The 72,089-nt window shown below is 38.5% G+C and overlaps 4 protein-coding genes across 7 annotated transcripts; all 4 read left to right on the forward strand.

Moving 5' to 3' along the window:
* The first annotated feature begins 7,202 nt into the window (after positions 1-7,202).
* LOC112189225 (F-box protein CPR1) lies at positions 7,203-8,278 on the forward strand. The gene has a single exon (XM_024328521.2). It carries the CDS (start codon positions 7,220-7,222, stop codon positions 8,276-8,278), a length of 1,059 nt encoding a protein of 352 aa, XP_024184289.1. The 5' UTR covers positions 7,203-7,219.
* A 17,188-nt stretch (positions 8,279-25,466) lies between these two features.
* On the forward strand, positions 25,467-35,971 carry LOC112189843 (protein LNK2). Of its 4 annotated transcripts, none has more exons than XM_040515249.1 (9): positions 25,467-25,750; positions 28,383-28,713; positions 29,722-29,845; positions 30,223-30,538; positions 30,645-30,731; positions 33,176-33,895; positions 33,979-34,136; positions 35,045-35,428; positions 35,503-35,971. In XM_040515249.1, exons 1-8 carry the CDS (start codon positions 25,727-25,729, stop codon positions 35,403-35,405), a joined length of 2,121 nt encoding a protein of 706 aa, XP_040371183.1. In that variant the 5' UTR covers positions 25,467-25,726; the 3' UTR covers positions 35,406-35,428; positions 35,503-35,971. The 4 variants fall into 4 exon arrangements, with proteins under 4 accessions (XP_040371183.1, XP_024184982.1, XP_024184974.1 ...); XM_024329214.2 differs by having other exon boundaries at positions 35,540-35,971; XM_024329206.2 differs by having other exon boundaries at positions 35,045-35,971.
* Positions 35,972-38,808: 2,837 nt separating this feature from the next.
* LOC121051828 (protein FAR1-RELATED SEQUENCE 5-like) lies at positions 38,809-41,212 on the forward strand. The gene is made up of 2 exons (XM_040515261.1): positions 38,809-38,934; positions 39,734-41,212. Exons 1-2 carry the CDS (start codon positions 38,831-38,833, stop codon positions 40,683-40,685), a joined length of 1,056 nt encoding a protein of 351 aa, XP_040371195.1. The 5' UTR covers positions 38,809-38,830; the 3' UTR covers positions 40,686-41,212.
* A 136-nt stretch (positions 41,213-41,348) lies between these two features.
* LOC121051727 lies at positions 41,349-42,497 on the forward strand. The gene is made up of 4 exons (XM_040514820.1): positions 41,349-41,816; positions 41,921-42,018; positions 42,099-42,170; positions 42,251-42,497. Exons 1-4 carry the CDS (start codon positions 41,390-41,392, stop codon positions 42,335-42,337), a joined length of 684 nt encoding a protein of 227 aa, XP_040370754.1. The 5' UTR covers positions 41,349-41,389; the 3' UTR covers positions 42,338-42,497.
* The last annotated feature ends 29,592 nt before the right edge of the window (positions 42,498-72,089 follow it).

Raw genomic sequence — 72,089 nt, forward strand, 5'->3', positions numbered from 1 at the left:
ACTTATTAATACTGCAACCATTACACAGTAAACCTACAATTTCAATAACTTAAGCATCAATACTAGACAACACTCCCATCTTCTTAACATGCTCCACAAAACAAGCAACTGGTAAAGCCTTTGTCAAGGGATCTGCCAATTGTTCCTTTGTTCCTATCTTCACAATTTCCACTTCTTTATCTCTCACACTTTCTCTTACTGAAAAATACTTCACATCTATATTTCTAGATGCTGAAGTTCTCTTGTTGTTCTTTGAAAAGAAAACTGCTGCTGCATTGTCACAATATATAGCCATTGGTCTTACTGCAGAATCAACAATCTTCAATCTTGAAATAAAACTCTTAAGCCATAATGCATGGGCTGTAGCTTCAAAAATAGCAATATATTCTGCTTGGAATGTTGATGTTGCAGTTAATGATTGTTTGCTGGTTTTCCAGGATATTGCTCCACCAGCAAGCATAAATATGTATCCAGATGTCGACTTTAAGTCATCTGGATCTTGCTTGTAAGAAGCATCTGTAAAGCACTCTACCTTCAATTCTTGATCCTCAATTTTTCTGTAGACCAGCACATGATCTCTCGTTGCTTTTAGATACCTCAAAACCTTCTTACCTGCTACCCAATGCTCATGACCTGCATTGGATTGAAACCTGGATAGCATATTGACTGCAAAAGCTATGTCAGGTCTTGTGCAAACCTGAGCATACATTAAGGGCAACTCCAACCATGGGCACCATTTGGGGGTGCTATTCTCATTTTAGCACCCCCTTGTTGCACTATTCATATAAGACTCAATTCTCATCTCCAACCATGGGGGTGCTATTTTTACTATTCTTGACTAAAATATAATATGAGTATAATTTTGAGCCCTCAGATCTGAGCCATCAGATCGAAATACATCCGTTCAGTAAAAAAAAAAAAAAAAAGGCAACATCCGACCGTCCATTTTTAAACCTGATCAATCATGAACGTTGGATTTCCTGACCGTTGGGGGTTCCAACGGTCACCAGGGGACAGAACAGCAGGCGGGCCCCACGTCTGCAGACGGAAAAGCAGGCCTTCTTCTCTCTCCAGCGTCTGGCGCGCACGTCTCCTTCAGTTTCCCTCCCTGGCGCGCGCGTCTCCTTCAGTTTCCCTCCCTGACGCGTTTCTTCATCCTTTGGGCTGAGACAGCAAGTGGGCTGGCCCCATGTACAGTGATCAGTCCTGGTCTTGGAAAAGTCTCAAATTTGAGACTTCAAATGGCCCCAAGTCTTATATTTATAAGACCAGATCATGGGTTTTTGGTGGGTTGGAGAAGAAAAGTCCTATATTTGTCAAAATTTGAGTTTGGCACCCCTTGGTTGGAGTTGCCCTAAACTTCCTACCAGCCTTGCATATGGAACATTTTCCATGTTTTTCTTTTGGAAATTGTTCTGTGGACATTGACCCTTGTGAAGCTTATCACCTTTTGACATTGGTGATTCACCATTTCTCCCTTTCTCCATGCCAAATCTATGCAGTATTTTATCCACATAATGCTTCTGAGATAACCCCAACACATGTTTGCTTCTGTCCCTCTCAATTTCAATACCAAGTACATAGTGTGCTTCTCCCATATCCTTCATGTCAAAATTCATGTGCAGAAATTCTTTGGTTGATTTCAACAAGGCTACACTGTTTGTGGCAAGTAGAATATCATCAACATACAAAATTAAAAATATCAAATAACTCCCACTGATCTTGCAATATATGCATTCATCAAGTTTATTCTCTTCAAATCCAAAATCTGTGACCACTTTGTCAAATTTCAAGTACCATTGTCTAGAAGCCTGCTTTAATCCATAAATGGACTTCTTTAAACTACAAATCTTGTTCTCATTTTCCACATATCCCTCTGGTTGAAGCATGTAAATTTCTTCCTCCAAGTTTCCATTCAAAAAAGCTGTTTTGACATCCATTTGGTGCAGTTCCAAATCATAATGTGCCACCAAGGCCATGATGACTCTAAAAGCATCCTTGGTTGACACAGGTGAGAATGTCTCATTGTAATCCACCCCTTCCTTTTGATTGTAACCCTTTGCAACCAGCCTAGCCTTATACCTTTCAATCTTTCCATTTGCATCTCTTTTGGTTTTAAATACCCATTTGCAACCTATAGGCTTCATTTCTGCTGTTCTTTCCACCAAGTTCCACACACAATTCTTTGACATGCTCATTAACTCATCCTCCATAGCCAATTCCCATTTTTCTTTATTGACAGATTGCATTGCCTCCTTGTAAGAAACAGGATCATTATCTTCTCCCAAATCAAATTCTACCTCAGTATAAAATAAATGATAATCATCAGAAATTGCAGGCCTTCTTTCTCTTGTTGATCTCCTGACTGGAACTACTTCTGGAACAACTTCAACTGCTTCATTCTCTTGAAATTCCACACCATTATTTGCTTGATCTTCAACTACTGCAGCTGGTTCATTTTGCAAGGTTTCTATTGGAATTTGATTTCCAATGATCATGTTTTCTTGAGTATAAGGATTATCTTCAACTACAATTTCTGGATAACCAAACCATTCTTCAAAATTCTTCTCATTTTGACTTGTGCTTGATGCATCTATTACTGCCTCACACTGATCAAATAGCTCATCAAAGAATGTTGCTCTATTTGTCTCAAAAATTCTTTGACTTCTTGCAGAATTATAAAACTTATACCCCTTTGATTTTTCTGCATATCCAACAAAAAATGCTGATATTGACTGTGAATCCAACTTATCTTTCTTTTCCACATCATAGACTCTTGCCTCAACCTTACATCCCCACACATGAAAATGGTTTAGGCTTGGTTTATATCCAAACCACTGCTCAAATGGAGTATTTTTCACAACTTTTGTAGGAGTTCTGTTACTAATGTAATTAGCTGTCTTTAAGGCTTCTCCCCATAAAAATTTTGGCAGGCCTGATCTAACAAACATGCTCCTAACCATGTTTATTAGGGTCCTGTTCCTTCTTTCAGAAACCCCATTCTGTTGAGGAGTGTAAGGTGTGGTGTATTGAGCAATAATTCCACACTCTTCCAAATATAAAGCAAAGGGTCCTTTATGTTGTCCCTTTTCTGAGTATTTGCCAAAATACTCACCTCCTCTATCCGATCTCACCATTTTAATCAATCTCTCAGTTTGTCTTTCGACCTCATTCTTGAAAATTTTGAAACAATCCAACACTTGTGATTTTTCAGAAATGAGATAAATGAAACAATACCTTGAAAAGTCATCAATGAAAGTGACAAAATATGAATTTCCACAAATGGTTTGAACTGGAAATGGTCCACACACATCTGAATGTATTAAGTCTAAAAGATGCTCACTTCTTTTAGAATCAAGATTTCTGGAATTTGTCATTTTTCCTTTTAAACAGTCAATGCAAGTTTCAAAATCATTGAAATCTAATGCAGGCAAGACATTTTGTTTAACTAGTTCCTGCATTCTAAATTTTGAAATGTGACCTAATCTCTTATGCCACAAAAAAGATGAAGCATTGTGCTTGAACTTTCTTTTGACACCAGAAACTTTATTAATTGAAAACACATCAGTAGAACAACTATTTTTGCAGAAAACTTCATTAACACAATTAACATGCCAATAGCCATCAATGATATCTGCATTACCAAAACAGAAATCAGCTTTATAAAACAACATCCTAATATTATTACTTGAAAAGCTAAAATTACCATCTTTTACAAATTGAGAACCAGATACTAGGTTTCTCTTTATTTCTGGAATACAATACACATTAGATAGTTCTAACACAAACTTATTCCTAAACAATAACTTGACAATTCCTACAGCTTGAACTTCTACTTTTTGTCCACTTGCAGTACAAACTTTAGTCTCATTCCTTCTTGGGATTGTTATTCTGGATAATCCCTGCAATGAGTTCACAATGTGAATAGGTGAACCAGTATCAAACCACCAAGAATTGTCAGTTTCAAAACCATTTGACTCAACAGAGAAAATAGATTTGAGTAAAAAGTTATCTTTCTTATTCAGCCAATTCTTGAAGCCATCACAGTCCTTCTTGAAATGTCCAACTTTCTTGCAAAAGAAGCATTTCACTTGACTTGGCGATGCATTGAGAGATTTACCCTTGGTGAAGTCAGATTTCACAGGGTTCTTAGATGAACTTCCCTTGAAGTATTTTCCAGAATTTTTCTTAAACTTGGGTTTTCCCAAGTAGTTCACTGGGTTTCCCATGTAGTTTATGGTTATAGCCTTACCCCTCTTGAGTACTTCAGTCTCCTCCTGTACACATATGGAGATGAGTTCATCAAGACTCCATTTTTCCTTCTGAGTGTTGTAGAGACTCTTGAGATGGCTGTATTGGTCTGGCAGTGAGTTAAGCAGCAGATACACCAAGAAAGTGTCTTCAACTGTCACATTTAGGCCCTTCAACTTCCCAGCAGTGTCTATCCCTTGCATAATGTACTCCCTGATGCTTCCTTGTCCATTGAACCTCATCTTGATCAATTTATTCATCAAATTACCAGTCTCAGCTTTGTCAGACACCTTGTACTTATCTGCAATGGAGTTGAAAAACATCCTTGCATTTTCAAAATCTGCAATTCCTCCCTTCACTGCATCTGTCATGCTTTTCTTCATGCAGATCAAGGCCATTCTATTATGCCTATGCCACTGCAGGTACTTGTCCTTAGTCTCCTTGCTTGCATTAGCAGCTGGCTCCTGTGGTGGATCCTCCCTTAGCACATGATCAAAGTCCAGAATTCCCAGGTTCAATTCAATGTCTCCCTTCCATTTCTTGTAGTTTGATCCATTGAGCAGTTCAATGTTACTGATGCTCATTGGAAAATGCAGTGCTGCAATATGTATTGATGTATTCAGTATGGTATCTATATACCATTGACTCAATATAATTTCCCAATTGCAAATTGATAATTTGCATTTCATACAGTGTATATATTCAAGATAAACATTCGTCAAAATAAGAGTGATATCATTTGTGATATACAATCTCAAAAGACAACTAAAAAGTTCTTTCTTACATATACACATATCATCATACTGATTTAATTGAAATGACTTCTTTGGAAGCATATAACAATTCAAATGATGTTATCTTGATTAATGTTTTCTTGCAGAAAACTATAATGCTCTTTTACTGTGACTACTTTGATAGCATACAGTATAACAACATTGGTTCCTTATATGACATTTCATAAACTTTAACATGTCAATCTATTCATGACTACTGTGGTAGCATATGAACTTCAATGAAATTACACAACATTTATTCTAACAGAATTTAATTATGCATACAGGCTTTATCATATTAATATTGTAAATTTTAAAAATAACCAGATCAATATAATCATATAAGCATGTATAAGCATTCATGTAATCTCAGAATCATAGATATATCAATCTTAGTCTAAGCATAGATGGCTCTGATACCAATTGTGAAATTATAACTATAATAATTGTAAAATTAGAACTAGCCTACTGCAACTTAAATGCAGAACATATATATAAACTGAAGATATATTTCTATGTCAGACTAGGATTAGATATAGAGTTTAAGTAAATGACCAGTTTGGTTGGCGTTGTCCATTCCTTCTCCAAGATCCATACATAATATCTCCTTGTATTGATGGGAATATATATAGAGATTAGTTTATGTTCTTGCAGGGGAATCAACAAATCTGTAGAACAGTTTTGTAACTGCTTTGCAGTTATAGCAGTTCCTTCCATCAAGGAAACTGTTTATAACTCCTTATCTAGTCAGACAAGGTCTTATCTTAATCAATGCATAATTTGAATGTTTGTATTCAAATCAGATGGCTTTAATTAAGTGTTTATAAATGATTTTATACCTTAATTAAATCACCAATGTTTTATTTAAATCCCAATAACTTAGCTTCATTTTCTTTTGCTGCTGCAACTCGTATTCATACCAGCTTTATATATCTAGTTCAATATGATCTTACACCGTCACCTCCGCCTTCCACATTTCCCCAACCTCGGCCCTTGTATTCCATCCTACCCAACCACCACACAAAAGACCATTTTTTCAGACCACCCAAACTACTTACCTCGATTCACCGGCGATGATGCTCTTGGTTGGCTCAATATGGTTGAGCGACACCTCTGCATTCAGTGCATTCCGTCGCACGAGCATATTTCCACCATGTCCTCAAACTTTGGACCCGACGCATGTATGTGGATGAGCTGTTTTGAACAGCGTTTTCCGGCAGCAACTTGGAAACGGTTTGCTACCTCCTTTCTGGATTACTTTGGCGCCAGCAACGTTGCCGACTTTCAGACTGCTCTCGCCCACCTCCAGTAAACATCGTCAGTGGATGATTTCATTGTTGCCTTCACAAAGCAACTTGGGGACGGTTTGTTACCTCCTTTCTACGTGTTCACATCTTAACCGTCCACTTTTTAGGTATATATGAGTAGATCTCTCTGCGAATTTTCAGCTAAATTGATAATCATTAAGGCATTTAAAACTGCAATTTACAATTATGAACACGAACGGTTTAGGTTGGACAGATACGGTTCGTTTATTGATTTAATCTAGGTTGATACTTTAACGATCATCAGTTTGGCTGAAAATTTGCAGGAATGATCTATACATTAGGACCTAAAGACTGAATGGTCAAGATGTGGATATGCAGTCGAAAAGTGAGTCTATTAAGGAAATCCGCATATTTTTATATATGCGGAGGTCCTTAGCAGAGAAATATATATTGATGTATGAAATTGTAAGTCGAATTTGTATCTATGTAATGTCACATTTTGGGTTTGTATTATCAATAGCAGTGCTCGGAAGACGAAAAGAAAAAAAAGAATACATCATAACAAAAAAAATGGAATTCGATAGTTGTTTCTTGGATTGATGAGTAACGCAAGGTTGGTTTGGAGTTAGCATCTCCTATCCAATCTACTATAGTCTAATCCAGTTTGAAATCCTAATCCTATCTTGTCTACACTACCAAACCGTCCAAATGTAGGAGAAGTTTAAACATCAGCCTAATTTTTTTGGTTCTCAATTTCTAGTTTGAATTATGTTTCCTTGTCCTACGACAATTAGGCTTGACCAGGTGTTTTTATACTTGTAAGAAGTCTGAATATTTATCTGATATTTTCAAAAATTAACAGCAAGTATTGTTCTGTTTTACGATTCATAATTTTTTTAACTTTATTTGGTTTTAGTTTCTGTCAGGATGAAGGACTCGCATACGAAAAATTTCATATGTGAAGATATCTTGATTAACATTTTAGCAAGACTGCCTGCCAAATCCCTCGTACGGTTTATGTGTGTATGCAAGTCATGGAGTAATTTGATTGGCAGCTCAAGCTTTATTACCACACATCTCAACAGGAACATCAAAAATCATGATCATCTCTATCTAATTTCTCACCACTATTATAGAGGCGGGCGCCGCTCACTCATATCACTTTTTTCTAATGAAACATTTGAGCAGTGCTTGGAGTTACAACATCCCTCGTGGACCAAAGAACGGTTTAGAGTATATGGTTCAAGCAATGGTTTAGTTTGTATCTCTGATAAAAGATTGAGTTCAACGAGTTCTATATGCATATGGAACCCATCTATTAGAAAATCTCTATCTCTTCCCAAGACCTACATCCCAGATCATAGCAACTTAGATTCAGAAATCTCCCTGTCATTCTGTTTTCACCCAAATCATAATGATTACAAGGTGGTAAAGATGTTGCATGAATGGAACAAGGTTTCCATGGAAGTTGAGGTGTATAGTCTTAGCAACAACTCCTGGAAGGTGATTGAAATTACTCCTTGGTTAAATTCTGGATGGTGGTATCTCACAGGTTATGAGGTTTGCAATGGAATAGTATATTGGCTGATTTCTGGAGGTCATTATAGGATTGTGTCCTTTGATACAGGGAGGGAAAAATTTGGTGAGTTAGTGGTTCCAGAACCCATATTGCCGGTTAAGGGTGCTGTCAAGATTGAAGTGTACAAGGAAACCATATGCCTGCTTCAAGGTGAAACAGATGTTGATTTATGGGTTCTGCAAGAAGGGTCTTTTCAAAGGCTGCGTACTATTTTACTGCCTCGAGCAAATATTTTCATACTAATTGGCTTATTTACAGATAATGGACTCTTGGTACAAGAACAATCAAGATTCACTGAGCTAGATTTGTTTGATCTTGAATCCAACCAGCTTAAAAGTACCGGAATCCTTATGTGCCAACGTAAGCTCCATACTTACATAGAAAGTCTAGTTCTACTCGATCATTGAAATTCATTATTACATGTATACAACTGTTGGATTATTCAGATCTTCATGATATCTTACATTTTGTTTCTCAATCCTCTCCTTTGCCTTGTGTTTACTTCTCATAAACTGTTAAGTGGTGATTTTGCCTACACTGGCACAAAAATTATCAATCATGCATGCCTATGAGGTTTTGAAATAATTAATGCATGTTTTGAACAGCAATAAGGAAAGAATTATTTGACTAAGAATATGTTTAAACTGGTTAGCTCCATTACTGGACGTCCTTAACTCCATATCCAATTTATTCTGTCAGATGAAAGTACGCTGAAGTAAAAGAAAACTATTTTAAATTATATTAATGGCGAATACAGAAATACTGAAAAGATTGGGTTTGAGCCCTAAAGGCTAAAACTGTAGGCGGCTTGTCGCCGTGTGTCGGCCCTTACTGTGCCGTGCATGGTGGTTTTTGAGGTGAGGGATTAGTCGGGGTAGGTGGAGGGGAAGAGAGAGGAAGAAAATGACGATGGTGGCGTTTCCGGAGGATGCCGAATGATGGAGATAATTATGGGTCGGGTCGGGGGCTGTTCGGGTCTGGTCAGGTTTTTCTGGAGAGAGTTTAAGGTTTCTAGTTTTGGGTTGTACCGAGAGAGAGTTCATAGAAGGAGAATGAATCTTTCTCAAATTGCATCTCTATCGCCAAAAGTTGCTGGTGGAAAGGCTTGCACACAAATTAGCTCCCCGCTTCCATGAGCCATTTCAGATTGCAAAGAAAGTCAGACCAGTCGCTTACTGTCTGCAATTACTAGTCAATTTCAAGCTTCATGCTGTTTTCCATGTATTCTTGCTCAAAAAAGAGGATTGATGATGCTGCCCCAATATTTGCTACCCTACCCAATTCAACGAGCAAGGAGAAATCTAATGGAAGCCAAGTAAAGTACTGGCATGGGCATGTGTCATCACAAGGGTAAACCAATCACTACTTGGCTGCTAATTCACTGGGAAGGCTTACAGGAGATAGATGCTACATGGGAGGATGCGAGATCAATCACAACTCGCTATCTTGAGTTTTGCGCCTGAGGACAGGCTCTCTTTGAGGAGGAAGTAATTGTTGAGAGATTCCCAACAACGATCAGTACTATTTCATCTTCAAGGCCAATATCAGTACTGCACCAGCCTAATCCAATTTTAGTAGCCGAGTAGTTTTAGCAGCATCTTTGTAGAATTGTAGTATAACTTGTTTGGTCCTAGCCACGTGTTGGCTTGTTGAGTTGTAAGGAAAATATCTTCCCTGCTTTTAACCGGTATCCTCAAGCCATTTTTGGCATCTAAAAATTAAGAAACTTTGAATTTTCAGTATTTTCTCTATTCTTTCAGTTCTGTAGGTCAACATATACATGTTATGTATCTCTTGTAAGTGCATGAATTAAAATTGTATATTTAATGATACGAATATTTTGTGTATTTAGGCTCAAGAAAAGTCATATGTTATTTCCGCAAATATTGGTTTGAGCAGAATTCGTCAGTAACTTTATTGTAGGTTTATGCTTGAGCAACATTGTGCATAAAAAATTACTCTGTGGTTTATTCTGATTAACTGGATGGTCAGCCACAAAACTTGATCCAAAGTGTGGAGGCATAGGAGATGACGATAGGTGTTGTTAGAGGCATTTGACAGTTTAAGTTCGGGATAAAAATGAAATTTTGTGACAAATATTTTTGTGTTGGGTCTACTAAGACATTTGGTGAATTCATTTAGTGGTAGCCCTTCTAATGAGGACCACTATAATAAGGGCTAGTTGAGGACTTCTGTGTTAGACATACTTTTTTTTTTTTATCACATTTCCGCAAAGCAACGATTAGATGTTTAGATATTTACGTGTAGTTCATTTATGCAAAATTTCAACTAAATTGAAAAACGTTATGGCATTCATAATCGTAATTTATCTGTTATGACTATGAACGGCTTATGTTTGACAAATTTGGTACGTCCATTAATTTGATCTAGTTTGGTACCTTAACGATTGGCAATTTAGAAGAAAGAGTTTTTCTATTGGGACCTCCATATTTGCTCATTTGACCTCTCATCTCTTTACACCTCCTATTTGCTTTTTAAAAAGTAAAATTTGCTAAGTAAACCTCTTTTAAATACCTAACTTAACTTACTCAGAGCATCTTTAGCAATGCTAGCCATTTTTAGTCAAATTTTAGCTAAAGTAGCTAAAAAGTTATTTTAGCTAACCACTTTAGAATTACGTCTGCATCAATGCTCTCTATTTTAGCTAGTTTTGAATTTATATTATTTTTTAAATGAAGATTAAATAGTTTAAATATATTTATAAATTACATAAAATAACTTAAAAGGAATGTTTTAAATTATAGAGAGACTCATCCCGCTCTCTATATTTAGGAGCTAGATAGCTAAAAGTTATAATAGAGAGCCACTTAGGAGTCTGGTGCAGCTGCTAAAATAGATAAAAAGCTAAACATGCTCTCCAAAATAGCTAAGGAGCCACAATAGAGAGTCTGCTAAAGATGCTCTCATAAAAGAAAATGTTTGGGAGCATAAAAGATGAGTTAGTGCTCCCATAATTATTTATATACCACAAAATAAACTTGACATTGTTCAAAAACAAAAAAGTTGAGATAATTATTGAAAAAAGATAGTGTAACTAATTAACATAAATTTATTAGGGGTTTTTCAAGCCTACTATTTCATGCTTAATTATGGATTTTCAAAGCTTAGTTTTTACGGTTTAGGGTTGCATGCTGGAATTTAGATAGGTTGCAATATTAAATTTGTTCACGCTATGTTCTTTTATTATTTATTTTTGTCTTATATGCCGCTTCACAAACTTATTTGATTAGTTTACATGAGGGCTCTCTATCCTGCGTTTCATGATCCTCAAGAGAAAGACATTTGTATCAAAGTTTTATTTTTATAGAATTCGCCAAGTTATTTTGAATGCATTTTCTCTTGATTTTTTTCTTTTTTAAAAGCTTTTATAAACAAAGAAAATGAGAAATGTGAAATGAGAACTAAAATGTAAATAAATAATTAAAGTACTGTAAATGTGTTTCCATTATTATAAATCTTTACAGAGAAAAAAATATTTTCCTTATTAGTTTGCTGTCGTTATTTAAGGGAGGTGGAACTGTGAGCCCAGGAAAATATTTAAGGTCGTAAAGGCAACTTATATATTGTCTTTAATAGTCTTTTTGTATAAGGATACATACGTCATTGAATAATTAAAAATTGAGGGAGGTCTAGTGAGTAGATTAAGAGGTTCCAATAGAAACAATTTAGAAGAAAACTTTCAAAAGTGATTTACTCATGCATACATACACATTTAATAGTTGATTTATCTTGGGTTAATTACATATAAGTGCATCTTAGAATATTTTTTTAGCCATAAGGCCACCAACTAGTTTTTTTCAGTCATAAGGCCGCTAGATTAAAAAAGATGTTATATTTTGGATATAAAAAATCAATATATTTACATAAATACCACTAGAGTACAAAATCAACACTCATTCTCTCTCTCCTTTCCGGCGAGGTCTCTGGTCAACTCCGGCAGGTCTCCGGCCAACTTCCGGCGGGTCTCCGGCGACCACAAAAGCTACTGTCCCCAGCAATAAAAGCTACCGTCGCTAACAACAAAAGCTACCGTCGCTAGCAACAAAAGCTACTCTGGTGAGATTTCCGGCAACCTCCGGCGATGTCACAAAAACTACTGTTACCAGCAACAAAAGCTACTATTACCAACAAAACCCATGCTACACTCATCAGTAACAAAAAATACTCTCACCATTACCAAAAGTTACTCTTATCAATGTCAAAAGCCATAACCAAGCAGAACAAAAACTACTACCAAGCAGAACAAAAGCTACTCTCAGAGACTGAGAAATCTATTCTCAGAGATCAACAAAGTTACGGAAATGTAAAAGATACAACCAAAATAAAAATACTACTACAATTGAGAAAAGAAATCATATTCAATGATACAAAAAGTATCCAAGTTTCAACAATGATATAACTATGTAAAAAGTTACTTCTATAGTTGTAAAAAGCCACTAACACAGTTGTGTAAATGTATTACAATAGTTGTATAAAACTTCTGTCAATGTTGTAATGCTACTATCATTTTTAAATGGTGACGCCTAATCCCATAGGCATAATTTTGCCACCTTCAGCATGAGACTTCATTTCCACATTTCTTGGTTAGCCGAATGATCTATTGGCCAATGGAGACTTCAATATCCAAATTCACATGAGTTTTGAAATCTACCAGTACAAATGCAAAGGGGAAGAAAATTCTACAAGAACAAAGATACAACAAAATATTAGTATTTGAAATAAAAACTAAAAACAACAATGTATTGCTGCGCTGCAAACATGGCACTCTTTATTAATTTGATAATAAAAAAATAAGCAATTTACAAAGCTACTGACATAGGTACAGAAAGCTACTATAGAACATTTACAAAGATACTGGACTAGTAACAAAAAGCTATTGATAAAAATCTACTGACATAGGTACATAAAACTACTATAACACAAGTACAAAACTACTAGACCAGTAATAAAAAGCTACTAACACAGATACTGATTGCACAAAACCAACTGATTATACATGCTGATAGTGTAACACAAATTCCAAACAAGAAATAATAGAGATACGAAATCACAACATGAAGAAAATTGAATTTCATTCGAATCATGCTTTTCCAATTTGATAAGCTATTGACAAAAGACCAGTTGAAATGAATCAAAATGAAAACTGAAAAGTTACTGACATCATATTGAAAGGATACTAACATATGGATAGAAAGCTACTATCACTGTGTTGAAAAGCCACTAGCACAATTATAGAAAGCTATCGACTGCAACAAAAAATGAAAGAATTTTTGGAATAACAAAGATATGACAAAGCTCAGTAGACAGGCTTGAATGAAAACACATGAATCGATCAACTAGATTATCAGTTTCTAGTTTTGACATGAATGAAAACATATGGAGTAACTAACAAAAATACAAAGTATGTTTGTTTGACGATCATAGTAGTTTTACAAAAGTATGCTAGAAGCATTTTCAAACAATATTAGTAGCTTTTTTTTTGTAGTATATCATTATCTAGAAAAAACAGATAAACTAATAATAGGTTTGCTTGACAGTAATAGTAGCCTTTTAAAACTGTTCGAGTAGCAATTCTAGGGAATATCAGTATCTCAAAATCAAAAATAAATAAAACTCATGAATGTCAATCTTACATACTAATCACAAGCATTCTTATTTACCATGACAAAATCAAAATACAAAATGAAACTCTTTGTTTAGTTCGTAGTTGGATGTGTTATGTCTCTCCTTTGATTCATGTGTGTTTTGGGCCCTGTTAATTGTGTTTTTATACATGTTTGTTAAGCTAACATTTGATCAGTATACGTTTCTCAAGATTGGATCCATTATATGTTTAAAAGGTATTATTGAATTGCTTTGGTCTTTAGATATGGTTGGTATGATTTGTTTGGCATGGGTCTTTTGATAAAGCTCTTATTCACAGAAGAAAGAGGACAAAATACCATGACTTATTCTCTAAATTACTCTCACTCATTAACAATTAGCTTAGCTATAACCACATCACATGACTTGTGAATATCATTAAATTCCACAATTCAGAAGCCTCAATTAATAACTTCTCCTAAATCTCACCTTAACATTCATACTGGACCAAGGCGTAGACTGTTGGGCAAAACTCAAACTAAGAGAACAAACTCTCGTCACTAGCTATTACCTCAAGCGATTGCCACGCATAGACTGAATATCATGGAATTCCACAATTCAAATTCTCCAATTAATTCCAGTTAATGCTTTCTACTTCAATTTTAACAAGTTTCGCAAACAAATAGAACTCCCTAATCCAATTTCAACAAAAATACCAAAAGGATTGAGCATAGCTTACACTGTAGGTGACGTCAGGCCTTTTCTGACTGGCTGAGCAGTAAGATACTTGAATCTGCCTCCGGCGACAGAATATCCACAAAAGCATTAGAGTGGTGGTGCAAGGCCACTGACGCCGACGCTTCATATGCTACCGGAAGATCACGATCGTCCAACTGTAAATCCAGCCTAAAGATCTCGATATAAACAGAGGAGCTGAAGGACAAAATCAACTGCTCCCTCCATCGTCCCGGCAGCCATGTACAACACGTCTGGCCCAACCGCCACTGACACCGATCTGTTCACACAAAGCTCAATTATTAGAGAAATCAAGAAATATAGGTGGATGGATCTAGTAATTGGGAATCTGGCTTTTTCTAGAGTTTGGTTTTGAACCTGATCTCCCAAAGCATTCTCAAAGGTGCACAGGCGAAGTCGCGTGATCGAGCGATTGGCTGCCGACCGAGACGGGATGGTGCGCCAGCAGAGACGCACGGTCCTTCCAGCAAAAAGTTGAGAGAGACCGAGAGAGAGAGAGAGAGAGAGAGAGAGAGAGAGAGAGAGAGAGAGAGAGAGAGAGAGAGAGAGAGAGAGAGAGAGAGAGAGAGAGAGAGAGAGCAATTTGTTTTTGAAAATAATCAGCTCTGTCAAGAAAATAGAGAGGCAGAGAGAGAGAGATAAGGGTAAAATAGGTATAGCATAAAAATGAGCTAATGGTTTTGAGTCCTAAGGGCAACTCCAACTATAGGGTTCAAAACTAGATTTTGTTGAATTATAAGACTTGTCATCTCCAACAATACTTTTTAGGGGGAGTTGGTCCTAAAATTATAGGACTTGGGCTCATCCCAAGTCTCATATTTGAGACTTTTCCAAGACCAAGACTCGGATACTGTTCATGGGGCCCAGTAAATGGATTATTATTTGCTTTTACTCAAATTGACCTTATTTAATCTGACGGCTCATATTTGAGGAAAAAAAGTGATCAATGACTTTTATTAAATCAAGGGTTATTATTTCTATTTTGTTCCAAAAAAAATTAAAAAATTACCAGAAAATTGAGGGAAAAAAAAAAAACCCTATTGGAACAGTAAATTGTGGGAAATTCTATAAATATCAACCCATTCTTTTCTATTTCCTCACACCAAATATCATCCGTCTCCTTCACAATTGTTTACCTTATTTAACTATATTAACATACTTTTAATATAATATTCATCAACATTACACTCATATTATATTTTAATCAAGAATAGTGAAAATAGCACCCATATAGCACCTCATTGTTGGAGATGAGAATTAAGTCATATATGAATAGTGCAACAAGGGGGTGCTAAAATGAGAATAGCACCCCCAAATAGAGCCTATGGTTGGAGTTGCTCTAAAGTAGCTTTATGTATACAAAAAAATTTAGATGGCCTTATGACTAATATAAGTTTCAAAATGACACTTATATGTAATTTTTGTTCAAGGAAAACCTAATTTGTGTTTAGCCCAAACTCTAGGTTACTTGACCTAGTGGTAATAGGATTTAATTAGAAGGATCTAGAATCCTATTCAATATAGAATTACTTTCCTTGTATGATTGAGATTCTATGCATTGTAATCCTCTATATAAAGAGGCCCCTATTATCAATGAGAATACACAGCAAATTCCTCCCAAATTTAGTTTCTCTAAAACACGTTATCAGCACGAAGCCCTAACCCTGAAATCCTAAATTCGTAGCCTTCAAATCCCAGAAACCACCGCCGCCCACCTTGAAGATCTCAACTCCAGGAGTCCAGAACCGGCGGCCCCGCCCCCAGAACCGGCCGGAAAATATCCGAACCGGCCACCGGAAGTATCGAAAGTCCCTCTGCCCGGTTTGATGCTTTCCTCCCAGCCAACTGCTACCAAACTTCACCAGCAGCTGTAGCCGGACCCCAGATCACCGGAGACGAAAATTCATCACCGGAACCGGCCTAAATTTGGTTGAACCGGCCACCTGAGATCACCAGATCTGAACCGGCAGAAAGAAAGAAAGAAAGAAAGAAAGAAAGAAAGGGGATGAACCTGTGCAGCCCAAGCCCGCCAGCAGGCCCAGCGAAGCCCACGTGAAAGCCAAGCCGCAAGCCGCCAAGGTATCTGCCACCTCAGCGTCCAGCAAGCGCCCAGTCAGCCCTGCCGCATCAGCAACTGATCTGCCACGTCAGCACCCCGGTCAACGGCTGGTCAACACTTTTCCGGCAACTTTTTCGGCCACTTTCCGGCGACTTTTCCTGCCAACTTTTCCGGTCAGCTATAGTAACTCCGGCAGCTACAGTAACTTCCGGCGACCACTTTTCGGCCATCTTTTTAAGGTAAACTTTTCTAAAAGTTTCCGTTTTTGAAGTTTTATTTCAATTTCTTCTTCTTTTCTCGGGGACTTCCAACATCCCTTCTTCTACCCCCCTTTTCTTCTTTATAGGGGAGACCAAAATCTGAACTGTGGGGGTTCGTGTTTACTCCAAGCTTGGAGCTTGTAGAGTCCTCCAAACTTAAAATTTGTTGAGAAGAAAACGATCGACCAAATACATCGTTGTTTCGATCTAATCCAAAACCCCTCTTGGAATCGGATTTTCTTGGAAGCGACTACGCTCAGAAAATCCCTAATTTCTTGGAAGCGACTACGCTCAGAAATTTAATAGTTTTTCGTGGTAGCCTTTTCGCTCCGAAACTAACCCTAATCTTGTGTTGTTTTTCAGGATGAGTAACCTGAACAAGTTGAACTTCGTTCCACTAGAAATGACAGGACCCACCCCGAATTTCACCCCGAAATCCGAAGAGGCCCTGCGGGGCCCACCTTAGAAGAAATTCTACCAAAAATTTGGCAGAACTTCCCCTAAAAATGGACTACCCAAAACCTGTAGAAAACATTTACACTTCTAAATCATCCATCCTTATTCTCCTGGAGCCACCCTGCTCCCCAAATAACATCAACTTCCAAATCACAAATAACAATCTCAACCCACATTACAAGATTAATTTCACAGGTTATCAGAGCAATACTATTCCATTAGGTAGTAAAGAACACAGAAATAGAATGAGTACGCGGAAGCAATACTGTTGGCTATGCCTCGACTCCATGTACGCCCGACCTCAATTAACCTAGCCTGCAAACTGGGCATTTAAAAACCGAAGGGCCCAAGGGAAAAGTAATTTAAAACACGTTAGCGTGAGTGGACAAAAATAAATAATTTAATATGAATAAAACAAAATAAAACTTCATACTTTCCCACATTTTTGGATATATAAAAAAAAATCCGGATGCATGCAACGATTTATAAAACACTTAAGAAAGTAATCCGAAAAACGTTGAACTCCAGAAAACCGACTAGCCCCGCTAGCCACAACAACAGAGTAAAAGATTGAAATTTCAATACTCGAAAATATAAGACCAGCCCCGCTGGTTAAGAAAACTCAGACTAGTCCCCGCTAGTCAAAAATAGTATAAGTAGGGGAAGATGATAGCCATACAAATGAGCCTCTTAGGCTCGGGTGATAGCCTCCCAGGCTAAAGTACTCCCATATACTCCCGTTATATACCCACACGCTACTAAGTGTAGCGATTAGGATACTGGGCTTCAGCATTACTGTCACAGAGACAGTAACCAGCGCCACAAAGGCGGACGGGCTTCGGTGATCCCATCACCTCGCCACAAAGGCGGAAGATCAATGCTAGCAATGATAATAGTCACCCAAAGTATGGCAAAAGAAAATCCGAAAACCACATAAATCCATAAAGCTTCCCCAACTCTCGCAAAAGAATTTCCAACGACGTGTCCCACACGCCAAAAGTATCTCCAAATTAATAGCAAAAAGGCGAGAAATAATAATAAATCGTAATCCCCGTAAACCGAAACAAAACCAATTCTAAAATCATCATCAAGGCATTCCCAATGCCAAAATCGAAAGTCGATAAATAAATAGGAAAGATCAACAAATCAACGGCGTGTCCCACACGCCAAAATATTCTCGGGTCAATAATGAATAAGCAAGGAAGTTCAATAATGAACAAATATTACGTTTTGGAAAATACCCTGGAAAATACGTTATTGAAAAACAACATAATTCAAAGTTTCGAATCCGGGCATAACAAAATTAATATCCAAAAATCACAACCGGAATAATTCATAATCACTTCATGAAACTCATCAATGAAAGTAATTCCTCGTGATAAATCAAAATCAGAAATCCGAAAACAATTATATGCTCAAAATGTAATATAATAAATAACTAGAGCATTACTTTAAGAAATAAATGCATGCATCATTATTTAAAAACAAAAGTCCACTCACAGTACTATTCCGACGATCATGCATTCGAGTTCCGTCATCGAGCAATAGCTCAGTACGACGCCCTGTACATAAATATATTCCGTGAATAACTATTCTAATTAAATACGATTCTCAAAATCGAATCCTCATAAATCATCTCCCCAATTCTTTTCGGATTCAGCCCAAATTATACCACTAATACCAATTCGTTAATTTAAAGGTTCCAAGGCAGAACCGAGAGATATCCGACGGTCGGATTCTCGTAATTTGATAATCGAAGCCCTAAACTTCAAAAATTCATAATTAATTCCAAGTTTCCCCAAAAATTACCAAACTTCACATACAAGCTCTACACAATTTATAGGATTTAATGGGCTAAAAAAATAGAATTTAAATTACTGTTTAAACGCCACCACTGTTCACGCATGACACTGTTCATGCGGCGGCCAACTCCTCCTCCGGCCATCAAATTTCAACCACATAATCATCTCAACATTCTAAGCATTTTTCATAACTGTGACCAAGTGAGAAAATATCTTGAAGTACTCCAATTTTGCCGATGAACACAAACCCGGAAATCTCCAAACCCACCAATTTGGAAATCCTTCAAGTTCACCTTCCAAACGTGGAAATTTCAGCTAGAAGTCTTGAGGGAATATGATCAGTGACTCGAGGCGCTCCTAATAGAACCAATTTTCCTGCCGGAGATAGCCGAAAACTGGAGAATTTCACCGGAGAAGCAAATTGCTACAGTAACAATGATTGCATAAATTCGGGGTTTTCCGGCCAAATCACCGATACCCACTGATATCATCGTATAGAGGAGGAAGAGACGGTCCAAGGACCACTGGAATCACATCAATCGGACGTCGGACGGTGAAGAAATCGGAAAAAGAAAAAGAGAGGGCGACGCGGGGGAAGAGGGAGAGGAGAGACAGAGGGTCAGGGTAAGTTCAGAAAATGGGAACTTACCTCGGTAAGTTTCCTTATATATAGAAAGTTACCATGAACAGTAAATTCACATTTTCACTTATAACTTTCACATACGAACTCCGATTTTTACGTACCACATATGCACGCACTCGGTTTAATGTCCTCTACAACTTTCATGAAGGAAATTTTCTCAAATTTTGATCCAAACAAAAAGTCAACTTTTATGGCCACTAAAAGTACCAAAACGATAGTAAAAGTGAAAATAGTTGTCGTTTACCATCCAAATGAATAGTAAACGGATAAATTAAGATACGGGATGTTACAAGAAACAACTGGCGCAGGATACCATAGGTGGGTCCGAGATGTGCGCCAACATCTTAAGGCTGATGGACTTCTGGGAGCCATCCAAGAGCCTGGTCAGAACGTGCTCTCCATTGAGCAAGCTACTGCTTTCGAAGCAAAACAAGCTAAAGCCATAATTCTCATGACAAGGCACATGAATGACGAGCTCCAAAATGAACTTGAGCAGCGATTTGGCAACGTTCGTGACTCCCTGCTTCCTGATTTAGAAGTGCAATGGCATAGCCTCCGCTTTTATGATTTCAAGTCTGTGCTTGATTATAACTCGGAAGCTCTTCGTATCAAGTCTCTGATGGAGTTTTGTGGGCAAGCCATAACTGATACGATGTTGATCGAGAAGACTCTCTCTACCTTCCCCGTCTCTGCACTGATGATTTCAAAGAATTATCGGATTGATGTAAATGCAGGACGTATCACAAGGTTTCATGAGCTCATTGGCGCCTTGAACGTAGCTGAAAAGCACGATAATATCCTTGTGAAGAACTATAATGCTAGACTTGTGGGAACTAAGCCTATTCCGGAGTCTAACTATAGTCGCGCCCCCAATGGAGGACGCAAGGAGTGTAACCCTAAGGATAGGGACAATTTTGGACGTTCTGGTCCATATGTTCGCCCTAAAGAGGAAGGAAATCGCCAAGAGAGGCATGCACGGAACCGTGGAGGTCAACGTGTGAAGAGAGAGAGAGGTGGAGCCTCCGACCATGGTGGTAACGCCACCAAGAGGATAGGTCGTCCAAATCGCGCCCCAATGGCGCCTCGATCAAGGGAGCCTGACCATAATGATGTTTGTTTTCGATGTGGATCAACTGAACATTGGACCAAAACATGTACCGCACCCCAGAATGTTGCAAACGCATACAAGACGTATCGTGAAGCAAGGGAAGCGAATTACATGGCACAAGAAGATCAAGATGGCGATCTAGATCTAAGGGTGGAAGACTACAAGGATCAAGACCCAGAAACTGGCGATTTTGATTAAGTCTTTTTATTTTCCAAGAGATGTAGGCGATTGCCATATTACTTTTTATTGGATTAGATTTTCTTTGATCATAGAAACAATGATGTACTCCGTTGACTTATGAATAAAATTTCGAGTGCTTTTCATTATGACTCAATTTTGATTCTAAGCGTATTATTTTGTGACTACGATGGCTAGGCCATCAATATTAATTCAAGGACATGGAATAGCCCAAGTTCCCCTTGCCAAAAGGCACCTTGATTATTGTCGCAAAAGCTCTCTACGCTCATAGGGAAAATCACACCTATGAATAGCCAACGAATTCCATGCGAAAATGCATGTAGAGAGCAGAAATGAGTTCCTTTGCATTACCTCTAATGATTGCGAACAAAGGCGCATCTTAGAAAGGTTTATGTGTCGCTCTAGTGGACTTTATGTCACTATTCGAGCTATTAAATCCAATAAAGTTATGAGAGAAGATCTCTTCGATTTAGACACATATTGGCTTTGTCACAACAGGATAGATCATCCTAGTCATGATATGATGATCCGTCTACAAAAGATTTCACATGGACATCTTTTCTCTCGAGCGAAGTGAAGCATGAATCAAAAGTTGATTCTTAGACTAAGTGTGACCGACGCTGCTGCCTAGGGCACCGCCTCCGTCCACCACCAGCCTAGGGCTGGCATAGTCCCTATCCATGACTCCATGGATGGCGTCCATCATGGTGATGGCGCCCTAGGTGATGCTGCAATCACCAACTTACTTCACATGGCGTTTCGAACGCTCAGGCCTAACCAAAATACTTAATGGTTACTTCTAAGGCCTCTCGCTCGTTTTACAAAGCCCGTTCCTTAGGGAAACTAGGACTGAGACCGTCCTATGCAAAGGATATGACAATACTCATTCTGTTCTTACAAAGAATCCGTAGGGATTTTGTGGATTGATTCAACCAACTTGCGGACGTTTAAATATCTCATGATGTTGGTTGACACGCAAACACACTGGTCATGTGTTGTGCCATTGTCCACTTGTAATGCTGCTTATGCTACACTCCTAGCACATATCATACAACAACGGGCTCACTCCCCGAATCATCCTATTTAGTCAATTGGATTTGACTATGCTAGAGAGTTTACATCGAAAGACTTTCGATGGATATTGCAATGGGCTTGATGTTGGACATCATATTCCCATGTACACACCCAATTGGTCTCACAGAAACGACTACGATGGTAGCCCGAACATTGGTAATGCGCACCAATCTTCTTACATCCGCTTGGGTGATGCAATATCGCATGCAGCTATGCTAATTCGTCTACGACCTAATGCCACTCAATGTACCTCTGCGTTACAGCTAGTGACTGGGTACACGTCTTTTGTACTTACGCACATTTGAGTGAGCCATTTTTGTGCCAATTGCGCCGCCACAATGCTCTATGATAGGTCCTTACAGACGAATGGGCAACTACGTTGGATTTGAGACTCCAACCATCGTCCGCCACTTAATGCCCTTGCTAGGCGATCTCCTTACCGCTAGATTTGCGGATGTCACTTTGATGAGACAGTCTTCCCGTCGTTCGGGGGAGATAAGAACACGAATGTTCAACATGAACGACAGAAATTGTCGTGGCCTGTCCCCACTATGTCTCATCTTGATCCCTATTAAAGTGACGAGATCACACAAATATGCTGCAAACATGCCTGCAAGGAAGGACGTCCCTACGAGAGGACGTAGCGCCACCCTACACGAAGGTAGGCATGACACCAACGCCAAAGAGAGTGGCACTCTGGCGTTACAGGCCATGGCCCCAGCTAGGATGCATGGGAGGCCCGTGGGTTCGAAGGATACTTTGGCACATTCCAATCCTTTGATCATCAAGACTCAAAATCCGTCTCATGAGTATCTTCCGGGTTATGGTTATCGTTGGGGAACGCCTCAACGTTAGAACCTATTCCTAAGAATATAGAGCTCTATGAAACTTACACTAGTGTACATGAGACATGGGATAGAAACTCCATCATAATTGGTGATGTAGTTGCGTATTTTGTTGCGCATGAGTTTGTTGAGTTAGATGATATCGAACCACGCTCCGTTGATGAATTAATACCAACGTAGAGAGTTTTTGGCCTAAATGGAAAGATGCGATCCAGGTTAAGATGGATTCTCTAAAAAAGAGGAAGGTTTTCGAGCTAGGGATGCTAACATCTCCTGACATAAAACCTATTGACTAATGGGTCTTCGTTAGAAAGCGTGATGAGAAAAAGAGATGGTAATCTCGCCTTATGGCGCAAGGCTTCTCACAAAACGCCCTGGAATCGACTACGATGAGACATATTCTCTCGTAATGGATGTCATTGCACTCCACTACCCTGTCAGTTTGGTAGTTTCCGAATAACTGAACATGCAGCTTACAAATGTGGTCACTACATATCTCTATAGGGATCTATATACGGAATATACATGAAGGTTCATGGCGAACTTCATTTACCCAAGTCAAGAGGCTCTAGACCACGGAGCGCGTTTACAATAAGGTTGAAACGCTCACTAAAGTGACTACTTGATTGGGAAGGGATATGCCCACGCGTTTCTATAACAAGTTTCGGATTCTATCGCGGTTCATGTTGGACATGATCTTCATTAGAAGTCCTTAAAGAGTTAAGGGAAACCGCTGAACACTTGAAATCCGAGTTTGAGATGAAGGATTTTGGGAGAACACGATTATGTCTCGGTTTGGAACTTGAGCATCGTGTCGATAGATGCTTAGGCATTTTGACAAGGTCAAGCCTTCAAGCACCCCCATGATCGTTCCGTAGTCTTGATCCTGAAAAGGATCCTCTTCGTCGAAAGGATGATGACGAAGATGTGCTAGAGGCAGAAGTGCCTTACCTAGTACAATAGGCGCATTATTGTACTTATGCCACTACACAAGACCGGACATCTCATATGTTGTGAACTTGTTAGCTAGATATAGCTCTGCGCCAACGCGACGCCAATGGATTAGTGTAAAAGATATCTTTCTATACTTGAGATGTATGAATGATATAGGCTTGTTCTATCCCTATAGAGAGATGATGGATTCGGACCCATCACACACCAGAAACGCCGCCAACGCTGGCCTATGTTCTCTATCCCCATCCCAAAACGACATGTGTTTTGGAAGGTTTTACTGATGTTGGGTATCTCTCTGACCCACACAATAGTCATTCCCAAACTGGTTAAGTGTTCACCATGGGAAAAGACCGTGATATCTTGGAGGTCTACAGAACAGACCGTAGTCGCTATATCTTCGAACAATGCAGAGATCATTGCTCTTCACGAAGTGGTTCGTGAATGTATATGGATTGAATTCATAGTTACGCATGTTCGAACAATTGTGGTCTGAAGTCTACCACAGATGAGCCTACGAGCATTTAGGATAATGCTACTTGTTTTGAACAAATGAGGCAAGGCTACATCAAAAGCGACAACACCAAACATAATCAGCAACAACAGACACTCCTCGAGATCAAAGTGAACTAGGTTCGATCTGAGGACAGTGAGGCAGACTTGTTTACTAAGTCATTGCCCAAAACCACGTTCGAGAAACATGTGGCAAGAATTGACTTGCGGAAATTATCTGAACTCCCATGATCGTAGTCATCAGGGGGAGGCGCAGACATTAGGGGGAGATGTCTACATGTTCACCTCGAAACGTGAAGGGTGTGTTGTGCTCTTTTTCCCCTTCGACCGAGGTTATTTTTGTCCCATTGGGTTTTTGTTACTCGGCAAGGTTTTTAACGAGGCAACGAGAGAAGCACCGCGTTTGGGCAACACAAGGGGGAGTGTTCAAGGAAAACCTAATTTGTGTTTAGCCCAAACTCTAGGTTACTTGACCTAGTGGTAATATGATTTAATTAGAAGGATCTAGAATCCTATTCAATGTAGAATTACTTTCCTTGTATGATTGAGATTCTATGCATTGTAATCCTCTATATAAAGAGGCCCCTATTATCAATGAGAATACACAGCAAATTCCTCCCAAATTCAGTTTCTCTAAAACAATTTTCTAATTTATCTTATTGTAATAAAAAGGTAGGTCTCTCAATCCGTTAGTTAAAAAGTCCTCAACTAGTAGTTATTAGAAGGACTCACTTCATTTAGTAAGACCCTTAATTTTTACAAACCAGACCTAACAGTTAATTCCAATTTCAGTTTTACACGGTTCTTTTCATCAGTTTTTCAACGCAATGCTTTCAATACTCCCTGCAGCGGTAAATCGATATAAAAAAAAAAAAAAGGGAAACGTAAACACATGTATAATTGGCTAGAGTCGTTTAAGCATCAAAATCCCGAATGTGCTAGCACTTGGTTAGAAGCGAATAATTAGGATTTCCCCCAAAAGACGCACTCACCCAGCCAAAAAAAAAAAAACCACATGCCTGGAAAAATCGCCCTGACTCTAGAAAACGACGTTTAACGCAAGCTTCACCACTAACCAGCACCTCCCGTGTGGGGCGGGACCCACAGCCTGGAAATGAAATGCAAATGCAAATGAAATTCAAAAGGTCAGAAGAGGGGGTTCCGCCCAATCAAGTTGCACCAATAGATCGGCTTGGTTCCTAACCACGACTTTAGATACGCACCCCATCACACGTGTCGCCCTAATTCACCAGTATCTCCAATACAACCTGACGTCACCCCTCCCCCACCACCCAACGCCCTTCTCTGTCTCTCTGTCTCTCTCTCTCTCACTCCCCTCCCAAACCCAACCCTTCTCTCTCTTTCAGCTTTAGTTCTCTCTCCCATACTCTGGAAACCTCTCTTCTCTCTCTGTGTGATTCTGTGCCGGCGTCTCCGTCTTGGTTTTTTTTTACTTCGAAGGCTCTGTCCGTTCGGAGCTTGATGTAAAGTTGCTCGGCGAATTCTGGCGATGTGTGCACCAAGCTCTGTGTGCGTCTCTGATTTCGGTTTCGGTTTTGTGATTTGCTGCTGTGGATTCTTCAGAGATGTTTGATTGGAACGACCAGGAGGTATGCCCTATCTTCTTCTTCTTCTTCTTTTTTTTTTTTTGGTTTATATTAAATTGTGAAATGATGAAAATTTTGTGTTAATAATTGAATTTTTTTTTAAATGTGTTTTTTGTGAAGTTTTCTGCTTTTTGTTGATGAATTGGGTGTATGAAACACAGTTAATATGTGATTTTTGTCGATTTATTTCGTCGAAATTAGTAAATGAGAGACTGGAATGAACACATATGTATCAGTAAAATGCCGAGAATTTGTTCATTTTTTAATTATATTTTTTTTTTTAATAAAATTTTTCAATGGCATTGGATAGTGTCTGAAGTAAGAGGCAGTTTTATAATGTCTGCAGTTAGTTATTGATGTTGGATGTAGTCTAATTAAACAATTTAACTCTGTAATGTGAAATTAATTTCGTACTCAAAATCGCATTTTGTCGCTTTCTTGGGAGTATCATACATAGTGCAGAGCTAATTAGGTATGCCAGTTTAGTTCCAAGTGGGTAGAACAAGGACTCATTCCCTTGGTACTTTTCTGAAATCTCTGATCAATAGACAGTAAAAGGGAAATGGTGAGGACTGATGCCATTACCGCTGAACCATCTTTCACGTGTGTTGATAACCCTATCCTTTTTATGTAGCCAGGGATAGTTGCAATATATCCAGTATTTGATTCCAACCAAAATACCAACTCTGATCATGAGTGTATACTCCCATTAGTTGAGGGACCTGAACAAAAGCCCTTTTCTGAGAACTGCATAACCACACTTTCATCTTGGATCTACTCTTTAAACCTAAAGTTGAGAGGCTTGAAAGAACAGTAGTCAATCTAACAAAATAAGTGAAATGTTCAGTGAAATATTCAGGAGCTTCAACGTAATGGAATTGCAGAATTGGGCTAAAGTATTGATTCATGTTTAAGAACCAGATTATATTATGAGGACAAACTGTTTGGTAGGGGTGAGAATTAGGCCCGCCAAATCAACAAACCCAGCAGAGCAGACTCGATTTCATTGTGTTGGTCTCATTCCAACTTGGTTGAAATCTGGTTGTATATGGCTGACCTGAGTTTGAATGATGGGCTAAAGGGTTCAAAACCTGTGAAGCTTAGTGAAAATGATTTCTTTTTAAGTTACAAGGGAGAACAAAGAGGAGTGGGGACTCAAAATTTGCCATTGGATGTTAGGGTAAATGCTCTGAACCACTACAGTTACAAGCTCCTACATGTTTTAATTGTGTCAAAGATTGCAACTATCTAGTCTTGAACTTAAGAGGCAACAAGCAAACACAGGTCTCCATGCTTCTTACTACAAACCTGCAACTCTTTTTGTGATAAATAGGTGCAATCACATACATATTGATCCTCATTGATTAAAAATTTGGATCCTTACCACTTGAATCTGAGGCTTCCTCCTTCATTTTTCTCGTGAAGATAATCATCTTCATTATTTTTTATTCACGCCTAATGCATGCATGCATTATGGGCTGTTATCATCATGGGCTCATTTGGGCCTTTGATTCATTCAAATGTTTCATATTTAATGCTTATTTGCCATTCAGAAGGAAATACTTGAGCCTACTGAATTGATTTGAAGTTGGTTGGTTATACGCTGTATGGCCTTACCTATGATCTTGGGTTCTGGACTTTGGCTTAATCTCCAACCAACTGGACCCGCACTACTGTACTTCCAAAATACTGTGGATCTACTTCTGGAAGTATCCAAATTTCTGTTAAATCAACCCCCATGTTAGTGAAATGGGAGAAATTGTCAACCCAAACCAAGCTGTATAATACCCTAGCAGAGATTTTGGGGGTCCACTAATGAGTTTTCAGCTTGATAAAACATTTTGAGTAGTTGATGACCATCATCCTCTCAAATCAGTAATTAACAGCTGCATATACTACATATTTTTTTCTTCCAGGAAGCTACCATGCATCACATCTATAGGGGAACAAATGGTTGATGATAGTTTATCTAAACTTGGAGTGGGCCCTGAGTTTGGAATTAACTACTTGAAGCAGGGTCTTCCGCAAATCATGGGAGCTGTTTTAGATGATTTTGTGTGGATCCTTGAGAACTAGAGTGTTTAAGAGCCATCTAGGCTAAGCTGCTTGCTTTTTTTTGTTTGGTTATGTTGTTTTCGTTTGTTCTTTTTCCTGGGTATTTTAGGTCCCCATGTAACCAGAAAAATGAACTATTGGCATTGAACCGGATAGAGGTCAAATATTTTCTTCAGTTTGTTAAGATATACCTTATTTCATTGGCCTTTGAGAATAGATTATCTTTATCTCACATTATACCATAATTGGATGTCTCACTATGTTGAGGCTTTACAGTTATGCTGCTCTTATAAACCAACATCATTAGCTGTATTCCCAATTTACATCAGGAGCTGTATAACTTAATGTAAAAGTTAACCACAACATGAACTTAGCTTTATGGGATATCTAATCATTGTGTTACTTGTCATTAATCCTTATGCAACTTTTGATTTTCTCTCTTGTGTAGAAAAGATATTTATCTATTTTTACTCTGAATGCTCTTTTCAATGACCTTTTATCTAGTAATCTTTGACAATTCTTTGAATATTGTTTTCGTCATGTCTCATGGCAATGATTAATGGTTTTTTTTTCCTTTCAGCTTGCAAATATAATATGGGGTGAGGGATGCGAGAGTGATGACCATATTGTGCCTTATCCCGAGGCAACTGATGATTACCGAGACAAGAAGGAACGTAACCAAGAATCTGATACCATCAAGTCTACTGAGCAGAAGGCACCTGGAGCCAAAGTTGATTTGCACGGTAGAAAGCCGGAAAGCAGTTCCAACTTCAAGACTGGTGAAGGAATTTCTACTTCTGGATTCGAAACAGACTCATGGCCTGACTTATCCTTATCTAGTTTTGAGAAAACTGAACAACAATGCATGGGTACGGAAACCCCCGACAACTTAACTGATAATAATAAATTAGGTTAGTCAAGAGTGGTCAAAAATTCATCCTTTGGATAAGAGTTTATTTTGGATAAGATATTGGATAAAAACAAACATTTACTGATTTACACACTGACACACAAACTCACTGTGGGAATTGGAAACCTAGTGTAATTGCTGTACCAGTTTTTCAGTCTATTATATTTCTTGTCCTTTATTTTACCTTGTTTCCTATAGGATCTGATCTCAGTTTCTTCTAAAAACTTGAACCCATTTCTGGTTGTGATAAATCTGAAATTAATTTCCTGAGGAATTTCTCTTCTTTTCGATTGAAAATTGACTCTTTACATCTCACCTCCATATTCTTACCTTCCCTCATCTTTGGGCTTTATATGCATTGTCTGTCTTTGGAAATAGCTGTTGGTATTCCCTGGAGCATCCATCTTTCCAATTGTTTTATGTGATGGATTTAGGACAAACAGAGAAAAATACAGATTTTGCTTATTAGAGCGATTGCTTTATTTGAGGTTTGATTCTCCTGTTACATTGGCTGGAACACTTGAAACTGAAATCACTTAAATAATTAGGATAGTGATGTATCTACGGTTCTGATGGGGATGATGGGGCAAAATGTTCGTATCACCGTAGAATATATACCTTAAACAATGATCATGGTAGTGTCTGTGTCATCAATATTATTTTGGCGTACTGTTTCTTCAAAAAGCTGAAAAGACAGGGACATGCTGGACTGTTTTGTAAGGTTGTCATTTTTATTATGTTCTTTCAACTCATGCAATCAAGAAGATTGAGTTTTGAAAAATGAAAATGCGCTTGTTATCTTTACCAAAAAAAAAAAAAAAAATTGTCAACTATCAAATGGCAAGGAAGCTAAAATAACAGTAATTTGGTTTTGTGATTAGCTGATGTCGAAAATTGTGCTTGCAGAATTACAAACGCACCTACACATGTTCATTTTTTTTTGGCTCTGTGATGGACGTGTATTATTTTCCATATGTTGATATCTAATATCCATCTGACTTTTTGACAGCTGACGCAAATCAACTTGACAAAGCTGCTGAACTTTTTCAAAATTCCAATGAAGCTAAAGAACAATTTGTTGACTATGGGTGGGCTAATATAGGAAGTTTTGATGATCTTGATCAAATTTTCAGGTAATTCACAATAATGGTTATTGACATCTGATAAAGGGTGCATGCCATTCTTTTTAGAGATAGCATGATATGGAAAATATCCTAATAAAGACTAGTTTCCTAACAATCATTTCCACACAAGTTTCTGAATTATGTAAAGTTAAAACAACTGAAACATTATTTGGAATTTGTGACTTATTATATTCTGAAGTAGACCTGATATACAGACAGAAAAAGGTCACCTGATTAAGTGCTAAATTATTTCAGTTATCAAGACCACAGATAATGAATAAATTTCAATTCTGGTTGTGGTTTCTGTTTTCCATAGCTATTTAGCTTTCCATCTTTTCAGAGTATACAATTGTATATGATCCTTCTCACACATGATGATTTTGCAGCAATGATGACACTATATTTAGCCAAGTAAGTCTTGGAAATGTGGATGAGCTGTGGTCTTCTAAAGATGCGACTAATAGTCCAATCAAAGCATTTCCTGTGACTTCAGACTCACCAAGTTCCGGGTCAGGAGCACTGAGGAATGTGTCAGAGCATGCGGAAATTAAAACAGAAATTGTGCAGCAAGATGAGCGGGCAATTTCCCCTGGCTATGGGAAGACAGATTTTTCTGCATCTCATGGTCTACAGAATGCCCCTGCAACTCTTGATCATGTCGAATATGCTGTGGGAAAAAGTAAGCCCACAGAAAAGGAGCAGGTACGATGAATGAATTTCAACATCGAACATTATCAGTTCAAAGAATGTTGTTTTCACTTAATTAAGCAAGCCAAGAAACTCCATAAATTTTATTTGATGTTCACAGACAGGGTCGGACTTGGGCAACAGCACTGTAACAAATTCTTACCAGGCTGCTGTAAATTCTTCTTCGTCAACTGAAATTCCTGACAAGGTAGTGTTGCACTCTCTGTCTGTATCTCTCTCTCTCTCTCTCTCTCTCACACACACACACACACACACTAATTTTTCTGATAGTCTAGGTCAAATGTTGCTCAAAACACTTATGACACTGAATAAGAAATTCAAGTGGGTTTGATTTCTTTATGAAATAATGATTAGGGTGTGCGGTAGTAGAAATACTTGATAATTGAAAAGATTTTAATGTCTTTTGTAGTAGAAGTATGTTGAGGGAGGAGGAAGAGTAAATGTGAAGTACATCGTAAAACTGGCTGCTTAGGTCCATCTTAGTTTTGCCTGCAAAGATCACATTAAAACAGAATATTATTGTTAGTTCAAGTATTTGTTTTGTATGTATATCAGGTTCTTCCTAGTGTTTCCTTTGCATATCCAGGCTCTGCTGCTCACTCTATAAGAGTGATTTTGCTTGTATTTATTAACACCTATTGTTTGGTTAGGTGTCCTTTGGTTTAAGCAAAGTAATAGTTGGAATGTGAAGAGTATCATTGGTCCGTGATAAAAGTTGTAGTAAAGGCAGCAACCATAATATGTACAGGTCATATGTGAAAGGAAAGTTGTCTTTTATTAGCATGGTATATCAGGCATTCAGGCTTTTCCAGATTTTTCCTTAGAAATATGGGCTTTGGCGGTGATTGGAGCATGGTGAGTTTTGCAATTATTGTTTGTGAGTACTTTATTATATTTGATTCGCATGAAGTGGCATCAATGCAGATTTTTGTGTGCTTCTATGTCTGACGGATAACTAAAATGTTGGCCCCTTGATTGGTGTGACAATCACATGAGAAAGCAATGAACCTGTGAAATCTGATTTCTGATTATAAGTGAAATATTTCATACTGTGGTGGGACTTCAGCAAGAGAAGATTTTATTGATTAGATTTTAAACTTTTTTCATTTTGATTATACATTCCTTCTGAAATAAAGGTTAGTTTTCTGTGAGACAAACACTAGGCTACGTTACAAACTTTAGTTCATGAACATGAATGAAATTACGGTTTACGAGGTTCACTTGTTCTATTCTTCTGATAGTACGGTATGGAGTACATACTGAAGATGAGACAATACAAGTGATTGAAATTTCCAATGGTTAAGATGCCATTTGCCATTGATATGCAAGTAGCAGCAAGTGTAAAATAATTTATAAAGAAATTAAAGATATATAGCAAGAGGATGCATTGCCATTTCTATGCCAAGTATCGTGATTATTATTGAGGAGCAGTGTTTTGATGTTCTTGATGGCATTTGGGAATAGGTTTTGCAGAGATCTTCTATTTTGACAGAGTTTGTTTTTGGGTTTCTTTGTGGGCCACAGTTGCTGCAGGTGTCAGGGATTATCGACTTTTCCTTATTCCTTCTGATCGGGGAACTTTAGATGATTGCTTTTTTTAGTTTTGCACTGGTTGTTTCTGAACCAAATTTAACCATTAAACAATAAATTCACTTTTCAAGTACTTTTTTGATGTTCAACTGATGAACAATAAACTTTCTGCTCTCAGATAAAAAATTGTAGGAAGTTATTGAAAGGGGTATTGTACAACGTACACCTCTTATATCTTGTAGGAAGTTTAGGACAGAAAGTCTTCCTATTTTATTACGTGTGGGTTTTTACTAGTACATGATGCATATGTAAAATGTAAAAACATGTGGTTGAAGGGGAAAGCTGTGTGGGCAGCAAACTATGATGACAGTCCAAAATAAAGGTTCCTACCTGTTTGATTCTTTCTAATAGTATGAACGCCTTTTTCCTTCATTCTCCAATGGCGTGACTTTGCGGTAGGAGCTTCATTTTGGTGGCTATATTAAGTTGAGGGACTTCTATCATATTGTGATTTTTACCACATTAGAGGTTGTTGTGTTAAAGGTAGCAGTTGAAAAACTTTGTCTTTAGTTTTATTTTAATTATCTAAGAAAGGGTTGTGTTTGAGTACCAAAGAAAGTTGATTTTGAGATTAAAGAAGAGTTGGAAGATTTCGTTTGGCTTCTGTGGGGGCATCTTTGTCTGCTAAACTCTTAGACTGTCCTTTTTCATTGTACACTTGGATATTGTAGGATATCATCTTTATTTGGATGTTTTTTCGTTGGCTTGTTGCTTGGTTCCTTGTTGTTGTATCTGTTCTTTAAGTCTTTTGACTTTTGTTCATTAATGTTATTCAGTTTCCCAATTAAAATATTAAAATTCAATATACAAATTCGATTACTATAGACTGTTTAGTCTTGTTCTTTCACGTGCTAGTGCAGACAATCAGAACTGTTATAATCATCCTATAGCTTCATGGGAATATATCATATCTAGATATTTGTTCTTTTTCTCCCCACTCAGTCAAATGAAGAAAAATCCTTATTGATTCTAATTCCTAACTCAAAGCTTCAGTTTTGTTCTTCCAAATTGAGTTATATTGTTTTTCCTTCATATGAGCAGGTTTCCAGGCAGAGAAAATTGTTGAGGTCTCGTAAAAAGTTGGAGGACAAAAATGAGGGGAAATCATTGCAAGATTTTTATGGTAACTGGTCTTCAACAAGAAACCCTTCTGGACAATTTGATAACCAGTTGCCAAGCCTTATGGTTCAATCTTCTCCCACTTCAGTTCTTGGTCACAAGAGACAGCTTCAAGGACCTGAGTCTTTTCCATACCAGCCTGTGTCTAATCAATTTGTGTCTCAGACTATGTATGGGACTCTCACTAATGCATGCCAGGCTACACCGGTGCTTTCTCACACTCAGCCCGGGCAGATTAAGCATCAAAATTTTCTTTCTGGTTCAGACATTTCTCCGGGTAGTGCTAGAAACAAGTCAGCAGATACTTGTGCCAAGCCTCTAACAATGACTACTCAGGAAAAAATTGAAAAGTTAAGAAGGCGGCAACAACTGCAGGCAATGCTTGCTATTAGAAAACAACAGCAACAATTTAGCCATCAAGTCTCATGCACCAATCAGCCTACCACACAAAAGTGTCCCCAAGAAAATCAAATTCAGCACTCTGAGAGAGCTGATCTGGAAGTTGAAGATTTAAGCACTTTTCCTTCTCTGGACCCAAATTCACCCATAGAACAAGATGATTCAAATACAGTTTCTGCAGCAGTTGAATATTACTCAGCGGAGGACACAATACTCTACAGGCTTCAAGATATTATAGCAAAGGTATGTTCTGCTTGAAAGTAGATTGTTTTCGGTACATGTATTACTGGATCTAGTTATAATGTCAAAGTAATGTTTTACTACAGTTGGACATCAAAACGAGACTTTGCATACGGGATAGCTTGTTGCGGTTAGCTCAAAGTGCAGTGCAAAGGCATCATACAAGTGATACTAACAGTTCCAACAGAAACAGCAAGGATGAGCCTGAAATTGTTGCAAAGGAGGAAATCGGCGGTTGTAACAGGTTTATAAGCTATCCCAGTTCTTGTATATATGCTTTATTTTCATTGGAGCGGAGGTGGTTATCCCTTCTATGCTAATTCCCGGAGTATACCCACTTTGAACAACATATGTGCTTTTTAAAGTTAAAAAGCAAATGAAGAAGTACTCGTCCAAGGTTATAACCCAACAAAACTAATGATAACTTGTTTCTAGTTTTTCTTTCATTCATTGCAGAGCAATAAAGCTGTGAAAAGTTTGTTAAGATTTTTAGTGTGAAGTGTGTTGTACATTCCTCTGTTTTATTTATTTATTATTATTATTATTATTATTATTTTTGGTGAAAAGATGTTATACATTCCTTTTGGTAGCTGAAATGATTAAGATTAGCAGTTTAGAGGAATTAGTGTGAAATTTTGTTCAGAAGGGATGTGGGGAGCACAGAAAGGATCATTTACTTGGTTAGGATCTTGTGCAGAAACGCAAGCAAAAGGTGGTTTAGCTCTTGAAAACATGTCAAAAGGAAGAAGGTTGTCAATAGCCAAGTGATTGTAACGCTTCCCACTTGAGAAAACTTCTTTATGAAGGTCAACTATTAGGAGTAATTATGAAGTCCATTAATCCCTTATGGACCAACGTGCTACCAGCTGGAAGCCTGAGATGCAAATTATAAGAAAATAAATTATTGGAGCAGAAAGCTTGTCAATTTTGTTTGATATAACCTTGTAGTTATTCTTTTAAGTTTTTCCTGTTTTCATGACAGTATCTTCCTTTTTTTCTTATTCTGGGATAACCTATTTAACCTTACTAAGATGGGATGTTCACTGTAGGAGAGTTAGCACTCTAATTAACAATTATTCTCCCTCTATTCTAGTTGGTCTCCAGAGTATTCTACAAAACGTTTTCTGAGTGATTGTTTATTCAATGTTGCAGGTACACCAGCATGCCAGATGTTGAGACCGAGACCAATCCTATAGACCGAACTGTGGCTCATTTGCTCTTTCATCGCCCGTTGGATCTATCAGGAAAACATTCTGGTGCACCAGAATCACCTGCTTCTACTAAGATGCCAATTGAACGCAAAACAGCAGGCTTAGCGAGCTTGTCAAACGGAGTATTGCTCGACAGTTTGAAGAACAAATCAAACTTTCCTCATCAAGAATCTGGAAATTATTGCCCAGATCCTGAGCCCCAGTCTGCGGATCAGAACTTGCCTTGCATGAACAAGTCAGAAAACCTATCAAACAATGGGTCAGCAGATGGTGGAACCATGGAGGTCGAAGCCTCTAATTGAATGAATATGCATTGCAGAATTCTGTAAGGGTAATTCCTTCCTTTATCTCTCCATGTCTGTTAATAATTCAATACGTTTCATGTACATGGCTATACAGATGTACTGGTAATGTGGGGACGTTATGTTATTGTCAGCCAACTATGATCTTCATTTAGTGTGGTCATGGAGCTCGAACAACACATTACCGAGGGGGAGTATCCTATAGCATAAAGCTGCACTGTAAAATCAATTGGATACATCCATGTCTGAAAAATATGTTCAGTTTCAGTATGGTTAGTTATCTATGCCAGACTGTTATTGGTCTGTATTCTTAATGATGATATTGCAGCCAATAGCAGCTATGTGTACTATTTTTGTGTAAGACTCGATCGTTGGAGCCACATGACATATATCTAGCTAGTATTGACAGATTGGCACCTACCAAATCTGCTAGTTTGACTAGTATTTGTATATTCCTAAGTTCAACTTGATGCAGGGCGAAAAGTGGCATCAATTTAAGACGCATGTAGAACCGTGCATACTTCTAAGCCTTTGTACTATTTTCTTTCTATATGACCTGTTACTTCCATTTATCGCATCATTCACTGGTTCGGAATAATAATCAATTCAACTTCAAGCCTAGTTTGGCAACCACTCATCGCTCAAGGTCCGAAACAATCTCAAGGCGTTGGAGTTCAGTAACTTGTGCATGAAATAACTTCTACTGTCTAAAATACGAACAATCTTTTATGAAGTTGCTAATGACAAAATTGTGCCTGCCATAGTTACCCAAGAAAGTTAAAGATTGGGGCTGTGAAGTACTTCACTATAATGAAACGCTCATACCCCACATTTTGGTGCAATGAGATCAAAGCCACGTTTAAACACAGAAAGACATCAACACTGTTTACCAAGAACAAGGACTTGAGAGTACAAACACCAAGTTGCATTTGAGGTCCAAACTTCAGCTGGTGCCCCAGTGAGACAAAAATTTGATCTGCGCATCATTCTTGCATTCACAGAACAAATTTACCAAGTTGCCTTCACATAGGCGAAGTCAATAATAACAAACAGGTAAACAAGTGATTCATAGTCAGATGAAAGCTGAAACTTTCTCAGAGAGCTCATAAGATTATCGATCACTTCGTGAAGCGAAGAGAGTTGGTCTCTAGCTAGTAATAATAACCGATAAAAGTTATAAGGAAGGTTACAAGAGAGTTGAACTGGTGCAGCTCACAAGGTATTTCCTCTGTTTGAATCACAACTTGATCCACAGCATCAGATTGTTGCAACTCTATGTTAAGAGCAGTAGTGACCCTTTGCTTTAAATCCCCATGTTCATCGCAGTAGAGCCCTCAAAATTGCTTCGAGGGAGCAAGATCATTAGGCAAGTTTCAAGCTAAAAGATTGGTGGTGGTTGAGACTAAAAGATTGTGGCTGTCAAATACTTCACATTTCAAACAAAGCATTAATGAATTAGTACCGTAAATGAGTAGTTGTAAGATGCACAGAAATTCATCTTGATGTGTTTCTTGCACTTCTGTTGCACGTCAAATTCTGAAACTTGAGCATGCTGCTGCTTCTCATATGTACGTAGTCAATCTGAATGCCAACTGAAGTGCTTTCCGTTTTCATGACCCAGCTCAGCAAGACAATCCTAAATGCAAAAAAGAAGAAAGTAAGAAATAGATAGATTAATCTTGGTAGAGAGCATACAAACTGGTTCTAGCTACCAGCTTATGTAACCCAATTCTTCATAAACTGGTGATGATACTAGGAAAAATTAAAGGCCCAAGAAATCTAAGCGGAAGCCATGAATAATGAAGTCTCAGAAGCTTCTGTTTATTTCTCTCTCACTATATGAATCAGTTACATTACAATGAGAACCTAGTACAAAACTCAGCTCTCAATCTTTTCCTAAACTACGTACTCTATAGCTGGCAGCTCTTCTGTAATCATCTTGTGACATCTGATGAAGTTAGTTACGAGATGTTTAGGCTGACTAGGATTATGCTTGCTGAGCACGGCGTTTATGCTTAGAAACACGTGGGAGCAAGCGCTGCACCGTGCAGCGCGAGTACTGTTCATCACCGTGAAATGGCAAAAAGCTGGAGAGAAACGTTTGATTGTGATCAAGCGGCTATGAATCGATTACCGGCTAAAGCCTTAGCCAGGAAACCGATCGTATGGCAGGGTGATGTGAAGCGTGCGAGTTGGAGGGATGAATGTTGAAAGGGAGACGTAGGAGATTGTTCGATAAAATTGAAGAAGCGGAGTCGTTCCTCCTTGACTTCTTGTTAAATCCCCCCTCCAAAAGTACGTTCCTTTCCTCCACAAATTCAATCAAATTCTCTCTCTTTCTCACTCCCCCATTGATTCTGATCACTTTCTTGCCTTCTGATTCGGCAGCATTGAAAAAGCGGTGGAGCTGGACTACCATTGGGACCACCTTTAGGTGACTGATTGATTGGTTTTCCTCAGAAAATTAGGGATTTTGACTAGTTCAGGCATTTCGGATGGATAGTATTCAGTTGTTGGTTGGATTATAGTTATCACAAAAAAAAAAAAAAACTAGCTATATTTTGGATTAGCTGTTAGCAGCAGATTTAGTAAAAACTAACTTGTCTGTACAGGTCTGCGAAATTCTTGTTGTTTTCATTTATCTAGATCGTTTTGAGCTGTACAGGGCTGTCATGTCCTTGTGTCCTGTTTGTGCATGCCCAAGTTTGTTGTAGTCCTCAGCTCTGCTGCCCTGCATTGTGTTGTCCTTTTTGGGTCATACTATTAATGAATATGTGTGCATTGTCATGTGCAGATACTGTTGAATCACTAGGTCTATGCAATGGATATGTCAGATGCTGTAATTGTCAAGTCAACCAGATTAAAATCTGTGGTGTGGAATGACTTTGATAGGATTAAAAAAGGTGACTCTTGTATTGCTGTTCGTTTGTAGACATTGTAAAAAGAAACTCAGTGGATCAAGTACTAGTGGGACATCACATTTGAGGAATCAAATAATTTGATAAGGTGTCAGAGAAGAGCTAACCTACCTCAAATCTACACAGCAAGAGAAGAGAAAAAGGAAGGAGCTCTTACTATTGCAAATTACCCAGAGCAACCTGAGTGAATTGATTACCCAGAACCCAGTCTCTACACCTATGAACCTTGGATGATAACAGAGGGAGAACTTGGATCAAGTTGGGAGTGTTCATCACCGTGCTTGTCACCCATCAGTCCATCACCACAACCCGTTCTCTCTAAATTGTTGGAAACTTTTTCTCACCTTCAGCTCTTCTGTTTCTAGGACGCCATCTTGGAGGACCGGAGGTGATCTTCTCCGGGCAATTCATCGGTGGGAGACTTGGACGGGCAGGCTGATTGGGTTGATCAGGCATGAGGGGATTGAGGGCTGATCGATGGGGGCAAGGTAGAGATCGGCGCAATCGATGGAAGATTGGAAAGTGGTGGTTGGGTTGAGGATGGTGGGACGACAGTGGGAGAATTCCTGCTGCTGGCAGTGCGTTCCTTGCAGACCTCGAGAAATTCTTAGGTAGGGCACCCCCACCACGTCACATTTACGACCATCCATTTGTAGCCTGACACGTGTGATTTTTTTTCCACGCCAGATTGCTGTAAAAAAGGCTCCAAACTTCCGATTAAATTTCAATGGCCCGCCAAGAGTTTTGCCTAAATTAGAATTCCTCGACTATATCGAATTTGGGAACAACAAACGAGGCCTCTGTTCTCTCACCCTCACCCAATTCATCATCTTTTCCATTCCATTCTAGATTCACCAAAATAAACACAGCTCGACCTGTTAGTTCATTCTCATCAGTAAGGTATTCTCTTTTTAATTCTTGTTGAATTTCTGTACTTCTTGTCTTCGTCAGTCTTTTCTTTCTTGTGAGTATTTCGTGTGAATGGGGGGAGAGGAGATAGGTTGGTTTTTGCCAGGATTCTGGAAATTGTGAGGTTTTGGAGGTGGGTTTTATTGGAATTGAAATCATTTTGAGGTTTGAGAGGTCGTTTTTGTTGGGTTTCAATCTGGGCATTTCAATTGTTTTGCCATGGAAGTGGTGCAGAGGCAAGCTACGTGGAGAAGAGTTCCTTATAAACCAATCTTCATGCAATATAGAGAGGAGTCCCTTATAAACCAATCTTCATGCAATATAGAGAAGTCTTCTTTTCAACTTCCTAGGCGTAGTGATCATTGCTTAAGCTTGTCAATAAAAATTAAGTGTTTGCCTTTTATGTTCAGTGAGCTAAAAAAAATTTCTTTCAACTTTATATGCTACTCGACGGGATGATGCTATAATTGTTTCTTACATTGTATATTTGTTGTTTGACAGAGTCCAATTGGCTTGTAAAGGAATGGAGGAAACTATTGGAGACGAAGAAGAACTCAAAGTGGGAATGCAAGTACACTCTGATGATGAGGCTTACAATTTATATAACACCTATGCTTTGAGGAAGGGTTTCAGTGTTCGTAAAGGACATATTCGAAGAGATGCATCAAATAAAATCCGCCAACGAGAATTTCTGTGTTCAAAGGAGGGGTTTACAAGAGACGAGGATGTATGTCAACCAAACAAACACAGGAAGTTAGAAACAAGAGTTGGTTGTAAGGCTATGATATCATTTACAGTGAAAGATGGAATATGGACAGTATCGCAGATCAATTCAGATCATAACCATGAGCTTGCAAAGCCCGAAGAAAGGCAATTTTTGAGATCAGGGCGAAAAGTAACAGGTGCTTGTGGAAATATTTTTGCTTCTATGTATGATGCAGGCATAGGACCAAAGAAATCATTTTTCTACATAGCAAATGAAGTGGGTGGTCCGGAAAATGTTGGGTGCACTAAGAAGGATGTCTATAACTACTTGCAAAGGAAAAAGAATGAAATGTTGGAAGCAGGTGATGCACAAAGTTTGCTGAATCACTTTAAGAGCAAACAAGGTGAGGATCCTAACTTTTTCTACTCAATGCAATTGGACCAATATAGCCGAATGACGAATTTCTTTTGGAGGGATAGCAGAGCAAAGCTTGATTATGATTGTTTTGGGGATGTTATATGCTTTGACACAACATTTCGTACGAACAAGTATAATTTGATTTGTGCACCTATAGTTGGAGTTAATCATCATTGGAGAAATGTTTTGTTTGGATGTGCTTTTTTATTAGATGAGACTACGGAGTCATTTGTTTGGTTGTTTGAGTCATTTTTGGAGTCCATGGGAAACAAAACACCAAAAACTATTTTCACAGATGAAGATAAAGCAATGGCAATGCAATTGAAATAGTGTTTCCAAATGCATGTCATCGATTGTGCACTTGGCATATTGCCAAGAATGCCAGCAAGAGAATTGGTAGTTATCTTGGAAATCTTGAGTTCAAGAAACAGTTCAACCATTTTTTACATGGATGTAGTACTGAAGTTGAATTTCGAGTTTCATGGGATAGCATGATTACTAGATATAATCTTAGAGATCATACTTGGCTTACAAAGTTGTATTCACTTCGACAAAAGTGGTGTCCAGCATTTAATTTGGATATTTTTTCAGCAAAGATTAGATCAACTCAAAGGAGTGAAAGTACAAACAATGTGTTCCATGGAATCTCTACACACACAATGGAGCTCATTAAATTTGTTCATCACTATGAGAAAAAGATTGAGGAGAATCGTTTAGCAGAGTTGGAGGATGACTACCGTTGCAAAAATGGTGCACCACGTCCAAAAGTATGGAGTAAAATGTTAAGGAGTGCAGCCAAGGTTTATACTAATAAAATGTTTCAGCTTTTTGAAACAGAATTCTATGGTTGTATGGGAGTTAGACTAAAAGAAGTTTCCAGCTGGGATGGAGTTTATATATATCAAGCCATTGAAGATGGTCATCAAAGTGTGCACAAGATTGAATATAATTCTACATCCTTGAACATTAATTGTTCTTGTAAGTCATTTGAGTCGCTTGGAATCTTGTGTCGTCATGCTTTGAAGGTGTTTGATATGAATAATATCACTACTTTACCCACTCAGTATATCTTGAAGAGGTGGACTAAAGAAGCAAAGAAAGGGATTGTGGTTAGCAATAATACATGTAAAGGAACAAGTGAGAATTCAAAGTCTGCTAGAGTGTTGCGCCTTAGCGAATTGATGCATGAAGGAAATAGTCTGTATGACATAGCCTCACTGACCGATTCAGGTACTGAAATTGTCAAGGATCTGTTAAAAGAGGCAATGAAGCGCCTTGAAAAAGATAAGGACACTATCTACGTGTTGGAAAATTTGAAGAAACTTGGTGACCAATCTGACTCTGGAATTCCTTGTAATGAGATACTAGTTTTGAATCCACCAAGTGCAAAGACTAAAGGAATGAAAAATGCTAGAATCAAAGACGTGAGGGAGATAAACCAACGGAAGAAGAGAACAAAAGGTACATATATATTTAATGATTCTCATTGTGTTGTTGTGTGTTTACTTAAGCTGCTCTTGTCTTCTTGATTAAAGTTTATATAGCTGAAATTTTTATTGATGCAGAACAAGAAAGTCAAGAAAACAATGATCCAAATGCTCCAAATCATGTGTCTACATCTAACCATCAGTTTGGTGTACTTAACACCTCATTTTATAATCAGGTATGCATTTTGAAACTTGCCATATATGAGTTTTTATGTATTACAGAGGGAGTACTCTTACATGTCATTTTCTGTTTTAGGGAATTTTAAGTTGGCCTTTTGGACATCCCAATCCATGTTTTAGTTATGGTCAGATACCTTTCTCAAACCAGGTATATATATATTTGAAATTTTTGTACACTCCTACATTTTAATTGCTATAATGAAACTAAACTGAGTTTCATATTTGTAGAATTCAACTTACTCAACTACAAGTCTGAATCTTGCACCAGCTACAACTCTAACTACAAATACTACACTCAGACAACAACCTCAGTGAAGTCAGGTTGTGTTTTTATATTATCTCCTTAAGTTGATGACATGAAACTCAATGACATGAATGAGTTAGTGAAGTTATATTGTGCAGGTTTAAATGATGCAGTACTAAGAGGATCTCTTTTGTTAGACTTGAAGACAAGTTTGGGACTGATTTTGATTAAACTTTTCCCCCATTTGTGCTACATACAATTTAATCTCTGTGAGATATGGTTTGGAGAAGATGAACAATATTTCAAACCTAGTTTATGAGACATGTACATCTGACATTTCATTTTGTAATGTTCTTTTACAAAAACATGTGCTGCAAGATTGTGTAGTTTGGTTCCATGTAACTTTCAATTTATCAATTCCCCCTTGAATGATACTAATGATATAAGTCAACTAGTTTTAACTTCTTATTTCATGATGCAAGTATTTGTTGGGATTTATATATGTGCAGCTTCAACTGAGGGAACACCCTCCACTGATATGATTATTTTGATCAACTGTTGCGTTTTGCTGAACAGTATGTCTGGGCTGCAATTATAATTCTACTTTCCATTGGCTGCAATGGCTTTTGTTTTAACAGCTACTTCACTGTATACTTGGCTTTGGCCGATGTATAATGGTTCCCACACACACCACTTGTTGTCAAATTCAATAGATATTGCTAGAATTTACTAGAATAAGATCTAATTAATCTTTTACCTCTCACATGTATTACTAGTTTATAAACGTTTAAAAATACAACCATTGAACTGCTCAAAACATACAAATTGGAAGTGACAAAATGTTCAAAGTCTGCCACCTTTTGACAACAAACAATTATAGTAGAAAATGTTCAATTTTCTTCTAAGCAAACATTTATATAGCTATGTTGCAACTTTGAGACTATTCTGTGTCAACCCTCCAGACTCTGCTCTCCCAGTTGCGTCTCTTCTTGTAACTCCCTCTTCACCTATCCTCTGTACATCTTGGAGGTGCCACTGCATTTTTCATTTCATGGCCTGACAGCTTCAATCTCATGTTCTTGATAGGGCTGGGATCGGGTCGAGCCCGTGTAAAATTTGATGGGCCCGGGTTGTTATTTTTTTTTGCGGGTCGGGCTCAATTAATGATTTTTTATTTTTGGGACCGAGTTGGGCCCGGACCGATTTTTACGGGCCGGGTTTTCCGGGCTTTCGGGCCTAAAAACCTGATTAGGGGGGAAGAAAAAAATAACAACAGCTCCACTGATAAAAATCATAAAATCATTAAAATGAAACCAAATGAACAACAAAACAAGTTCCAGACTTCCAGTTTTTCACATTCTAACAGTTGAAGTCCAACTGAACAAGATCCACATTCCAACAGAACAAATTCGAGATTCAAATAATCAAATCTTCCAAGTTCCAGATAAACAAGTTCATAATCAAACAGTCCCAACTCCCAAATAAATTTAAAATCTTCAGTGGCTTCACTTTTTCCTTCTCTGCCCTCTTTCTCTTGATATTCGGTGAAGTTGGAGGCTGGGTAATTTCTTCTTTTCTTTCTTTTTCAGAAGCTGGAAGTTTGGAACAATTTATTTCTCCATTGTCAAATCATCATCAGTGGTCATATTTAGAGTATGAGATAATGAGACTATGCGGCAACGTGATTGACTGAAGCTGAGGAAAAGAAAAAAGAATCAAAACAGAGGTGGTTTGGAACCGCCGATGGGTCGGAGACCAACATCCCAACAATGAACTGATGAAGTATAAACTATAAAGTATAAACTATAAAGAGAAGGTTTTACTTACAGTGGGTCGGAGAGATCGTACTGGTGAAGACTCGAAGCAAAGTGGAGGTAGAACTTCGAACGACGACAAGGTGGGTCGGCAACGGTTGAGCAAAAAGCCCAAAATGGTGGTCGACTGGCCGAGACTATGAGAGAGAGAGAGCCAAAGTGTCGATTGTCGAAGAGATGAGAGAGAGAGAGAGAGAGAGTCGAAGTATCGGCGGTTCAGCGAAAATGGTGGCTGAGACTCCAAGAGAGAGAGAGATGAGAGACTGCGGGTCTGTGGCTGCTGAGTTGCTAAAGAGTAAAGAGAGTGAATTGAGAGAGAGAGAGAGAGGCAGTGAGCGGCCAGGGACTTAGGGTTAGGTTTTTAGTTGGGTTCGTAATCTCCTGTGGCACACCTATTGTAAGCTTATATATTATTACCAATAATATACAAACATGTGTCAAATGCACAAATCTTCGGGCCTTCGGGCTTTTTTTATTTGGATTTCTTAGGCCCGGGCCCGGACCGTTTTATATTTATTTCGGGCCGGGCCTTGAAAAACAGGTAAAAAATATTTTAAAGCCCGGACCGTTCGGGCCGGTCCCGGGCCGGTTCCGGGTCGGGTTTCGGGTTTCCGGGCTAAAATCCCAGCCCTAGTTCTTGACACAAACAAGCTTTATTAGTAAAATGAAAAAATTGGCATGGCTTTCATAGTACACTACTTGCTATTTGCCTTTATCCCACTCATATATAGCAATGCCTAGAATATGCTACAAAAGCATAGACAAATGTTGCTATTTGTCTAGAATATGCTACAAAAGCACGACAACTGCAATGCATCATTCTGCTACCAAATATCACCCTCATAGTCTGCATATGTTAAATGCTTCTATTAAAATCTCACAAATAAGCATTATCAATCATAGATATGCATACCTGATATGGTTGGAGTTAGAAATAACCCTTATGTTTGCATCAACAGGGTAATGAATAAACGGATAATGTTCCACCTACAACTATCAGGAGCTAAAGTTTATATAAACCATATATTCAGGCCAAAATTGAGCAAGCAATTCCGGGTTTCTAAACAAGCACACATTTAAACTCAGCTGCCAGAACAAGCAAGTAAAAGGTATTGCAGAGAGATATAGAAACCAGATCTCGACCAAAAATTAACCACAAATAGATCCTACTGTATCATAAAGTCTCCCTAGAGATGACAAAACAGCAAAGGCAAGCTATAAGACATTCTGAAGTTGTCTACTCATAATTCCACCAATTTAGAGATACTAACTTAGTAAGGTTCATCCCTGTGTGGTGATTTTCAATAACCTGGGATGTATGAAGGAAAGGAAAATTTAAGATATAATACCTCGCCAATGTTTGTTGGAATTGGTTTCCCTTCTGCCTTTAACTTTTCCATCTTGTTGTGTGCTTCCCTAGCCTACGTGAACTTTGCAAGTGCATTCTCAACATCAACTATTTAGCATTTACAATGTTTTGCTGCTTCTTGTTTTTGCGTGATTTGGAGATTCTACATTATAGAAGAGCTCAAGCCATAATCAAGAAACTTAACAAGATACTAATGAAAGACATAACCTAATACTGAGGTGTGTCAATAAACAAATACTTTGGGGTATATTCTAAGAATAACAAAGCTCCTGGAGTGACAATATTGGCATTTTTAAGAGGAACAAAGAGACCTCAGCTTTGAATTGGTCAATTAGAGTGAGAGATTGACAAAGAATATGGAAAAGGATTGTATTGATAAGACAGGAAAAACATTCTGGTGTGGTGTGCAATGTCATTTGTCACAAATACTGGCATCAAAAATCATTTACAATTCAATAGTTTTCAGGAGAAATATCCTGATTCCCAAATAAACCAGAGCAAAGTAATAGGAAACGAAGAGTTGGTGTCAAATGGCTTTTTTTTTCATAAGAATATTGAGAAGAACTTAACTAATCGGAATGAGTCTAAGACTTGATCAAATATTTTACTAGCCTATGAGACTTGAACTTTTAAAATAATAGCACATATTAGACAGATGCTGCCAGAGGTGTAATTTCTTTGGCACAAAAAGTTGATAAAGAAGAAACCATCAACTCATTAAAAATGGAAAAACCAACCTCTCCAGTAGAATCAAATCCTCCAAGATATCGTATTATCGATTCCTGCTTCTCAAATGCATCGGCAAAAGTCGCTTCACTGCTTCTCCCAACAATGTATTGCTTGAATGCCCCTACTCTTCTACCGGTCTTCATCTCGTTCGCAAATCCTAGGATCAACCCAATAAACAAACAGTTACTATTACTTAAAAGAGGGATCCATGAACTCCCAACCAATCTCAACTGTAGATAAAAAAGCTCAACCAAATGCTAGAACAATTGCATGTGAGATTGAAGCAGCTTCTGATTCGAGAAATATATAAGCTCATAAACAACAATATATAAGCAGGAAGTGTATGATCTTGTAGAACCTCTACGAACACGTATATAGAATCGAGATGTTGAGATTGAAACGAATGAAATACAAGAATGACCAACTAAAAGCGATAGATTGAGGATTGAAGATTACCAGGTGATTCCATGCGATCTCTTTTGTTCGGAGATCTCGATCTGATGGAGAGCGTGAAGGCAGAAGAAGAAGTTGATAGAGTCAATTGGATGCGGCAGCAAGCAGAACAAGAAAATGGACGGTGTTTGTTGTTCCCAGATTCGATATAGTCGAGGAATTCTAATTTAGGCAAAACTCTTGGCGGGACATTGAAATTTAATTGGAAGTTTGGAGCCTTTTTTGCAGCAATCTGGCGTGGAACAAAAATCACACGTGTCAGGCTACAAATGGATGGTCGTAAATATGACGTGGTGGGGGTGCCCTACCTAAGAATTTCTCGCAGACCTCATGTCCACCCGTTAGTCACAAAAAAAAAAAAACAAAGACGGAGATTGGTACAGCCTGGACGTTGGCTTTGGGGCTTGGGGCTTATGCTAATTTTGGTTTTCATTTATTTTGTTTGTTACCTTTAGTTAGCTTAGTAGGATGTGGATTTTTGTTAATATTTTTAATAAACCGTATTTCTCATCTCAAATTTGGTGGTTATTGTTTCTAAACTGACAACATTAGTGAGAAGAAAATTAATTGAAAAAAAAAAAATGTAACAATAAATTGTTAAATTAAATTTTCAAGTGGACATTGATATTCTCTCAAAAAAAAAAAAAAAAAAAGTGGACATTGATATGGTTGTAATTATTTCTCTTATTTATCAGTTTAGTTTAGTGTTTGGAATTAACTACATTAATTTTATATCTCGAGTTTTTATAATAAAGGTAGATCATATGAGAAATGGTCATGAAAAGATCCCCCATGAAATTTTTGACAAATTAGCAAATCATATTTTGGGGTTAGTAACATCGAGGTGGTGGTTGACCAAGTAGATTGGTGTTGAAATTAAGTTGAAAGTAGAAAATATTTTAACTATGAGCATAGAATATTTCAATCATCTCATCCAACGTTCGATTTTTTCAACTTCTTATGTCTCAATAGAGTTCCCCATCAAACAATATAATTTATAAATACAGGGTTATAAAAGAATAATAAACCGCATGCATTAGTTTAAAATTGTTTGTTATTGTTCTCATTTCAATAATATTAGTGACCTAAAAGTCTCAAAAAGTATACCTTCTATGAGCAACAACGTAGAGGAAATAGACTTTATCAAAATTGACCGCTGGATGTTATCATGATAATAATAAATAGTTGTGGTCAAAATTTCAGCTATTTTCGTCGTCGTTTAGGTCTCGATCTACTAGGTCAACCATAAACCCTAAAAGCCACATAAAACTAATGTTAGGACCCACCCCGGAATTTCCCCCTAAACTCCAAGATGGACCTGCAGGGCCCACTTTCCGAGAAAATTTGACAAAACTTCCCCTAAAAGTGGACAACCCAAAAAAACCTGTAGAAACAAAATTACTCTTCTAAACAATTAATCTTAAACTCAAAGTGCTACCCCGCTTCAACTTCATGATATCACAATTTAGATTTACAAATTTGTCCAAAATATAACAAGTTCACAACCACTCAAAGTTTCAACCAATATTACAAAAGTTCCACAGTTATCAGAGCAGTCTAAAGACAAGGAACAATAATACATGAAGTAGGTTAGCTAGTAACCTACAAATGATTGATAGCAGTGATGGTGCTAAGCCTCAATTCCTAAGCCAGACAGCTACACTATGAACTGGGCATTTGAAACCAAATGGCCCAAGGGAAAGTAAGTAAATACAATGTTTGTGTGAGTGGACAAAAGAACAAGTAATTAATAGAAAGAAATTTCATAGTTCATACTTTCCCACGTTTATTCCTTTAAAAGTCCAATGCATGTAACAATGGTAAAACATTTATCTTTAAGATCGAGAATCTCGTAAAGCTAAGCCAGCCCCGCTGGTTAAAAGAAATCGGACTAGCCCCACTAGTCAAAAAGAAATAAAGAATATGGGGAAAACGTTTTCACTATACGATAAAAAGGGAGCCTCCCAGGCTCGGGTCGAAGTGTCCCACACTCTTGAGCATCTCATGCTCTTTGCTCAACTCACCCCCAAACACATAGTAAGTGGGGAGGAGTACTAATAGGCTAACTAGCAATAAAATATATATCGACCCAGGCATGGTGGGTTAAAACCATGAAACAAAATTGGAAATAAAAGGGCTTCCCCAATATTTCACAAGAAGTAATATAAAAAGCCAATGGTGTGACCCTGCACACCCAAAAGTATTCTCAAATCATGAATAATTAAGCGGAAATAAAATAGACATAAATCTCTCGAAAAACCCCATTTCTGGATTTCTCTTAAAAACTCAAGAATTGATACTTGAATATAATAATAAAAATTTCTGAAAATTTCCTTGGAATAATAACTCGACCAAAATTTTCGACATAAAATATAAGTCTCAAATCGAGCATAATAAATCTCAATGCAAAATTCCAAGTCATATATCAAATACTCAAAACCAAATTAAAATGCTCAATAATTAAATTAATACTTTAAACAAATTCTTGCTTAAGAAAAATAATTGCATGCATTATTTAAAATCAAACGTCCACTCACAGTATGCGGCTAAGTCTGCCATCGATCTGAACCCTCCTCGTGGGAATCCTCCTCAAGTCCTGTACAATATAACGTTCGTAAACCAATAATTTACAGGACGGAAAATTAAATTCATGGTAAATAAAAACCAAAACCTATCATTGCCTTTATGCCCCAAAACTTCCAATCCTCACCACTAACGTTGATTCATTAGTTTAGAAATTTTTGGGCAGAATCAAGAAAAATCTTATGAACGGATTTTTCGTAATCCAATCAACAAATTCCACACTCTTGAAATAATCGAAATTGATATCCACTCTTCTTCAATTCTACCCAAAAATACATTCATGGAATCTACAACACACAATTAATTTTCTAGCTAAACATCAGAAGCTAAAAATTGGCCCTAAGCACTTCCACGCGCCACCCACAATGGCGACGCGTGAGGCCCACGCGCCAGTGGCCACCTCCACTTCCGGTCACCAAATTCCATGTACAACAACATCTCAACAAGCCTAACATTTTTCTCAACTACAAAAAATTTCAATTTTACCTTGAAACAGTCGAAATCGGCCGGTGTAGAAAAACCCAGAAATTCCAAACCCTAGATTCGGAAATTTCTTCGATTCCTCCTCCACGCTGTGAATTGGAGCTAATAGCTTGAGGGCAATTGATCAATAGCTCGAGCCGCTCCTACTAGACCTGGTTTGGTGGTCGGAGATGGCCGGAAATGGAGGAATCGCATTAAAACCTCCAACTGCAACAGTGATAGTTTTTGCTTTGATTCGGGGTCACCGTAACCCACGGTCACTAGGGTGTAGAGGAGGAAGAGGCACTCCTGTGATGGCCGGTTGCACACCAGTTGGTGGCAGGACGGCGGTGATTCAAGGGGAAGAAGAAGAAAACCAAAAGGGAAAGAGAGAGAGCTCGAGGAAGAAGAGAGAGAAAGGTGGGTTTCTGGATTTGGAAACCTACCACAGTAAAATTTTAATATTTATAACCAATTTATTATGAACAGTAACTTCCATATTTCACTCATAACTTTCGCATACGAACTCCGATTTTTACATATCACATATACACGCGCTCGGTTTAAAGTCTTCTACAACTTTCATGAAGAAAATTTGCTCAAAAACTGACACGAACAAAAAGTCAACCTTTTGGGGCCACTAAAAGTATTGGAACGAATGTCACAAGGATTCGCCTAATGGTGTTCGAGTGTCTAACCTTCTTTTTGCGGATGATTGTCTGATCTTTGGTAGGGGTTCTCCTAAAGCTGCTCGGAATATCACAAGGATTCTTTCCAGGTTTGCTGCTTGCTCTGGGCAGCACATTAATTCAGATAAGTCCTCTGTCTATTTCTCCTCTAACTTAAATGCTTCAACTAAAATTCAAATTGCTAATATTTTGGGTATTCAACATAGAACTACTATAGGCAAATATCTAGGTGTTCATAACATTATTTTTTGGAAAGATCCTCTAAATGCTAAAGAGTTGCTTGTTAGAATTTCAAAAAAGCTTAGTGGTTGGAAGAGTTCCACGCTATCTAGGGCTGGGCGTCTCACTCTTCTTAAGTCCAGCGCTTCTGCGGTGCCTAACCATGTTCTTTCTTGCTTTAAATGCCCTACTTCTGTAGCAAAGTCCATCGATAAGGAAATGAGGAATTTCTTTTGGGGTGGCTCTGGTTCTCCTCCGGTGGCTTGGGAGCAAGTTTGCTTGCCGAAGTCTAAGGGAGGGCTTGGTATCAGACCGGTTTCTTGTTTTAATAAAGCTGCCTTGGCCAAGCTAGGTTGGAAAGTTATTACAGACCACAATAATTGGTGGGTGGAGATTGTTAGGAAAAAATACCTTCGTAGGTTATCCTTTTTTGAGGTTCCTAAGCAATCTCATCAGTCGCTTGCTTGGAAGGGTATTTTAGACTCTAGAGATATTATTCTGAAAGGAATGCGATGGATTATTGGGAATGGTCATAATATAAAATTTTGGACCTTCAATTGGATCTATGATTTCCCCTTGATTCACCTGGTTGATGACACTAGTAGAGCCTCTATAGATCTAGACGAGTCTGTTTCAGATTATTTAGTTAATGGAGTTTGGAATATTGAGAAACTCTCCCAATATTTAGAGTCTTCGATTGTTAGAGATATCTCTTTTGTTAATCTTCCTTTTTCTGACAGGGATGATGAGTTTGTTTGGGGTCCGACTTCTGATGGGAAATTTTCCATCAAATCAGCCACCTGGTTTCAATGCCATCAGAATGTTCACCCTAAGACTAATTTGTTGAACAAACTTTGGAAGCTTCATATTCCCCCCAAAGCAAAATTTTTTGCTTGGCTCCTTGTTAGAGATAGACTAAAAACAAGAGCAAGACTTGCTCGCTTCAATGCTAGTATCAATCCTATTTGTGGCCTGTGTAATAACGATGTGGAAAATTTGGATCATATTTTTCGATCATGCCCAAAAGTTAGGGATGTTTGGTCTATGGCTAATCTGAATCAGAGTCCTACTTCCTTTAATTGTTTTGATGATTGGATTGTTTACATGTTTCAGAATGCTCCAATGGATGCTTTGGAAAAATGTTTGCTTCTTTGTTGGCAAATATGGAAACAGCGTAATGATGTTTTGTTCAGGGACTCGGGGTTCAGTCCGGCTTCTGTGGTGCATGCTTCAGCCTCCTTTTGTGCTGCTTATAGAACCCATAACCCCCGTTCTGTTACGATTTCCAATAGCTTAAGTGAAGTCATTAAATGGCATCCGCCGCCTGAAAACTTTGTCAAGCTCAACTTTGATGGGTCTGTTTCTTCTTCCAACCTTGCTGCTGTGGGTTTTGTTATTAGAAACCACTTTGGTGACCCCCTTGTTGCTGGTTCGAGGTCAATTGGTTCTTCAACGGTTCCTTTGGCTGAATGTACCGCTCTTAAGGATGGTTTGCTAGCGGCTAAGCGTTTCAACCTGGACCATGTTTTAGTGGAGGGTGACTCGTCCCTAATCATCAACTGTGTCAACCTCAAGTGTGAAGCTCCCTGGATGTTAAAATCTCTACTCCAAGACATAGCTTCTATTGCTAATTCCTTCGACAGTATCTCCTTCTCTCATGTTTTTCGGGAAGCGAACTTCTTAGCTGATGCTGTTACGGCTACGGGATCAGGCTCCTCTCCTAGAGTTTGGTTGCACTGTCTCCCTGTTTTGGCTCTTCCTGCCCTTTATCAGGACAAGTTTAGCTTTGGTTGCCCGAAGGGCTTTTCGTTGTAATTTTCTTCTTTCTACTCAAAAAAAAAAGTATTGGAACGAAGTAAAAACTGACACTATTAGAATTTTGCTCTTAGACATCACAACAATTACATCGGTGAGGAATTCACGCGATGTAAAAAAATGTCATTAACATCGATTTCTATGCATATAACTGACATCGATTTTTATTGTTGACTTATGTCTATATTTTGATTTCAAAATTTTCAAAAACGCGAAAAGATTAAGTTGAAAAATTTCATACACGCAGGGAACAAAATTTTGCCACTTTACTTCACTCACTTTGTCTCAAATTTTGCCACTTTACTTCACTCACTTTGTCTCCAACTACACACATGAAACTGGCGATCCCTTTTCTCTCTTGCTCTTCCCCGAAATCCTATCCCTCTCCTCCCTACGTTCACGTTCTCTCTCTCTCTCTCTCTCTGTTCTAATCATACCTAAACCACAAAACCCTAGAAAACGAATTCGCATAGAGGTGGGGCTCATCTAGAAGTTGCAGCCTGGTGTTGAGTCATCGGAGGAAGGCGAAGAAGATGGTGGCTACGGTGAGTCCACTTCGGTGGCTAGAGATCGGTGACGGAGGAGAGAGAGTCCTCCAGATCTACTTTCTCTCTTTCCCGTATGCGCTTTTCTCTGTTTTCTCTCGTCTGTACTCTGGTCTCAAGTAAACCTTGAGGTTAAAATTTCAGCTGATCCATCTAGTTAAAATTTTGGGCCTTTATCAATTTTCAGTCTTGAATACTTGGACTTGGACAGAATCAGTGATCGGGTTCATTCTGTTTCAGGCAAAGAAATCCAATGAGGATCTGAAGGAAGCCTGCTGGTATGGGTTTGCTTAATCAGATCAGTTACTCAAATTCTATGCTATTTAGGAATCGTGCTAGTGAAATCTCAAATTGATATTGGTATTGTTGGATAATTGGAATTGAAATTATTGTTGGTATCTGTGCGGCATTGTTCTCCTTTAAAGGATAGATGTCATTTTGTTGACATTGTTTGTTTCTTTTTTGTTTAGCCTGTGTGTTCTGCCATTTTGATCTCTATGTTTTGAAGGGTAAGCTTCCATTGCTAGCCCTTGTGTCGTGGGGCACGAGATTACTAGTGGGGTTGTTGAACATGGACCGGCTACAGACAAATGATCCCAGAAAGGTGCACCTTATTTCAATAGCAGCAATGTATTTTCAGTAATGTTCTATGGATTTTGCTGTGATTAATATTTATGGTTATACTCGTTGTTAGATGTCCCTTGGCATGTACTAATGGATGGAGCTAGTATGACCTAATACCCCTCTGGAAGTTATTAGAGCCTCTCCACTAAGAGTCTGGCTAATAGTGGCTTAGTGTGGTGAATGGTTATAAACATGTATGTGCAGATGACCTGAGGTCTCTCATAACAACTAGCATTTAGCTCTTTCACATTAATATTTTGTGTATGCAAACATCTTCTCAATGTTTCAGATTACCTGTTCTTTAGTTCTAACGAAAAAAGTTTGTTTCAGATTACCAATTGGATCTAATGTTGTTGGAGCTTTTATCATGCCTTGTGTGGTAGCTGTTTGTTCTGTTCAAAGGTAACATTACTTAGCGATTCAACTTTGATTCTTTGTCTTTAATTAGTTATTTTTTTGATAATATTTAATGACTGCTTAGTTGTTGAATCCTTATTATTAATAGCCATCTTAAATCTGTTTTGTATTTTTTTTTTTAAAGTATTTTGTAAAACTGCTCATACCAGTTGACATATACATGTTCTTTTTGGTGTATATTCTGGCTTGTTCTGTGGCAGCTGCAGACTACTTATTGACATATTTTTTTGTTAATTAATTCATGTTTCTCACATAAAAAAGTATTTGTAATTATAGTCACTCTTTTGTCTTGTAAATTCATTTTTGACTCCATCTATTTGAGTCTGAGCTGATATTTGAAATGCATTAATATTTACTTGAGCAAAATGAATTCTAAGCTGATTAGTTTCTGATATATGTTTTTCTATGTGTTGCTAGCATAGGCTTCTCTGGCATGCACATCTGGTCATGTATAATCAGCTAGCAGCATGGATTGTGTATGAGATCCATCAAGACCAACATGGAGAGTTTTTTATTAGGAGGTAGTAAGGCCTTGTATTTTTCCTTCTGATATGTGGCCTTTCATTTTGTGTTATACTTTATTGAAGTGATTTATTTGGTTGGTATTAAGGCTTTGGGAGGTGACGATCTGTTGTGAAAATGTGTTGCAGTGAGATATCCCCTTTTGTGATTTTGATTAAGATATGTAGTCAAACCCTTTGAAAGTATGCTAATCACATTTTCTAAATATGCTGATAAGAATGGCAAGACTCCACATGCTAAAACGAAAAAGAAATAAACAATGTCAACAAAATCAACTTTCGGATACATGGCTCCAGAGTATCTCATGCAAGGGATGGTTAGTGACAATTTTGCATATGATTAAGCTTACATTCAAAGTATGTATATGGTTGCAGTCTATCAATTGCAGGTAATAGGAGCACAATTTTGAGCAATACTCGGACTGTCAAGGGGGTGAGGGTTGCTAGAGATGTTAGCTTTGCTACAAGCTTTTTGTTAAGATAGTGGAATCTTTGCTTACAAGGATGTTGTATACATAGGTTGTATATATTCTTACAAGGATGTTGTTATGACCTTTGTTTTTCAATTGTTTATGTACTTTATCAATATCAATGAAAATTAATATTCTCTCTATCTTTATGTATTTTTATTTTGATGGTTATCATCAAGAACTGATGTATATAATGGAAAGAAAATTGATTGTAAAGTTTAGCTGAAGCAAAAGCAATAAAAACAAAACACATTCAAATAATAAACTGATGTTAGAAAAGAAAAGGTACATCGGTTCTCTCTAAAAAACATAAGTTAAATAGGAGATCATAAATCGATTAAAATGATAAAACGATGTCATAATAAGAAGATAAATCGGTTTTATAAAAGAAAACTGATGTTAAGACCCAATTTATACATCAGGTACTTACAAGGAAGCGATGTGTATCGACATTTTTAACATCGGCTACTAACCGATGTCTGGGTTTTCATGATCTTTAACATCACCCACTAAGACATCGGATGATTTTTTATTTTTTTTTCATATCGGTTTCTGGCCGATGTCTAAGGCCAAAATTCTAGTAGTGTGAAAGTAATCCATGTTTACCGTCTAAATAGTTAGTAAATCGATAAATTTAGGTTCAGGATGTAACAACTAATATGCTCATAACCGCTTATTCGCAACTTATTTTTTCGATCTGTTAGCTCTCATAATCTCATGGGTATGAGGTATATCAAATAATGTAAAAATTTTGAAAAGTTTATCTCCCCTTAGGGAAGTATAGGTGCATGTAAGGTTGACCGCTTTATTTGATATCGAAATGACGGAGGATCAGGTTAATTTTTTTACACAATACCTATTAATAAGCTATAAACATATGGGTAATGTCAAATTTATCATTTTAACAATTTCCAATTTTGATTATTTGGACCGCACAAAATCCCTATATGTCTACTAATTTAGTCTAATTTATTAGTTTTATAAAAAAGTATACCTTCTATGAGCAACAACGTGTAGGAAATAGACTTGATCAAAATCGACCGTTGGATGTTGTCATGATTAAAAGAAACAGTTATGGTCAAAATTTCAGATATTTTCGTCGTCGTTTAGGTCTCAATCTACTAGGTCAACCCTAAACCCTAAATACTACATAAAACTAATATGCTCATAACCGCTCATTTGCAACTTATTTTTTCGATCTGTCAGCTCTTATACTCTCATGGGTATGAGGTATATCAAATAATGTAAAAATTTTGAAAAGTTTATCTCCTTGCGGTTTAGCTCCCCTTAGGGAAGTATAGGCGTATATAAGATTGACCGCTTTATTTAATACCGAAATGACAGCGGATCGGGTTAATATTTTTACACAACACTTATGAAATACTATAAATAGATGGGTAATGTCAAATTTATCGATTTCCAATTTCGATTATTTGGACAGCATAAAATCTTTATATGTCTACTAATGTAGTCTAACTAGTTTATTAGTTGTATTAAGAAGTATACCTCTTATGAGCAACAACGTGGAGAAAATAGACTTTATCAAAATTGACCGTTGGATGTTATCATGATAATAGTAAATAGTTGTGGTCAAAATTTCAGATATTTTCGTCATCATTTGGGTCTTGATCTACTAGGTCAACCCTAAACCCAAAAAGCCACATAAAACTAATATGCTCATAACCGCTCATTCGCAACTTATTTTTTTGATCTGCCAGCTCTCATACTCTCATGGGTATGAGGTATATCAAATAATGTAAAAATTTTGAAAAGTTTATCTCCTCGCGGTTTAGCTCCCCTTAGGGAAGTATAGGCGTATATAAGGTTGACCGCTTTATTTGATACTGAAATGACGGCGGATCATGTTAATTTTTTTATACAATACCTATCAATACACTATAAATAGATGGGTAATGTCAAATTTATCGATTTCCAATTTCGATTATTTGGACTGCACAAAATCCTTATGTGTATACTAATGTAGTCTAATTTACTAGTTTTATCAGTGTACCTTTAAGAGCAACAACGTGTAGGAAATAGACTTTATCAAAATCGACCGTTGGATGTTATCATGATAATAATAAATAGTTATGGTCAAAATTTCAGATATTTTCGTCATCGTTTGGGTCTTGATCTACTAAGTTAACCCTAAACCCTAAATACCACATAAAACTAATATGTTTATAACCGCTCATTCACAACTTATTTTTTTGATCTGTCAGCTCTCATACTTTCATGGGTATGAGGAATATCAAATAATGTAAAAATTTTGAAAAATTTATCTCCTCGCAGTTTAGCTCCCCTTAGGGAAGTATAGGCGTATATAAGGTTGACCGCTTTATTTGATACTGAAAATGATAGCGGATTGGGTTAATTTTTTTACACAATACCTATTAATACGCTATAAATATATAGATGAGTAATGTCAAATTTATCGATTTCCAAATTCGATTATCTGGACTGCACAAAATCTTTTTATGTCTACTAATGTAGTCCAACTAGTTTGTAGTTGTATCAAGAAGTATACCTTCTATGAGCAACAACACGGAGGAAATAGATTTTATCAAAATCGACTGTTGGATATTGTTATGATAATAATAAATAGTTGTGGTCAAAATTTCAGTTATTTTCGTCGTTGTTTGGGTCTCAATTTACTAGATCAACTCTAAATCTTAAAAGCCACATACACAAAATTAATATGCTCATAATCGCTCATTCGCAACTTATTTTTTTCGATCTGACAGATCTCATACTCTCATGGGTATGAGGTATATCAAATAATGTAAAAATTTTAAAAAGTTTATCTCCTCGCGGGTTAGTTCCCCTTAGGGAAGTATAGGTGTATATAAGGTTGACCGCTTTATTTAATATCGAAATGATGGCGGATCGGGTTAATTTTTTTTACACAATACCTATTAATACGCTATAAATAGATGGGTAATGTCAAATTTATCGATTTCCAATTTCGATTATTTGGACTGCACAATATCCTTATATGTCTACTAATGTAGTCCAAGTAGTTTATTAGTTGTATATGTATACCTTTTATGAGCAACAATGTGGAGGAAATAGACTTTATCAAAATCGACCATTGGATTTTATCATGTTAATAATAAATAGTTATGGTCAAAATTTCTGCTATTTTCGTCGTCATTTGTGTCTCGATCTACTAGGTCAACTCTAAATCTTAAAAGCCACATAAAACTAATATGCTCATATAAAAATTTTGTGTGATCAAAAAATTATTGAAAATTGATAGATTTGACAGTAGTAAATACATGGATAGTGTCAAATCTATCAATTACTTATTAAAATTAAATTGCTTACTGTTTTAGGGAATCAGAAATTGAGAGATAATCGCTGTGTATTCTCATTGATAATAGAGGCCTCTTTATATAGAGGATTACAATGCATAGAGTTAGAATCATACAAGGAAAGATAATCTCTAGATTCTTCTAATTAAACCCTATTACCACTAGGTCAAGTAACCTAGAGTTTGGGCCAAACACAAATAGAGATATCCTTAAACACTCCCCCTTGTGTTGTCCAAACGTGGTGCTTCTCTCGTTGCCTCGTTAAAAACCTTGCCGAGTAACAAAAACCCAGTAGGACAAAAATAACCTCGGTCTAAGGGGAAAAAGAGCACAACACACCTTTCACGTTTCGAGGTGAACATGTAGACATCTCCCCCTGATGTCTGCGCCTCCCCCTGATGATTACTATCATGGGAGTTCAGATAATTTTCGCAAGTCAATTCTTGCCACATGTTTTTCAAACGTGGATTTGGGCAATGACTTAGTAAACAAGTCTGCTCACTGTCCTCAGACCGAACCTAGTTCACTTTGATCTCGAGGAGAGTCTGTTGTTGCTGATTATGCTTGGTGTTATCGCTTTTGATGTAGCCTTGCCTCATTTGTTCAAAACAAGCAGCATTATCCTAAATGCTCGTAGGCTCATCTGTGGTAGACTTCAAACCACAATTATTCAAACATGCGTAATTATGAATCCAATCCATATTCATTCACGAACCACTTCATGAAGAGCAATGATCTCTGCATTGTTCGAAGATATAGCGATTAGAGTCTATTCTGTAGACCTCTAAGATGTCACGGTCTTTTTCCATGGTGAACACTTGACCGGATTGGGAATGACCTTTGTGTGGGTCAGAGAGATATCCAACATCAGCAAAACCTTCCAAAACACATGTCGTTTTGGGATGGGGATAGTGGACACAGGCCAGTGTTGGCGGCGTACCTGGTGTGTGATGGGTCCGAATCCATCATCTTTTTGTAGGGATAAAACAAGCCCATATCAATCATATATCTCAAATATCGAAAGATATCTTTTACACCAATCCAATGGCGTCGCGTTGGCGCAGAGCTATATCTAGCTAACAAGTTCACAACATATGAGATGTCCGGTCTTGTGCATTGGGATAAGTACAATAATGCGCCTATTGTACTAAGTAAGGCACTTCTGCCTCTAGCACATCTTCGTCATCATCCTTTCGATGAAGAGGATCATTTTCAAGATCAAGATTATGGATGATCATGGGGGTGCTTGAAGGCTTGACCTTGTCAAAATGCCTAAGCATCTATTGACACGATGCTCAAGTTCTAAACCGAGACATAATCGTGTTCTCCCAAAATCCTTCATCTCAAACTTCGGATTTCAAGTGTTCAGCGGTTTCCCTTAACTATTTAAGGGCTTCTAATGAAGATCATGTCCAACATGAACTGCGGTAGAATTCGAAACTTGTTATGGAAACGCGTGGGCATATCCCCTCCCAATCAAGTAGTTATTTTAGCGAGCGTTTCAACCTCTTTGTAAATGCGCTCCATGGTCTAGAGCCATTTGACTGGGGTAAATGAAGTTCACCATGAACCTTCATGTATATTCCGTATCTAGATCCCTATAGAGATATGTAGTGACCACATTTGTAAGCTGCATGTTTAGTTATTCGGAAACTACCAAACTGACAAGGTAGTGGAGTGCAATGACATCCATTACGAGAGAATATGTCTCATCGTAGTCGATTCCAGGGCGTTTTGTGAGAAGCCTTGCGCCATAAGGCGAGATTGCCATATCTTTTTCTCATCATGCTTTCTAACGAAGACCCATTAGTCAATAGGTTTTATGTTAGGAGGTGTTGGCATCACTGGCTCGAAAACCTTCCTCTTCGTTAGAGAATCCAACTTAACCTGGATCGCATCTTTCCATTTAGGCCAAATCTCTCTACGTTGGCATTCATTCATCAACGGAGCGTGGTTCAATATCATCTGACTCAACAAACTCGTGCCCAACGAAATGCGCAACTACATCGTCAATTATGATGGAGTTTCTATCCCACGTCTCATGTACACTAGTGTAAGTTTCATAGAGCTCTATATTCTCAGGAATAGGTTCTGACGTTGAGGCGTCCCCCAACGATAACCATAACCCGGAAGATACTTATGAGATGGATTTTGAGTCTTGATGATCAAAGGATTGGAATGTGCCAAAGTATCCTTCGAACCCACGGGCCTCCCACGCATCCTAGCTGGGCCATGACCTATAATGCTAGAATGCCACTCTCTTTGGCGTTGGCGCCATGCCTACCTTTGTGTAGGGTGGCGCTATGTCCTCTCATAGGGACGTCCATCCTTGCAAGCATGTTTGCAGCATATTTGTGTGATCTCGTCACTTTAGTAGGGATCGAGATGAGACATAGTGGGGACAGGCCACAACAATTTCTGTCGTTCCTGCTGAACATCCGTGTTCTTATCTCCCCCTAACGATAGGAAGAATGTCTCATCAAAGTGATAACCCTCAAATCTAGCGGTAATGAGATCGCCTTGCAAGGGCATTAAGTGGCGGATGATTGTTGGAGTCTCAAATCCAACTGAGTGGCCCATTCGTCTGTAAGAACCTATCATAGTACGCTGTGGCGGCGCAATGGGCACATAAATGGCTCACTCAAATGTGCGTAAGTACAAAATACATCTACCCAGTCACTACCTGTAACGCAGAGGTACATTGAGTGGCGGTAGGTCGTAGATGAATTAGCATAGCTGCATGTGATATTGCATCACCTCAAGCGGATGTAAGAAGATTGGTGCGCATTACCAATGTTCGGACTACCATCATAGAAGTTTCCGCGAGACCAATTGGGTGTGTTCATGGGAATATAATGTCCAACATTAGTCCTAATGCAATAACCATCGAAAGTCTTCGATGTAAACACTCTAGCACAGTCAAATCCAATTGACTGAATAGGATGATCTGGGGAGTGAGCCCGTTGTCATATGATATGTGCTAGGAGTATAGCCAATTGACTGAATAGGAAGATCTGGGGAGTGAGCCCGTTGTCATATGATATGTGCTAGGAGTATAGCATAAGCAGCATTTCAAGTGGACAATGGCACAACACGTGACCAGCGTGTGTGCGTGTCAACCAACATTATGAGATATTTAAACGTCCGCAAGTTGGTTGAACTAGTCCACAGAATCCCTAAGGATTCTATGTAAGAACATAATGAGTATTTTCATAACTTTTGCAGAGGACAGTCTCAGTCCTAAGTTCCCTAAGGAACGGGCTTTGTAAAAACAAGCGAGAGGCTTTAGAAGCAACCAATGAGAATTTTGGTTGGGCATGAGCGTCTAAAACGCTATTTGAAGCAAGTTGGTGATTGCAGCATCACCTGGAGCGCCATCACCATGATGGACGCCAGGGAACCCCATCCATGGCATCATGGATAGGGACTACGCCAGCCCTAGGCTGGTGGTGGAAGGAGGCGGTGCCCTAGGTAGCAGCGTCTGTCACACGTAGTCCAGGAATCAACTTTTGATTCATGCTTCATTACGCTCAATAGAAAAAATCTCTATGTGAAGTCTTTAGTAGACGGATCATCATATCATGACCATGATGACCTATTCTGTCGTGACAAAGCCAATATGTGTCTAAATCTAAGAGATCTTCTCTCATAACTTTCATTGGATTAATAGCTCGAATAGTGACATAGAGTCCACTAGAGAGACACATAAACTTCTCTAAGATGCGTCTTTGTTCGCAATCATTAGAGGTATTGCAAATGAACTCATTTCCGTTCTCTACATGCATTTTCGCAAGGAATTCGTTGGCTATTCATAGGGTACGATTTGCCCTAAGAGTGTAGAGAGTTTCTGTGACAGCAGTAATCAAGGTGCCATTTGGCGAGTGGAACTTGGGCTATTCCATGTCCTTGAATTAATACTGATGGCCCAGCCATCGTAGTCACAAAGTCATATGCTCAGAATCAAAATTGAGTCATAATGAAAAGAACTAGAAATTTTATTCATAAGCCAACAGAGTACATCATTGTCTCTTAACCATTAGGAGAATCTAATCCAAATGCTAGCTAATGCAAAACAATGGTAGTCGTCTAACTTCTTTTGGTAATTCCAAAATAAATGTGACTAGGTGAGTAGAGAGATGTCGGTGGAGCAAGGCTCGCTTAAGTACCACTAATCTCAGAACCTTCCTAGACATCACACTTACTTTGGGTGAGCCTACTTTGAAGAAAGACTAAACCATTGGCATTTACTACAAAGTATATGGCAATTGCCTATTACACCTCTTGGAAAAATAAAGACTTAAACAGAATTGGCGATCTATTGATCCCAGCCAGATTTGTAGTCTTCAACCCTTCACTTTAGATCATCTTCTTGATCTTCTTGTTCCACATAGTGAGCTTCTCTTGCTTCACAATATGCTTTGTAGGTGGTGACAAGTTCTTCACGAGCTCTACAAATGTATGCCCAATGATCAGACACTCCACATCGAGAACATACATCTCTTTGCTCGAACTCCATTGATTGAGGTGCTTTGAAAGCATCATTTAGATGGCTCTTAGTGTTGGTGGCACCACCAACATGGCCAGAGGCGTTGCCTCCCTCTCTCTTTCCACGTTTACCTATTCGGTTCCATGTTGGCCTATTTTGGCTGTTACCTTCCCAAGTAGAGCGATTATATGGATCAGAATGTCTAGAAGTATACCTAAGATTAGGGTTTCGCTCTTGGAGCCCTCTCTTAGAGGTGCGACTATAATTGGATTCCGGAATATGCTCTGTTTCCACGGATCTCGAATTATAGTTCTTCACAAGGATATTGTCATGCTTTTCAGCAACATTCATAGCTCCAATGAGCTCATGAAACCTTGTGATCCGTCTTGCATTAACATCGATTTGATAGTTCTTAGCAACCATCAATGCAGAGACGGGGAAGGTAGAGATAGTCTTCTCAATCAACATTGTATCTGTGATCTCTTTACCACAGAATTCCATTAAGGATTTAATGCGAAGTGCTTCCGAGTTATAGTCAAGAACTAACTTGAAATCACAAAAGCGAAGGCTATGCCATCTCACTTCTAGGTCAGGAAGCAAGGAGTCACGGACGTTGCCAAATCTTTCTTCGAGTGAGACCCACAACCTTCTGGGGTCTTCTTCATTTATACACTCATACTGGAGCGAATCATCCATATGACGAGTCATTAGGATGATGGCTTTCGCCTTATTTGCCTTTAAGGTCGCTCTATTTGCTTCCAAAGCCTGAGCTTGCTTAACAGTTAGCACATCCTGGCTAGGCTCGAGAATCGTATCCAAGAGTCCATCAGCCTTGAGATGCTAGCGGATATCACGAACCCACCTGTGATATTCAGAGCCAGTTGTTCCCAACGGAGCAAAGTCCAATTTGTTCAGGCTACTCATCCTAAAAGAGAACAAGAAATGAGGGTTAGTTTCGGAGCGAAATAGGCTACCACGAAAACATATGAAATTTCTGAGCGTAATCGCTTCCAAGAAATTAGGAATTTCCGAGCGTAGTCGCTTCCAAGAAATTCCATTCCAAGAGATATTGGATTAGATCGAAACAATGATGTAAGTGGTCGATCATAAATTCTCTACAAACTCTAAGTTTGGAGATCTCAACAAGCTCTAAGCTTAGAGTGAGCCCGAACCCCCACAGTTCGGCTTAATTTGGTCTTTCCTATAATGAAGAAAGGGGGGGGGGGGGGTAGAAGAAGGGAGGTTGCAAGTCCCCGAAAAAGAAGAGAAATTGAATTAAAAAACTCTAAAAAAAGGGGAACGTTTAGTAAAAAATACCTTGAAATAGGTCGCCGGAAAATTTGGCCGGAAAAAGTAGCCGGAAAATTTGTCTCCGGAGGTGGCCGGAGCTTGGCAGTGGTTGGCCGGAATTGTTTGGCGGTGGGCTGCCCTTCCTTTCCCCTTATTCCTTCCTCTTTTTTTTTTTTTCTTTTTCTTTTGCTTTGCTTTGCTTCGGCCCAGGCCCTTCTCCTCTTTTTCTTTTTTCTTTTTTTTCTTTAGGCCCAGGCCCACAGAGGCTTTGATTCTTCAATCATTGACCTTGACTTCTGGAGTGGGTCGCAGGAGTGGTATGGGCCGCAGGCGAGTTGTGGGCCGCAGGCCTTCTCTTTCAGTTTTTTTCTTTCTTTTCTTCTTTCTGGGCCCGCCTCTCTCTTCTTCTTTCTGGGCCGAGTTTTGTTTCTTTGGCTTGGGCCGGACTGAGGCTGCGCAGGCTGGAACAAAGGAGATTAGGTTCTGGAGGTTCAAGGTGGTCCGGCACTTCTGTAGCCGGTCCGGCCACTTTCCGACCGGTTCTGGAAGTGGTAATTCCGGTGAAGGATTTTGGAGTCAGGCCGCCGGTGATGGTCAAATATGACGGTGGAAGGTGGTCTGGAAGGATGCGAACCAGGATGAAGTTGTTTTTATCTTCTGGAGGTCGGTTCGGTACTTTTCCGGCCGGTTCCGGTGATGCCGCCGGCGGTTCTAGGCTCCTGGGATCGAGTACTTCAAGGTGTGATGTGGAGACAGAAAAGGCTTCAAGGTTTTGTATTCGGATTCAAGGTTTTTAGCTTCTTGAATCAAGGTTTGGCTATTTGTTTCAGGGTTAGGGCTTCGTGCTGATAACGTGTTTTAGGGAATCAGAAATTGAGAGATAATCGCTGTGTATTCTCATTGATAATAGGGGCCTCTTTATATAGAGGATTACAATGCATAGAGTTAGAATCATACAAGGAAAGATAATCTCTAGATTCTTCTAATTAAACCCTATTACCACTAGGTCAAGTAGCCTAGAGTTTGGGCCAAACACAAATAGAGATATCCTTAAACACTTACTTATTTTAATCAGAATAAGATTTTCTTTTATCCAAAAAGTCTATCTCCACCATTAAAATTAAGGGTTCTTGACCAAATGCATCAAAATTGGCCAAATTTATCTCACTTACCCCAGCAACAGATTTTTATTCCCACTAACCCGATTTCAAAGAAAATGACAAATTTAGCCTCATCTTAATTAAACAATTACATAAAAGCCACACACACACACACACACACTCTCTCTCTCTCTCTCTCTCTCTCTCTCTCTCTCCCCCCGTACGTACAGATCACCGGTCCAGCGAGAGGCGCGACGACGACGAACCGATCCAGGCGTTGTTTCTTCCGCGCCTTCCAAAGTCAAGCCCATGGCCTCTAGCTGCTACGACACCAACTACAATCGCTCCAAGTTCGACTCCGACAATCACCGATCTGAGGGTGTTCGCCTTCTCCGAGCTTAGAGCTGCAGGTCCAGTCGGGCCTTGCTGATCGGAGACTTCAAAGCGGCGGCGTCGCTAAGAGTGAACTGGAGTTTTGAATCTGAATCAGAATCGGAGGATTTGTGGTTGAGAAAGGGGAAGACGGGTTCGGGTTCTCAGCTGGTGCTCTCTCTCTCTCTCTCTCTCTCTCTTTCTCTCTCTACGAGTTCGACACTCTTCCTCTGCCAACACCACCGTTTTTGCCCCCAAACAGTTACTGTGTGTCCTTCTCCGGTCTCGATTGTCTTCCTGGTCTCTCTATTCTTGCCTTGAAACAGCAACCGGGGAAAAAGTGAAGAGGTGGGTGCCCAAATCAAATTTTTTTTTTTAAGTAATGGGACATAAAAGAAAAAAAAAATTTGAATGTCTATTGGGGGTCAATAGACATCTATTGGAGGGAAATAGACGTTTTGAATTTATATAATCTCTTCGTTTTTTTCTTTAATCAAAGTTTTATTTGTCTAATTTTAGCAAGATTAGTTTCCATTCCGGCGACCGAAAATTCTATTGGGGGTAATAGGCGTCTATTGGGGGGCAATACATGGCTGATAGTTGTCTATTGGGGGGTAATACATGGCTGATAGTCGTCTATTGGGGGCAAAAAAACCTTTCCGGTGAGATTTTTCATCAAATTCCGATGGGCGGTGACCGGATTCCCGCGGCCGGTGACAGGGCTCCCGCGAAGTCTCCTATGGTTTCTCTCTCTTTCATTCTCTCTCTCTCTCTCTCTCTCTCTCTCTCTCTCTCTAAGTTTCAAAGGGGTGAGGGTAAAATGGTATTAAAAAAAATTAAAAAACAAAAAAAAAATCTTAATGGGGTATTAGGGAAGACCCTCTTAGAGTGTTTTAGGTAAGAGGGAATTAAAAAAACTTAATGGGGTAAGTGGGAAAAAAAAATCTCTAAAAATTGGGTAAATAGACAAAAACCCATGTAACAGCTGCAAATTGATATTTATATGCCTTGGTAATAATTAAGCACATGCGCCTTTCTGCTCAAGCATGTAGCAATCTCTTGTTAGAGATAAGTTGAGCTGAATTAAATCCAATATGTGTGTATATACAACAAAGGTTATGAAGTTATATAGGGATAAGAACTTTCATACCTATCTCTACAATACCTTACTGATGAAGGTTTCTATTAAGAGATAGGATTGTACAACCAAGTATATCTATCGAATGCTTGGTGATCAAGTCATAAGAGATAGGATTGTAGGAGTAATTTTCTTTTTTGTCATCTTAGTATATATTAAAATAAACAAAGAATTAATGATAGTTAATGTCTTTTTACAAATATATTAAAGGTGTTGCTAGATAAAATTTAGGGGCCGTGACCACTTACCCAATTTTAACCTAAAAAATGCCCACTTGCTCCACTAAGAGTTTTTTGATCCCATTTACCCAATTTAATCGCAAATGACATTTTCACCCCCAATCAAATTATTAAACTACAAAATTCTCTCTCTCTCTCTCCTCCTACCGGACTCTATCTCAGACTCTCTCTCTCTCTCTCTCTCTCTCTCTCTCTCTCTCTCTCTCACACACACACACACACACACACACACACCTCCTCCTCCTCGTTGGAGTGTCGGAGCCCAAGAATCCGATCCAGGGCGGTGAAGACTTCACTGCAGAAGTCGTCGCCCTGCAAGCCGATGACGGTGACGAAACCTTTCTGGCGGATTTTGGGACAACTCGGATATGTTTCTCGATCCGAATCTTGGCCGGGTCTTCCTTGGGGAACCCGACGGCGAAGAAGACTCAAGGTGGTTGAGGTTGAGGTCGGCGGTGGTACGGTGGAGGAAGAAGCCGGGGGAGACGAGCTCGTCGGCCCAAAGCTTGAAGACTTGCCTGTCCGACATCGAGTTCAAGATCTGCCGGTCCGATTCGTCCCCAGTCATTCTGATCTGGTGCCCAGATCAATATTTTTTTTTTTTTTTACAGTGTGAACTTCGAGAATGGTGAAGGAAAAAAAAAAGTTAACGTGTACAATTGAACATATAAATGGATCAATTGTGTTTTTAGTGTATTCATTTTGGTTCACTTGAGGGCAATAATATGATTACTGGGGGGCAATATTGGGGGCAATAATATGATTACTGGGGGCAATAATATGATCAATTGTGTCTGTAGTGTATTCATTTTGGTTTTGGGAGTTTATACAATTCACTGGACGGAAATAATATGACTATTAGAGGCAATAATATGATTACTAGGAGGCAATACTATGCGTATTGGGGGGCAATAATATGATTACTGGGGGGCAATAATATGATCAATTGTGTCTGTAATGTATTCATTTTGGTTTTGGGAGTTTATACAATTCACTGGACGGAAATAATATGATTATTGGAGGCAACAATATGATTTTTGGGAGGCAATAATATGAGTATTGGGGGGCAATAATAACATTACTGGGGGCAATAATATGATTACTGGGGGGCAATAATATGGTTACTGGATATTATTAGGGACCGGTCGCCGGTCGTCGGATTCCGGTCACGGTCACCGGATTCCGGTCACGGTCACCGGATTCTGGTTACCGTTCGCCGGATTCCGGTCACCGTTTGCCGGATTCCGGTCACCGGTTGCCGGATTCCGGCGCCTTGCCACTGGTCACCGGAGGCCGGCAAGGTGGAGGATGACTTCTCCCTCTAAGTGAAAAAGAAGGAGAGGGCAAAAAAGTCTAAAAAAAAAATAAAAAAGAATTAATTGGGTAAAGGGGAAATAATCCCTTAGAGTGTTTTGGGTAAATAGGGTTAAAAAACAGTTGGTGGAGCACGTGGGCAATTTTTACCCTAAAATCGGGTAAATGATCATTTTCCCTAAAATTTAATGTTTGATACATATTTCCCTAATGGATGTTTTGAAAATATTAAATATAAACCAGATGCAAAAGGAAAGACTAAAATTAAGGGTTGAAGTGTAGTATGAAACTATGAAATGAGAAAATGAGAAAGGAATGATTAATGCACAGGGGGTTCTAATACAGTATATATATAGACAAATAAGGAAGCTATTCAAATTGGCAGGGGTCTGGACCCCCCCAGACTTTAATACAGGTCCGCCACTGATTCTTACTTTGTTTTGACAACAATGATGAACAAACCTCTATGCATCTTTTCCACATCCATAGAAGTGATAGAACTGATCAGGAACCTTAAAGTAGTAGGAACTGAGAAAACATTTAATTGGGCAATTTCTGTACCATGATCATTTAGTTAACTTTGAGCAACCATATCCTTTGATATAGACCTTCATTTTAGAAACCATTTGCATGTGTTGAAAGCTTATACTACAGACTTAATATCTATATAGTTTCGTACAATTTCATTAAAGATTTAGTGGTTAATTTTGAGGCTAAAAACAGAGGTCTGCATTCTGTAGTTTTTGACCCAGTTGCCTTTTAACTAAAAACTGTTCATGTCAGCTAGGTATTTGAAGTTGGTGTCTTCATGAAAGTTTCAGTAGACATCGTAAAGATCGTTTCAGAACTAAAATGTGATGAAAATGAGTTTTCTAGAGTGAGTTATGATTTTTCGAAGTTGAGGGTCTGCATCAGGAAATTCTTCAATTGTCACTGTTCTGTTGATTCATTTGATTTCATTACTTCCCTTTTATTCAAATTTGTTCACAAACTGAACGTAGACATTCTTAACTTTCCAACAAAATTTATGACACCATTTTCAGACTTTATTTTAGATAGTTACGTCATTGTGAAACTGGCTAGCCATATCTGTTTTTTGTCACAACAAATCTGTAAGGCATTTTGGCTAGTTATTTAGCACTTCAAATAAAATCCAAATGGCCTGAGATTTTACGTACTATTTTCTTAAGACATAAGCTCTATAGTGAAGTTCCAGAATGAAAGGGAAAATATGTTGTTGCAGTCCTTTCATATCATTAGAATCTCTTATAAAACTGGAACTTCGCTGTTGCAGATTAACATTATTGAAACCCCTGATCACGTTGATTTCACCATTGAGGTCGAGAGAGCTTTGCATGTTTTGATGGAGCCATCCTTGTCATTTGTAGCGTTGGTGGTGTACAGATCAGTCAGTTAATTACTGCTGTTAGGCAAATGAAAAAATACGAGGTTCCAAGAATTGCATTTACAAACAAACTTGATCGAATAGGAGCAGATCAATGGAAAGTTCTGAATCAGGTGCCTTATGTCAATCTGTTCATAGCATATTTGCAAATACCTTATGTAAGATTTTAATTTGGTGCTTGCTTTGAGGAACTTTATGTTTCAATGACATTATATTTCTAGTCACCAAGTCGTGCATATTTTTCTGGAATAACTCGTAGCATACTATTTTTGGAATGTATTTCATGTATTATTGGTATGACTCAGAGGAACTACACGCTGAATAGGAATCGTTCATGGTTCCTGAATAGCAATTGCAATGCGGAAGGAAATTTCATGCGACTGAACAGCAATTGCAAAGCAAGTTGTAATATATTTGGCCTGAACAACAAGGCAGAATGACAGCTTAAGAATCTCATGTTACTACAATACCAATTGACTTGCAGAAGAGATATATGTAGCTTACCTGTGAGATCAAAAAATTGTTAGTCATGTTCGATTTGAATAGAATTAGTAGTAGTTTATTAAAAAATGTTGAACACTACAATATTCATGTAAGGTATTGAATGTACCTTATTGAAAATCTTAAGAGTTTACTGCAGACATGGGCCCTATCTTTTCATCTTTTTTTATTCAGTCCTTTGATTTTCTCCACGAATTCCTCAAAAAACTATTTCTGTATTACTGTCTTTTTTTTTTTTGAATAGAAGGTGATTGCTATTCAATAATCAATAGCCAATTGGCCATAGCTTACAAAATCTGGTAAAACCTATCCAAGCTACAGCAAACTAATTAACATCATTGGGAAGCTCACAATTAAGCAAGCCTATCCAAGAGTGACAAAGCTTCGCCTCCCATGGAAAGAAATCATTTAACTAGCCCTCCCTTGCCAATCATGCAATTGTGGTACAAGAAAGAAACTAGAAACGTCATAGAAGACTCATAGAAACTAAGACACCCTTAAAAAGGCTTAAACCCAAGCTAGAACGATCAAACAATAAGCAGCTCCTTCCCATTCGAGTTGGAGCATAAATCCACACCGACATCATTACCTTCCGCTTTCTTTGGAGATTGTAACTGTTTAGCTTGACGTCCAGGCGGACGACCCTTCTTCTTTGAAGCTACTCCCATCAAAATCGGAACCTCCACTAATTTACCCAGTTGGAATCCCTCCCAAAGCCAGACTAGGTTTAAAAACCTTTTTTCTCACACCCAAGCCCAAGTTTGGACTTCTTGCAGCATCAAGCCCAGTAGACTTGGACAAACTTTGTTCCCCCGGCCCAACAGACCCAATCAAGCCCCCGGTCAATCCTGTGGTCAACCTTAATTCAAAATTAGGGTTTCACGTCGGTTTTTCTGGAGCAGCCAGCCTAGATTCAGCATCTGCAACCTCCAACTCCAAGCCACCCACCGTCACCCCCTGCTCACCAGTCGCCTCCGCCACCAAACCCAGAACCGCTGACACCAAAGAAAGCACCTCCGGCCCCACGACAGCGACCACTGGAGAATCCCGCGATCCGGACACCGAGCCCTCCCTGTTCAATACCTCACAGCCCGGCATCACCAGCCCGAGCGCCTCCGCTGCCAACCTTCCGTCACATGGACCTCCCCCATGGCCAAAAAAACCACAAGCCGCACACAACCCATGGCATTTTTCATATTGCAACTCCACCATCACCAAAACAACCGGTGAAAAGACAAACCTCCGTCGTGCCCAAATCCTCCGGCAAACATCATGAATCACATGGATCCTCTGGACATGATCCTTTCTCTGCACCGCCCCCTGATCAACTCAAACAAAGTCCCCCAGTGCGAGTCCGATTAGGGTTAGGGCTTTCTTATTCCGCATCGCTATCCGCAACCCTTTCACAGCCACCCACACCTCAAGGAGATGTAGCGGCGCCGCTTCTAGGTCAGAGACTCCGTTGTAATCTGCCAGCAACAGCATGGAGTTGTTATAGAACCAAGGATCCCCCGAGAGTAGCCGATTCTTCACCTCCATCTCCTTAAATTGGAAGACAAAGATGTCATCCTCCTCCTGCCGGATCAAAACCCTCTCCTTCAATCCCCAAACATTGGAGATCGCCTGTAACAACCTGAAATTTTAACTATATATTAGATCATGTGATAATATTTTCTTTACTAGCTTGTGTGTGTGTGTTCGAGAAGTCTATTACCTATTACATGTAGACTTGTGAGGAAGCTAGTTTTACTCAATTGGTTTAAACATTTTCGGATGAGACCTTATAAACCCAATCAATGAATCTCTTATTAGTCATTGTTCATATCCAAGTGTGAGCAAGTATGATATATTTGGGTGATTATGCAAAGTTAGAAATTATAGGTGTTGATGAACCTGTAGACTAAGCTAGCTAGTAGCTCAAGGTGGCATCACTCAATTTATAGCTCAAGCTCTA

The sequence above is a fragment of the Rosa chinensis genome, chromosome 1, assembly GCF_002994745.2.
Source record: "Rosa chinensis cultivar Old Blush chromosome 1, RchiOBHm-V2, whole genome shotgun sequence".
Classification (NCBI taxonomy): domain Eukaryota; kingdom Viridiplantae; phylum Streptophyta; class Magnoliopsida; order Rosales; family Rosaceae; genus Rosa; species Rosa chinensis.

What these genes read in the sequence shown, in the direction of transcription:
- LOC112189225 (XM_024328521.2), top strand. Translation starts at nt 7,220, where the DNA reads ATGAAGGACTCGCATACGAAAAATTTCATATGTGAAGATATCTTGATT.
- LOC112189843 (XM_024329206.2), top strand. Translation starts at nt 25,727, where the DNA reads ATGTTTGATTGGAACGACCAGGAG. An exon ending in TTGATTGGAACGACCAGGAG is followed by an intron (nt 25,751 to 28,382) that starts GTATGCCCTATC and finishes TTTTCCTTTCAG; the next exon opens with CTTGCAAATATAATATGGGG. An exon ending in AACTGATAATAATAAATTAG is followed by an intron (nt 28,714 to 29,721) that starts GTTAGTCAAGAG and finishes ACTTTTTGACAG; the next exon opens with CTGACGCAAATCAACTTGAC.
- LOC121051828 (XM_040515261.1), top strand. Translation starts at nt 38,831, where the DNA reads ATGGAAGATTGGAAAGTGGTGGTTGGGTTGAGGATGGTGGGACGACAG. An exon ending in AGACCTCGAGAAATTCTTAG is followed by an intron (nt 38,935 to 39,733) that starts GTAGGGCACCCC and finishes GTTGTTTGACAG; the next exon opens with AGTCCAATTGGCTTGTAAAG.
- LOC121051727 (XM_040514820.1), top strand. Translation starts at nt 41,390, where the DNA reads ATGAATAATATCACTACTTTACCCACTCAGTATATCTTGAAGAGGTGG. An exon ending in ACACCTCATTTTATAATCAG is followed by an intron (nt 42,019 to 42,098) that starts GTATGCATTTTG and finishes TTTCTGTTTTAG; the next exon opens with GGAATTTTAAGTTGGCCTTT. An exon ending in AGATACCTTTCTCAAACCAG is followed by an intron (nt 42,171 to 42,250) that starts GTATATATATAT and finishes TCATATTTGTAG; the next exon opens with AATTCAACTTACTCAACTAC.